We start from the raw sequence: 72,089 nt of genomic DNA on the forward strand, positions 1-72,089 counted from the left end.
ATTTTAGAAAGGTGCACAGGATTCTTCTAGTGAGCAAATGTAGGGGAAGAAGCCCCAAAACGCCCGCCGGGGCAAAACGACTTTCGGGTATTCACTTATATCTACCATGTTTGAGAAAGCCTTAAAAAACTAGACGTGAAATTGTGTAGGTTAGGCGAAAAAAGTTTCAAAATAATCGATAGGAATGTAGGAAAAACTGAAAATTTCCACATTCTGATGAAACATCTAACATTTCGGCGAGGCAAAACGCCCTAGTGGAACTATCCTACAATGTACTCGCGTCTCCACGCACTGTCCATACCAGAATGATGATGCGCCGACGCGTGGTACGTTGTTCCCTAAGAGCTGCCGGCTAAAAGGCGTTTTGCCTCATGAGTTTTCCGGCAACGAAATATTACCACTTTTTTTAAATGTGAATATTATCAATATGATTGAAATATTTTCTAATTTTAATATGGCATCAGCTAACTATATTGTTTAACTGTTGCGTGAGGTAGAAACACCCATGAAAATCGTTTTAGCTAAGGCGTAAAGGCAGTCTATGCTTAGCTAAGGCATATTGCCCCTCCTTCCCCTATGCTATATGGACAGGAAAGGTATTCTACCAGGATTTGCGTAACAAATGTTTCATGTACGGAGCGGAAGGTCACCGGAAGGATGCGTGTCCATAAAGGTAAAAAATGAACGTGGGCAACGGAAATCGTATTCAGGTGTCGTTATCGGATTTGATACAGCAACCCGTCAAAGATCATCGGATGCAGCGTAGAACGGCGTAATTGAAGTGGCTGAGGAAGAAGTGGTTGGATTGGATTCCAATTCAACTGAACGGATGGAACAATTTAAAATTCCCGATTTAATGGTGGAACGCGAAAAACTAGCAGAAACTATGACATTCAAAAATAATACAGATCGGATCTGGTTCGTGAAGAAGGGAATCATAGGCTACACTCCTCCTAATAGACTCCTAAAAAAATGAGAGAATAAAAAGAGGATAAAAAGCAACTAGCGCAGTCTATGAGTCAGCAACGGGATCGTTTGGTTACTGAAGGATCAATGGACCGATCCCCACCAAAGAAAACCTCACGCAGAAATGTTTCTGAAACTTCTTCGGAATGATTGATTCTATTATTTCTAATGTTTTCGGCTCTGTAGAGTTTATTTTTAAGCATCTGACCCTCATAAATAAACAGATTGGTAAAAAAAAGAGTTCTCTATATATGTAGACGAAGAATAAGAAGGAATAAGTTTTGGCTGTTACGCCCTTTTCAAATGTTGGGCTAGTAATATCAATTCTCTATCTGCGTATACGCTTGGCAGATGTGGATACAAAACTGAGTATCCCACTAAATAAAAAAAACAAATCTAAGCATTAATTTCCTAATTTTGACTTAGCACGATACTATATAACCAGGCTGACAAGACAATATGAAGTATGCTTCAGCATAATTACATAATTCTTAAGTGAACTAAGGTTTTAAACGAAATTTGAATCCGTATATGAAAAATCCCACAATTTCTATATTTTTATGTACTTACTGATATGAAACTGATATAAAATTGATCAGATTCAGGAGCACACGCTCCACGATGAATTCCTTTGAAAGTGGCGCAAATGCTGGGGTATTGCCTTATCACCAATGTTATATGCGGCGAGAATACGACGATTTATCACAGACTGCCTCTTCTGTTATTATAACTCTAAAAATAGTTATTTGTCTTCGGAAAAGGGAAATCAGAATTGCGTAAAACTATTTTAATAAAAATTCCGCGGAAAAAATTTCAAATTTCGTTTCGTTTCGAAAAATTTCGAAATAAATGAACCTTGATTTCGTATCGTTTCGAAGTCTCGAAAGTAAATCTATATTTCGTTTCGTTTCGATCCGAATTTAAATAGACATTTGAAATTTCGTTTCGTTTCGTTTCGTTAGGAAAAAGTGTGTTATCGCATACCCCTATTTGAGTGTATTACTTCTACGTGAAGTTAAACGATTTACAATGATATGGAAATGCTAATATCATCTTCCAAACTGACGTACATGCTCATGATAGAATTAGAGGCGAAAGTATAGAATTGATAGTTTCGTTAGTATACGGCAGGCATGAAGAATGTTTTTATAGAAGTCGATTTGAAAGCGAGCGGAGGGCAATATTTGTGATGGCACATATCGCACGACCTTCCTTCCCGTATGAAGGGGGAGGGAAGAATATCAGTGTGGAAGCTGATATATCTCCAGATACAGTTACAGAAAGGACAAATATTATTCTGAACCTGGTAATAATAATTTTCAAATGATATCTACTCGGGCAATGTCCGGTTACTAGGTCAGTAAAGGTGCAAAGAGCTTTCATATTGAGCTCCAAGAGCTTTTTGGTTACTGAAATATGGGAGTTATGAATCACATTTTTTGGCGATCAACCAGCTGGTCATCAACCTTTGTACTTCCCAGGATATCAATTCCATTTTTATGGCACAGTGTAGCATACCGCAGAAAGGTTTTGGGCCAATGGACTGTGTGTTTAAACCTAGTTGCGTAAAATGTCTGCCTTTTCATTACCTTCATCCCAATGCCCTACTCCCGTTTTTGTTCCATTTTACCCGTCTCGAATAGTGGGACATCCGGCTTCCCAATCTATACGTGAAGGCTCACTTATGCTATTAGGAATATCATGTGGGCATACAAAATAAAATTATCTAAAATATACTTACCTGATACTTACTTGATACTTGATGGGCTACAGCTCTTCGATGAACCTACGCCGAATGGAGTATCCTTCTCCATTGAAATCGATCTTGGGCCAATCGCTTCCAGTCTCCCTGAACATTGAGCGCCCTCAGGTCCTCTTCAACTGCAAAAACCCATCGTGTACGCGGCCTTCTACGAAACCAACGAAGTCCGTAATAAGCCTTATTTGCAGCTGAAATACGCCTTTTCACCTCAAATCATTATCGCACGTCAGAAAATGCAATGATAGAGAACCTGAAATCGATCCCATGATTATTTACGCCTTAAAAAACAAAGATTAAACCATCATTTGTTACGACTACAAAGCACTACGCAAACGTTCTATAAAATCTGCCCTTTTGACTTTTATAACATTTCTTAAAACTTCTATAGATTTCTACTGAAACCAAAAAGGCTTTGACATTTTTACGCTTTGACAGGCGCCGGATTGAGACAAGCAAAAGTGTCTTTGTTATCATTTTAGCCTGATTTTTACATTATTTTTATAAGCGTTTTCAAAACTTTTGGCCTGTCGACTCTAATGCAGAAAGACATCTCGTACATAGCTCTCGATCATAATGACAAAACAGGTAATCAAAACGACTGAAATCCTGATAACTTCAACTCATTGAGTTGATTCTTTTGACAACTCTAAATTCTATCAACAGTTCGTTTTGGCTTGGGGTGAGCCCCTTAACCACTTAGTGAACGAGAAAGTCAAGAAGAATAGAAGTCTCTCAGTAAAATTCTAAAAGCTTTCACCTTTTCGAGCCTTTTTCCAGTGTCAGGATTAGACATATGTATATAACTTTGCATCACTGAAGTGTTAAATTCTTCTTGCAAATCCCAATACATATGCATAAGAAGCTGGTAGGTATCATCCAGCGAAACGAAAAATAAGTTTGCATCACAAATGATTTATGTGAAGTGCCATAAATCCAAATTGGATACTAAGTGCACATGTTTCACTTCATCCAATTTTGGCGAGCTCTCACTTGCGTGAACCATCGAGCAAATACGAAACCGCGTAGGGGAGATAGGGATAAAACCAGAACAGATTTCCATCTTCATATCAGAGCTCTTTTGTCCAACTTATGAAATACAAAGCAATGAAACGAAAATCTGAATTTTGTGACTGTTATCAGCAGACAGCACGCATTTTAGTAGTTCTCTGTTTTTTAGTAGATATTTAAGAAATGTGATCAAAATAAAACCAATGTGATCTAGCATCGATACAGGAAAAATTTAAATTTTGGAAAAAAAACTAAAAAATAAAACAAAATTTGGATAGAATGTGAAGAAAATAGGTATAAACGAATAGAGAAACAAGTCACAATGCATTGTATTTTAATTCATATATTTTGTAAATTTTGAAAAGATTTTAAGAAACTTGTATCAGATGAAATAAACATAAATGTTTATTCAGTTTGCAAACTAAGATGTGGCATATCTGGACATGAAAACCACAGTTAATTATATCACATCGAAATAACTTGCTTATGTTTTTTTATCCCGTCCATGGCATCTGCCATGCCCAGTATCCTCTAACTATAATGCTGGTGAGGACACAACAAAAATCAGCCCTTGTTTGCATGATGTCGTATTCGTTGGTAACAATAGCCCCAGAAGCTAGGCGAAAAATCCTCGATGATACACAAGGTAGCCCAAGAAAGAGTAAAAAATAAGACATTTACTAACAACGGGAAGCAAATCGTGGAAGCTGGCTTGGTGGAGCATTTGGTGTCGTTCAGCGAACCAACGAACGACGACGTAGTGCAATCACTTCAAGTACCCACTACAGTTGGACTGACTCTTGCACCGTTTCCTCTGGTGTACTCTGGAAACTGGAGACTATTGTGTTTGCAGATAATATGATGCACCAAGCAACAGCCCCTACAACGACCGACCGTACCGTGCCATGCCATCGTCGGTCCTAAGACGTCGTGCTTTGGAAGAACTTAGCCGCAGGTTGCCAACTAAAGAACTGTGTGTATGCAAACTCTAAACCCACTTCGATCGGTGGATTCGAGGCGAGTTGAATCGAAAGATGCTAGGAGAGGGTACGATGGGAGAGCTCCGAGCGGAAGTACAACTTTGGCGGTGCAAAACTGGGTGAGATTTTCATTTTTCTCATCGTTTTCCTTCCAGCATGTAATTTCATGTTATGATTTAAGTGGATTATGCTGACAGTAACTGAATCTCTGTTTGCTGCTAGGATATGTACTGTAAAAAAAATCACCCTTTGAATTAAAGATGTTTTTGTTTTTTAAATAATTAGTTGAACCATTAAATGATGCCAAAACATTGAGCTAACTAAAATTATTGTTATTTTTTGTGGTACGTGCTTCTATTGTTGAGGAGGTTTATGATGAAAGGGAAGAAACAAAGTTTTTCAAATTGCACAGTTTCACGTATTTAAAATAAAAGTTATGGAGTTTTGAATAAAGTTTTTAAAATTTCGCGAAACAAAATTTATTCTTCACATATGCATAATTATTTGTAATTTTATACGAAGAACGCTCCCGAGCATCACACATGATGTAAAAAGCTGTTAATATTACTTGTGTAAGACTAAAACAAAACATATAGGTATGAGTTATTGCAGCAGTTATTGCCGAATCTTAAAATGTAGGGGAAGTGGTTCGGTCCTGGGCACCCCACGCATCTTTTGACAGAAAGTAGATATTGTCATTAAGGTATTTTGTCAACCTGATATTTTGTGTTCTATACCAATTCAGATAGACACCATATACCAAGGTTCTTACATCAAGGTGCAATCACTTCTTCAGTAGATAGAAGATATGAGCGCGGGGGTGAAAAATTCATTTTCCGTGCAAAACGCAAACAAAATCGCTGGCTACCCCAAACTAAAATACAAGATGGCTGAATCGTGGGTATGAAATATTGGAACACCTGATTAAATTCATCTTGTTAGCAAAACTTGCACTAGAGCGCTCTGTTGGGCAACAAAATAACTTTTTTCAGTGGTAAATCTCTATATATCAAAATGAGTTTGCTTTTGCTTTGAGGCAATATAACTCAAGAACGGATGTACCGATTCTCAATAATTACTCACCAATTGAATCGTTTTGGGTTCTTCTGTGTTTATGTATATGAAAAATAGAATATTTTGCTGGGAAAGTTGAACAAATATAAAAATGTTACGTTTCCAAGAATTCTAAAGAAAACCATCAAGTTCGAACTAAAATCAATCTGGAGAGCGACGACTACACGATTAACATTTAGGACGAAGAAAACACAAAGTGAAGCAAGATCGGGCAGGTTTGATTAGTATAATATGAAATAACTTCCCCCTTCGAAAATTCTGCGTTTTTGAAAATGTTTTTCACCGGTTGAACCGCCCTATGTTTTTTTTTTCTTTACCAAGGGTAAACGGAAATCTGCAAACAGACACCTGAGGAGGTTAATGTGCGGCCTTGTTCTGCCGAACGAGCTATCACGGGGTGTGCTTTCTAATCGCGCGTGCGACTCCGTTCGTTGTCCCATGAGGAAAGAGGGCAAAGTCATGGCCTGCTATTTTCTAGTTAGTGTTGGTAACCAAACCGTTATACGATATTTGCATATTTGTCATCAATCCACTCTAAAAGTGGATTGCCCAACTCCTAATATATCTCACCCTCACATTCCGCTTCTTCTCTCACTAAAAAAAGAAAAAAAAAACCATTGACTTAGGATTTTCATAAACAACTATTTACATCGCATTTTTTTCTAACTTTACAATCCAGTATCCAATATCCGTACTCAATTCCTATATTCAAAACCATCCTAATTCAAATTGGAATTCAAATATTTCAATATGATTTTCCAATCTGATACAGAAAAACCTCCATGAGTCGATATTGAAGGGACCATCGACTCAAGGAAATATCGAGATGTGGAATACACAAACCTTGTGATGCTGTTTGAAGCAAGGATGTTAACAATCATTCAGTAAATTGCGTTCGATCATTTAGTAGTTTGTCAAGAACACATTCCAGAAGCTGAATTTCAAAATATGTTGTATGGTGGACTTCTAGTGCGAAGGTTTCTCTACAAATCTGCCTAATGGTTCGTTGTTTGAATTCCACTAATAACGGAGTTATAGCTATAGTTTCAGTAACTTAGACTAAATGATAACAAAATTCCAATCATTTAGTTTAAGTTACTGCAACTAGTGTTATAACTCCGTTACTAGTGAAATTCGATCAACGAACTCTTAGGCAGAGTTCTAGAAAAACCTTCGCACTAGAAGTCCACCATACAACAAATTTTGAAATTCAGCTTCTGGAATGTGTTATTGACAAACTTCTAAATGATCGAACGCAAATTACTGAATGATCGTTAACATCTTTGGTTTGAAGGGACCATCGTAGTAACCCAGAAAATATTTTTTAATATGGAATAATTTGCTTCTATGAGTCGATATCGAGTCATAGAACATCGACTCATGGAGGTTTAACTGTTCTCAAATCCAATGTATGAACCCGAAAAGCAAATCCAATATTCCTATTCCATGAACAAAGTTTTATTCCCAGACCAACATTGGAACGTTTTTATAATGGAATACTAAAATCAAACATTCATATAAAATGTCAAGTTTTTTTTTCATTCTCCTCATCTTCCATGGCTCTGCATTCATGTGTTCTTTAGCATTTCCACATTTCCAACTCCATCTTTCAAATACAAGCCTAGCTCATAACCAAAAGTTGATTCTAAAATAATATTAAATATTTGCAACCAAGCCAATTCCAATTTTCAAATCTAATAATCATGTTACCTCACCCATTATCAAAAATCAAATGTTTCATTGAAAACCAATATCAAAAACAATTCAAGTTCAATATTTCAATTCAAAGTCCACATACAAATACGCAAATACATATTTACTAAGCAAATTGATCCAGCCTTTTTTAACATTCTGTAAATGTCAACTATTTCAGATTCATGATCCTCCTAATGTTCTGTATTCTTCACATTTTTTTTGCAAGTATTTCCAGCATTGCAATCCAAAACCAATAGAATTCGATCCGGCAGTCCATATCCAATACAATTTGATGGCCTTCCACTGGAAAAATCAAAACAATATCGGTGGTTCGCCAAACATACTATGCCCTTCAAGCTCATGCCAATAAGTCCGGTACTCTCACACAGCACCTTCGAAATTCAAATTTGAATAGTTGTGTTCTGCTGATCCGCATTAACGTTGCTTTGACGCGAACAATCCGCCCTCTTTTACACAACCTTCACCATCAAAAGCTGCAACAATCCGATACTCTTCCAGAGCACCTTCGACAACACAAGAAGAAAACCGATGGGAAAACAAATTATTTATTCCGAAAAAAAATCATGTTTAGTCGATACTGATAAGAACAACAAATCATTTAATCTGGCACCTTCGATATTACAAGTGGAAAGCGATGAGAAAACGAATCATTTGCTTCGGCGCTACTCCAGAATTCTTTCGACATTTAAACTCGTTTAAGTCAAACCAATGAGAAAACAAATACCTTTTTTTTTGGCGTTTTTCCAGAGCGTCTGCGACGTCACAAGCCAAAACATTCAATCCAGTGTGTAACCGTTCGCAAATCGTCTGAGGGAATTATTTAAACTTTGGTGGCTTTAGCGCCACTCTCGCGTACGAGAGACCACCAGTCTGTTGATTTGCCCGACTATTTTTGAGACAATTCCTCAGGGGAAATCCTCGAACGGTTGCTGGCTGAATTTTCAAAATCACCCGCTGTTACCTGGAAAACCACCCTAAAATCCCTTGCCCTGATTACCCTTGTAATCACTTAAGCTCGCTCAACAATAAACGCAAAATCAAAAGAGGAATCGAAGTCTGAGATGCAATCTACCAACGAAATAACGGAAACGTAAAAGAGAACAGCAGGTTCTCACGGAACTGCCGAAACAAAATCAATTGACTCTCAGAGCTTCAAATTCAACAAATTTATTATAATGACTTCATTCGGGTTGGACGGGATTTTGTACTAGCTAGGGGGAAACTAATTCATGGCCATGATTATATAAGTTTCCACGTACCTGCGCAGGATTTCTCGGTGACTTTGGATTCCGGCGGGGTGCCGAAGACGATGTTCTTTCCGGCGGAGCGCCGAAGACGATGGTTTCCGGCGGGACGCCGAAGACGAAGGGTTTTTCCGGCGGTGTGCCGAAGACGAAGGTTCTTCCGGCGACGTGCCGAAGACGAAGGTTCGTTGCTGGTGACGCAGTTGTCGCGATGGCATCGTAGTACCAGCGGCTTGCCAGGGGGCGTTCGAAGCTCCACACGATGGCGGCGTGAGCTTGTGTCAAAATGGCCGAACTAAAGGTGCGGAGGGAGTGGCGGCTGGACGGAAGGCTTCCGCTTTGAAACCGTCGAGAGCGTCCGGAATGACCGTTCCTCAAACTAGTAGCCCGCTTTCCTTACGACCCGGCTTCACGTACCTTTCCGTTTCAACGGGCGAGGACTAAGAAAGCTACTAATTCTCGGTTCGGGTTCGGTTCAGCGTACGATAATTGGTGACGTACGGGAACCGCGCTCTCGACACCTGACCACCAGGGGGGGTTGTAGCGAAATGGTGGTCTTATCGACAGTTTTAGGCGACTGTCGGGTGAGTTTCGCTCGACTAACTAAACGAACTTCACTCCTCCGTTTGACTACCTCGTAAGGCGGGCCTTAGCGGACACACAAGCTCAATTTGGTCGCACTGCGACCCACAGCAAAAGGACGGAACCCCAATTCGACTCCGCTGGTCGTCACAAAATTCCAGCCCGTACAAAAAAAGCGCCTACGCGCTGGAAGTCCAACGCGAATGGCGAACGTTAGTCGTGTGCAAAATTAAAGTCATAAATCTAAATTACCTTTTTCTGTCTCTATATCTACTCCGACAAATGGAGAGAATCGCGAAAGTGTCAGACGCACTGACCGAAATAAGCAGCTATCTGGAAGACACCAAAAGATTTTGCTTCAAGCACTTCACTTTACACCACTGTTCTCAATTATTACCTTCTGCAAACTTTGAAGGAACACGTTTCACTTTTGTAGAAATACTTTAAATTCTTCGGAACTTGGAAACCGCGATACTTCTCTTCCTCTAGTGCGAGCGAAAATGAACGAGCTTAAGGATTTCTACCTTCAAGAAACCTTGAAGGACAATTGCTGTTTATGTACAAAGATTCAAATGGCGATATCAATTTGGCGCCTTCCCAGGATCGAGCAAATGGTTGAAAAAGAGCTATCTAGTTTCAGGAGCCATTACTGCACTCACTGAAACAGTATACCACTTTGCTTAGCCGAGACGCAAACCGCTCGAAATATTTCCTCACCCGAGACAGTCAAATCGTCGGGCAAATACTGATAATATTATGGTCTCGCTTTGGACTGTGAATCGTCAAGCCGACTTGACGACTTCAAGCATTATTTTGCTTAAAAAGAGAAAAACGTCCAAAGCTAATTAAATTCAAATAATCTAATAATTACAACAACAAAAAATAAAGCAAAAGATAATTTATAATTTATTACTAATAAACTCATTTCAATGATATTTTACTTAAAAGGATAAAAACGTCAAAGCTATTTATTAATTAATAATAATTTAATTTCATAATATATTTACAAATGATTTTGCTTAAAAAGATAAAAACGTCTGAAGCTTTAAGCAAATCCAATAAAATTATTCCAAAAAATCCACATCGCGTTACAAGTGCTCTACCACAGCGTCTTCGACATCACATGTCGAAACCGATGAGAAAACAAATCATTTATGCTGGATGTCTGCCAGAGCGCCTTCAACTTTTTTTAAGTAAAAAAAACCGTTGAGAAACAACACATTTGTCAATCCAGCGTCTTCGACATCAGAAATCGAAACCGATGTGCAAATCATTTTATCCGACGCTCTTCCAGAGCGTCTTCGGCACTACAGTCTTAACCGATGAGCAAATCATTCATTCGACGTTTCCCACAGCGTCTTCGACATCACAAGTCGAATCCGATAGACAAAACATTCAATCCGCCGCTTTTACAGAGCGTCTTCGACACTACAAGTCGAAACCGATGAGCAAATTTATCAATCCGACGCTCTTCCAGAGCGTCTTCGACATCACAAGTCGAAACCGATGTGCAAATCATTCAATCCGACGCTCTTCCAGAGCGTCTTCGACATCACAAGTCGAAACCGATGTGCAAATCATTTGATCCAACGCTCTTCCAGAGCGTCTTCGACACTACAAGTCGAAACCGATGAGCAAATTTATCAATCCGACGCTCTTCCAGAGCGTCTTCGACATCACAAGTCGAAACCGATGTGCAAATCATTCAATCCGACGCTCTTCCAGAGCGTCTTCGACATCACAAGTCGAAACCGATGTGCAAAACATTCAATCCGACGCTCTTCCAGAGCGTCTTCGACATCACAAGTCGAAACCGATGTGCAAATCATTTGATCAAACGCTCTTCCAGAGCGTCTTCGACACTACAAGTCGAAACCGATGAGCAAATTTATCAATCCGACGCTCTTCCATAGCGTCTTCGACATCACAAGTCGAAACCGATGTGCAAATCATTCAATCCGACGCTCTTCCAGAGTGTCTTCGACATCACAAGTCGAAACCGATGTGCAAATCATTTAATCCGATTTAATCCGATCACAAGTCGAAACCGATGTGCAAATAATTTAATACGACGCTCTTCCAGAGCGTCTTCGACACTACAAGTCGAAACCGATGAGCAAATTTATTAATCCGACGCTCTTCCAGAGCGTCTTCGACATTACAAGTCGAAACCGATGAAAAAAGGCCCAATCACGCCCACAGGATACTTACAAAACAATTATTTCCAATCAGGAACAACCTGGCAGGATCGCCAAATGTGCGGCCTTGTTCTGCCGAACGAGCTATCACGGGGTGTGCTGTCTAATCGCGCGTGTGACTCCGTTTGTTGTCGCACGAGGAAAGAGGCAAAGTCATGGCCTGCTATTTACTAGTTACCCCATAAAACATCCTACCGACTTTTCCCCCGATTTAGTCGGTTTTCGTCGGTCGGATCGGCCTACTTTGCATCCGACTAATCGGTTGTTTGTTGCACAGACGCTTATGGGAGCTTTACAGGGGCGTTTAGCGATTAAACAATACATTAAATCGGCCAACCAAATCAATAGATTTGAACCAATTTAGTTGGTTGATTAATCGGCTAACGTAGTATAGCACAAAAAAGCAACTAAACCGACGAAATCGACCGACGAAAATCTGAAGTATCGCATGATTAATTAGCTGATTCAATTAAATAATGAAGTATAGCCGACGAAATCGGCTGATAAAAAGCAAGAAAATAGCTCGATTAATAATTGTATCCTAATGAATAGCAGACGATTCCCGATGAAATCGGTTGTTTTTGTTCTACTAAATTAAGTTTTAAATCGGATCTTTAAATCGGAAAACAAACACAACCCGAGGTAATATGGGGATTTATTTTTATTATCAATAAGTTGATATCTATATTAGTTGATTTAGTTGACAAACGAGTGGTTGAGCTGTTTTGCAGAGCCTGCCTCACACCGTAATATGTTGATAATATGGCTGGATTCTGATCGGCGCCATTGCCATCAGTTACAACGGAAAAGGTCACGCCTTTCTCGAAACGAAAAGCCTTAGGTCCTGGCGTTGATGTGCTAATAGGTACGACATGCAAGGTCCTGGCATGGGAGTCGTCTTCCTAGTGTCGATGGTTATCACTCGTTGGGAAATAAGCCGACGGAAAATGAACGCAAGTAATAAAAATGTGATTAATCAATAGTTCAAGTGGTTCAAATAAGCACAAAAATTTAATATTTTTGAAGAAAAAAATTGAACTTTAACTGAACAGAAAGTAGATAGAAAATTGGTCAATTCAGCCTCCATAATCTAGCAGAAACTTCCGGCCAATTTACCATAGGAAATGATGGGATAGGATTCCTCGTCGAATGCAACTTGCTGTGTGCAAATCAGATGAAGGTAAAAGACAGGTATCCAAAAATGGGCGAATCTTTTTTACGCGTTATTGTATAAAAAAATGTCTGCATCATGCCAAATTTTACACTAATTAATATAAGAAAATATATATATATAGTTGGATGTATTTTGGCCATAACCTATGAGCCCATAGTTCCGGCCAACCTTAATAAGAAACAGGATTTCCCGTCGAAACTTGTTACGAGTTTAGGATAAGTTCCGGAAAAAAAACTATTATTTTTGGGCACATACATACAAACTGTTTTCTTGGAGATGACCATATCTCTGCGTATATCTGACGGATTTTCAATCTACAATCAGCATTGGTCGGCATATTAGTTCTAGTTTTGGGGACAGCATAAAACATAACATGCCTGAGAACTTCTAACCTCTAATGCCTCTAAGATTTTGAGTAAAAACAGAATAATAGAAGAATTTCCGCGTCCTACGTTCCCGACTTTATTGAAAACGAATTACTCTAAGCAAAGTTTGAATTTCGACAAAATTTCGTGTATCTCAACCTTTTTGCCTCCCTCCCTGTACTTGCCATTGTACTGCACTATATTTTTCAACTACATACATAATAATTCACTAAATTTAATAATCACTTTTTGCTCAACAAACACAACAGTAAACACTACACTAAACAAATGTAATCTATCATCCATACTCCCGATTAAATTGGTATATAAACACTACCTAATCTGTCGATTGATACATCGATGTAGATATTGTCTATGAGCCACCCGACTAAATAGGTTATCAATACAAATGATTTGGTTGGCACCAGATTTAGTTGGCATTCATTAAGGTTGATTTTTACGACACCCGATTTCATCGGTGGTAAAAACAGTTGGTTTCGTCGACACCAAGGCCAATACCCGATTTCGTCGGCGATAAAAACAGTTGATTTCGTCGGCACCAGACTTCGTCGGTGTACCAGCAAATATCCCATCTGTCAAATGTTTTATGGGGTAGTGTTGGCAACCAAACCGTTATACGATATTTGCATATCTGTCATCAATGCACTCTAAAAGTGGATTGCCCAACTCCTAATATATCTCACCCTCACAGTTAACTCAGGTAGTGTGGGGATGGGTATGTCATATAACTCTTACCTGACCCATTAAAACCAAAACCCTTTCGCCAGTTCGTATCCCCCAGCCCGCAATTAAGCAATACATCAGTGGAGGACTATTGAGAACGCTCACGCCTATGGTAACGCACTCGACTCGCACTGTTATAACTGTGTGGTACTAGCTTATATACTAGCAAACATTATGATGTTCACTGAACATGTAGAATGAATAACTTGACTATATACATTCATCGTGAAACCAAATAAGCATCCAAGTAGTCGATGTTATATCTTGCCTCATTCAGTTTCCCAAACGTCAAGTAAACAGGACGCGCATCAATAGTGTTTGCCCGGAGTGATTCCTTTCCACCGGTATTTGGGTTTTCACAATAACAACATCGACTTCAAGAGTGGTACCCGTCGCTGGTAAACTATGATAGTAATCTATCGGTCTGTATCATAAACTCGCGTAGGAGACAACCACCCTGACAACAAACACCTCACGTGAACCGCAATGACCTCTATACCTACATACGGAGGTCCACGCAGCCGTCCCCGCAGACGTTTTTGTTGTCGGAGTGAGCATGATGTCCACTGCATCATAGCTCTAGTGCAGCTGCTGGTTTTGTTCAAGACGCCACCAGCGCTATAGCTTCGACATAATCTGTTGAGACGCTGTGTTCACCGCATTCCATACAACCTCTTCCCGACACATCCTTTCATCGAGGTTGCCCGGGGTTTTATCCATGCCGCTGACAAGCAGCATGGAATTGCATTCAACATCGAATCGCGGGCATGCAAACATCACATGCACTGACGATTCTACCTCACCTACATATTTCGGGCACTCCGCAAAACCTGCGAACTCGAACCTGTGATAGGTGGAGTTGACCTCTTCTAAGCAGCATCCCGCTCCAAGACGACAATCATCTCACTCTTGACGATATTCGCCTCACCTCTGTCTTTTCACTTGCCACTGCCATTGAAAGGCGCACCCTTTTTCTCATGGGCTCTACCCTTCTTAGCAGTGGCCTGCTCCATTTGCCGCTCCTTGCGGCTTGCCGACGACTCTGCTTCGCGTTTTCGGAATTCACGACCTCCGTCCACGGCAGATCCTCCTCCTGGCGATCCTCAGTTACCCTCTGGACCGCCACCTGTGTAACCTTACTAAGTTTCTGACGGACATCCGCTTTTGGAGCTCCCCAGTCTGGCTCTCCGCCACCCACTTCCCCTCAGTAAGGAGACGAATCTTCGACTCACCCTCCTCCCTGGCCTGAAAAGGGCATGATTACATCTGAAACGTCAGTAATCACTTCCATTGTCCGGCCACCGCTATCCTCGTGGATGGTCATCACCGAATTAATGACCTTGGCCTGCCTCCAGCGACCTTGGGTAACCGATTAAGGCCACTTCGTCTAGCGAAAGGGTCCCCCTTACCGCCAAACACCGCTGCGTCTACTTTCCTGATTTTAGGCATGCTGAGAGGCCATGCGAGAGTTGACAATTTCGTGTTCAGAGCCAGATCAGCGCTAGTCAGGAAAGACTATCTGAGCCTACCCCACACAGTTTGACAACTGTGTGACAGGATTTTACCGCATGCCACAAGGCCCGCCACGGTTTTATGGAACGGAAGACAGCCTGACCATTAGCCCATTCGCCGTTTAGGTCGGTGCCACCCGGTCTTCCTAATAGAAAAGAATGTTCAGACTACCAGACCTCGCTTCACAATTTTACAATATTCAAACACAATCCAGTAACTTGCAGCCAGTATGCCATAATCAGGCACTCCAATTGGCACTCCCGCTGTGCTCTTGCGCTTTAAGCGGCACATGGTTGCTTTGATGCGGTTTGCTTGCGGATACCCAAACCCAGAGCCCACTGCCAAACCCCACCACCTCCTAGGCAGACCCTCTTACTCGCAGTCACTTGGGGAGTGGTCGTCATGCCCTTGCTGCCCCATGCAGGCAGGACGATATGCCCTTACCTACTGGACACAATCGCAGCGTACCCAGCAGCAGTTGCTTCCAAATGCCTACTTAAATGGACTTATTCTGGTTTTTTAATCTTAAGCACATATTTAAGAGCTTATAACATTATTATTATGAGGTGGATACAATATTAATGAACATCTTTGTAGTGGTATACATTAAAGAGGGGCGTTTTGGTCAGGTTAAAATCCATTTTTTCATTACTTTTCAAAAACGCTTTATTGCGTATTCTCTGTAAAATTTTCCTATGACAACTCATAGGTAATGCATTTATGGCTTTTTTGACTACCAAATAACACAAATATTGCATAAATTTCGTTGAAAAGTAATAAGTTATTTAAGTATTGTCTTTGTGTTGCATAGTACTTTGAATTATGAACAAATTTACTTTTTTTTTTGTGAAAATGAACAAGACCGTTTTGAAAGCATCATAAACTGAAGTGATTTCAATAAATTGGTGAGTTTCAATACGTATTCATATATGTAACAAATTTAATCTATTTTGGGGGTTCAATTTGAGCACGAAATTTTTTCCTCAAGATTCAGATTGGGGAAACGCTTGAATCCCAAGTGTATTTAGAAAGATTTATTAATTACGTAACGAAAAAATAGGTCATTTTCAAAACCCCTCGTATGTATGATTCATTTAAAAAATTTATATGGTGACTCCATTGGTAAGTCACACTTCGGGAAACCCACCTGCTCCCCCTTTGCGTTACGTAAGTCATGGATGCTCCCGTTCTGACGGCCCTTGGAGACAGTAATTTACCCAAGTAGCACACATGGCCCACATAGATTACTGCAACGGATATGCGACTAGATTTGATCACTATCAAGTTGCTGCAACCATTTTAGTCTGACTTGTGCTGCTCGGGTACTCTTTCAGTACGCTATAAAACAACAATAAATCCATCAATGTTATTAGGGAATGATTCTATAACTTTGTTCGATAGATGATCATACAAATTGTGGTACACGAGACCGAAGTTTCAAAAATGTTACTCAATGTCATGAGCATCAGCATGATTAACCGCCCACGGTTGCTACTCCATTATTGCCAGGTCAGCTGTAATTACACAGAGAAGCAACAGATGAAGTTTTGAACTAACATCATCCTCAATGTGTAAGAACTGGTGACCTAAAATAAGCAATACTAGCTCCGGCCGTTTCAGAATGCAGGTCAATTAACCCGTTCAGTTATATTTGCCCACCTCTGAAAGCATGCAAATAAATCTGGTATGTTCGAATCATAAATCACATTGTTTTATAGTTCTGAGTACTCAGACAAGTTGAGCCAACCAAAACGTTATGCCTGTGATTAATTTTCAAGAATACGAGATACTCGGAGTACTCCAATACGTATTCGAGTTCAGCCCGCCTACCGAAGCAATCAAGGTTTTGACAATATCCTCACCGTCGGTATACACCCAATCTGGTTCCATAAGCATATACGCATCATGCAAATACAATTTTCATGAATACTGGATGCTCAAGGTACTCCAAAATGTTTTGGAGTTCAGCCCAAGGTATCTAACCAACCAAGGTTTTTGCAATGTCCTTATCGCCGGTATACACCCAAACTGGTTCAATAACCATATACGCTTCATGCAACCCCTATTTTATTGAATACGAGTGGCTCAAGGCACCCCAAAACGTTCTGGTGTTCATGTCACGGTATCTACCAGATCAATCAAGGCATTGGTCAATACCCTCATCATCAGTATTTACCTTATCCGGTGTAATAAGCATATGATCCTTATTTCCATGAACATGAGATCCAATGTACAAAGTGTTCCAAAATAATCTTGAGACAAGATGCACAATGACAATATGGTGAGCATGCGATTTGTTCTGCGTACACGGATTTGGATGATCAAGTTGTTCAATCGTTACGATTTCCAGGACGTTTTGTTGAACCTAAAATGTCTGTAGTAGCTTATATGAATAAAGATTGAAGTCATATCAACTCAATGAATCTGCTGGGATATCATATCATACACCATTCATAAGTTGGTGCATTGGATAGATTACATGATCCGAGCTCCAAAAAGGGTCTATAATATAGCCGATCCTCTATGAGGCGCCAATAAAAGGACAAAGCAAGCATACATCGAGATGTGGAATAGAAGTTTCTTGGAAAATTGTTCAAGAGAAACATCAGAGTAAGTACCACAATTTTAGTTAGTCATAATGAAATCATATCGGCTCAATGAACATGCTGCGATATTTAGCGCTAAACGGATCCGGATCGGGTAGATAGCATCTTTTGAACTCCCAGGCATTTTGTAATACCAAAAAGGGTCTTTAGTACGTAATAACTACAATGAGTGAAATTTTATCGGCTCAATGGACCTGCTGGGATGTTTAGCGTTGCATGTATACATCGTTCAGGACTTGGTTGATCGGGTAGATCGCATCTTTTGAACTCCCGGACGTTTTTGAGAACCTAAAAGGTCTGTAGTAGCTAGTAAACATAATGAGTGAAACTTTTTCGGCTCAATGGACCTGCTCAGATGTTTAGCAACGCACGAGCACATCGTTCAGGATTTGGTTGGTCGGGTAGATTGCATGTTTTGGAATTCAGGACGTTTTGGAGAACCAAAAAGGCCTATAGTAGCTTAATTTTAGTTTTTTTTTATTTATTTTGTTAGAGAGTTTTGCAATTCCATCGAGCAAGTACGTACAGTGCGTGTTTTAGTCGTCGCAAAAAATATCTATCTTGTGTTCGGTGGCTCATGCGCATGTATTGCGCTTTGCTCCGGTCTGTTGTTTCATGTTGTGCTTGTTATTATAGCGATAATATTTCGTTTTTAATTATACGACAATCATTAACTTAAATCTATTGTGGATCATCATTCGTTTCCTATGTTGGACTTCTATGCAGTGCTTGTGAAGTTATACGTTGATGCTGATCAAAAAGAACATAATAGTGCCTCTTGATTAAATAGTGACGATTTTTGTTCTGTTCTGTATACACCTCACGTTCGTTTGTGTTCGTGAAACGACATCTAGCGGCAAAAAGTAGAGCGTAGTTTGTTGTAAGCAAGTTCTATTTGTTCCCGTTAAACCTTGTGCATACCCAAAGGCGTTCCTCATTTGCTTCGAAAGGATGGCATGTAAAATCTGCTCCACTGTCGTTAATGACTCAGATCGAATCACTTGCCGTGGGTACTGCGGAAATTCGTTTCACATGCCTTGTGTGAAGATGGAATATGACACTCGTGATGTCCTGGGAGCCCATGCTCGGAACTTATTATGGATGTGTGACGATTGTGCTGACCTGTTCTCCAACGACCATTTTCGAAAAACTGCTTCTCGCTGTTATGATGGTATTACACCAAACGATACTGCTTTGAAATCTCTAAAAGATGACATAGCTGGACTGAAGGACGTTGTCAAGGCACTTTCGATTAAGGTTGACTCAAGACCGATGACCCCTACCGCAAATAGATCTCTACAGAAGATTATCGGATCAAATCCAGTTCCAAACACACCGAAGCGCAGAAGAGAAGAAGTTCCATCCACCTCAAAAACCTCTAATATTCGTGGAGCTAAGGCAGCATCCGAGCTAGTCAAAACTGTCCCACCACCGGAGGAACTGATTTGGCTCTATTTATCTGCATTTGATCCATCCACATCGGATAATGACATTTGTACTCTTGTGAAAGAATGCCTCAATTTAGGACAGGATGAAAAACCTAAAGTTATTCGTTTAATTCCAAAGGATAAGGATCCTGAATCATTGAGCTACATAACATTCAAAGTTGGAATAAGAAAATGCTTGAGGGAAATCGCACTTTCTAAAGAAACTTGGCCGGAGAATGTCTACTTCAGGAATTTGTGAATTTCTCAAAAACCAACGACCGGTGATCAGGATCACGTCGGAGAAAACTCCACTTTGAAACGGACAACAACAACCGATTATGAGCAAAAGGATCTACCTGATGGCTTGCTGATTTCTTCTTTGTCAGGTAAATCGCTGAATAGTATACGTCTTGCCGAAGCTACATACGATACTGCACAACGTTTAAAAATGATACTTTCCAGTTCTCCAACGGTTCCTCGTCTTCAAATTATCATCATACCCTACAACTCAACGAAGTGAATGCTGTCTCAGGTAAAGCTTGCAGCAGTATATGTCTCGCCGAAGCTTTCAGTGATACTGCACACCATTCAAGTAATGAAACATTCCAGATTGACAATGCACACCATTCTCCCACTGTGTCACATGAAGACTGTCTTTCCTTGTCAGGTAAAGCATGCAATAGTATATGTCTCGCCGAAGCTCCCGTTGATACTGCACACCATTCAAGTGACAACAATTTACAGATTGATTATGTGGTTCATTCTGCTGTTTCTACGCCGACTATCGATATCAGATCAACTGTATTTTCAACTGATTCGCCCGCTGTATTCCATGGAGATTGTTCTCCCTTGTCAGGTAATGCTGCAGACAGTATATGTCTTGCCGAAGCCTTAGAAGATACTGCACAACATTCAAGTGATGTCCATTTCCAGAACGACCCTGAACGAATTTTTAGACCGAGTAGCTGTGTTTTACGTGATGATCGCAGCGATAAATTATCAATTTATTATCAGAACGTAAGGGGGCTCCGAACTAAAATCGACGAACTCTTTCTCTCTGCTTGCGAGTGCAACTATGATGTGATCGTTTTCACTGAGACGTGGCTCAACGATCAAATTTTTCACCGCAACTGTTTGGGATCAAATATACAGTGTACAGAAATGACCGAAACAACTTAAATAGTCGTAAATCACGAGGCGGTGGCGTTTTGATCGCTGTTTCTTCTGACGTCATAAGCTGCGCCGATCCTACGCCGGTTGCCTGCAACCTGGAACAGCTCTGGGTCAGACTGACCCTGTCGAATTGTTTAGTCAGTATAGGAGTAATATACCTTCCACCCGATCTTAAGGCGGATCTGGGTAGCGTAAACGATCACATTGAATCGATAAGAAATGTTTATGGCAATCTTCGCGCTAATGATCATACGATTTTACTCGGTGATTATAACCAATCTGGTAGGGCTGTGCACAATGGAGGTTTATCGATATCGACGATATTCATTTGGTGATATATCGGTATCGGCAATATATCGAGTTTGAAAATATCGGATATCGGATCGATATCCGATAAAAAAATACAGTTTTTACCCGAGTTTGTCTACTACCGATTTTATCACGTTTCTAACTCTAATTTGTCACTCCAAAACAATTGGAAAATTTTAGTCGCTCTTGTTCATCTTGGTAAAACAACGCAAACAATAATTTTCATGAAATAACTTTCACCGCCTGTGGTTTTATATGAATGATTTTAGATTTCCTGTCGAGGGTTTTGTAAGCTTTACCGTTCATGCGTTTTGCCTTTTGTCTTAGTGGGTACTGATGCGCCCAATTTCTCAACACAAAACACAATGGACATTTAAAAAATGTGATTGGTTTGCCACATATGTTTTAAAGGATGTAGTCAGTGAGCCAGTGTATGTAGTTAATTTAATTGGGCATCATCATTACATCGATTACAAAAATTTATCGATATCGGCGATATCTGAGTTCAATGATATCGGATATCGTATCGATAAATTTCATCCGATAATATCGATATTATCGATTTTATCGATATTTGCACACCCAACCAGCGGATGGCAGATTTTAATACAGTTCTGCATAAGAACCTTACAGAAACTGTATAATATTTGGGCATATACAATTTTTGGAAGATTTTAATACAATCGTTGTATTGAAATTATACAGATTTGTATTATTTTAATACAATTTCTGTATAAAAATCTTACAGATTTGTATATGCCACGTTTTTATACAATAATTGTAAGATCTGTTTTTTGGGTGCACAGCCCTATAATCTGGCTTAGTCTGGACTATGACAGAAGACGATACACCTGTCGTGGATTGTGTGCAGTCGCATATCACTCAAGCTTGTGGGGCTCTGCTTGATGGATTTAGCTTGCACGGCTTGACTCAAATAAATTGCATTGGCAATAGAAACAACCGTCTTCTGGATCTTGTGTTAGTGAATGACACCGCTCTCGAAGGGTACTTAATACAAGAGGCAGCTGAACCTATGTCTAACATAGACGTCGAGCATCCCGCTCTAGAAATCAGTTTATCCATTTCCAAACCGCTTTTTATCGCGCTTCCTGAAGAGCCACGCCTGGACTTCAAAAAAGCAAATTACAGCGGCTTGCTTGATGCACTTCTTCAGATTGACTGGACATTCCTAGATACTCTAGAGATCGATTATGCTGTATCTCGTTTTACAAGCATCATGCTGGATACCATAGCTGAATTTGTTCCACCTCATCGCCCTGCTCCTAAGCCTCCTTGGGGTAATGCACGCCTTCGACAGCTCAAGCGAATACGATCAAAATCGCTCAGACAGTACTGTAAACTACGCTGCCCGTTAACCAAGCTGCAATTCAATCGTGCTAGCTATAATCATAGGATTTACATTCGTTTCTTGTACAGAAGGTACACGCAGCGAATGCAAGATAATCTGCGAAGAAACCCTAAGCTATTCTGGAGTTTTGTCAACACTAAGCGAACAGAGACTGGATTACCGTTCGAGATGTTCCTGGGAGATAAGTACGCCAATACTGCTGCAGACAAATGCAATCTTTTTGCAACACATTTTATGGATGCCTTCAACGTATGTCAAGCATCAGCGAGGCAGATTGAACGTGCTTGTCTAGACACTCCAAGCATTCTGTCTACCCTTAGACAGCTGCAGATTACTCCTCGGCAAGTTAGTTCAGCCATTAGTAAACTCAAGTATTCCTTCTCCGCCAGTCCTGATGGTATTCCGTCATGAGTTTTCAAAAAGTGTAGCGAGGCATTGGTTTCACCTTTAACACTACTTTTCAACCATTCGCTAAGTCAGTGCAAGTTCCCCTCATCATGGAAATTTTCCATAATGTTTCCAGTGCATAAAAAGAAAGATAAGCAAAACATTAAAAACTATCGAGGCATCACATCCCTCTGCTCTTGTTCCAAAATTTTTGAAATCATCATGAATGACATACTGTTTGCAGCGTGTAAAGTATATATATCTCCGGATCAGCATGGATTTTATCCTAAAAGGTCGACCGCAACTAATCTAACACAATTTGTATCATTATGCCTGCAAAATATGGACTCCGGTGCACAAGTCGATACAGTGTACATCGACTTCAAGTCTGCATTCGATCGAGTTGATCATGGAATACTGCTTGCCCGGCTTGAGAAACTTGGCATAGGTCAAAATATCACCTGCTGGCTTAAATCATATCTGACGAACCGACAGCTTGTGGTGAAGATAGGAACGGAAACATCCAACATTTTCAGTAACTTATCTGGCGTGCCCCAAGGCAGCAACCTTGGCCCGCTTTTATTTCTGCTCTTCATCAACGACCTCTCCACAGTGCTTCCAGATGGATGCCGAATATTCTATGCTGATTGAAGCTGTATAGAATTGTAAAAAAATTGCAAGACTCTGAAATTCTGCAGCTACTTCTCAACTGCCTGAGTGAATGGTGCTTGAACAACTTTCTGGCTTTGAATATACAGAAATGCTACGTCATATCCTTCCACCGTAGACAACAGCCCATTAACTACGATTATTCAACCACAAATCAGACTCTCACTCGTGTTTCGCAAGTTCGTGATTTGGGTGTTGACTTGATTCTGCACTCACATTTCGTATACACTATTACGACATGATCTCTAGAGCCAACCGGCAGTTCAGGTTTATTTTCAAAATTACTAAAGAAATTCGTGACACCCTATGCCTTTGATCTCTGTACTGAGCCTTAATGCGGTCAATACTCGAATCGAATACCGTTGTATGGTTCCCTTATCAATCCACTTGGATCGCTAGGATCGAAGTAATTCAACTCAAATTCGTCAGATATGCCTTACGTGGTCTGTCATGGCGTGATCCTTTGAATTTGCCGCGATATGAAGATCGCTGTAGACTTCTGGGAATCAAAACACTTGAGCAAAGAAGGAAATGTTCACAAGCTGTATTCGTTGCAAAAATATTGTTAGGAGAGACCGATTCGCCAGCCATTTTGTCTCAGCTGGGCCTATATGCTCCGGAGCGGATCCTTCGACAACGTGAGTTCCTAAGACTTGACGCCAGGAACACCGATTACGGATTACATGACCCAATTAGGTTTATGTCAAGGAGCTTCAATGAATTTTATGAGCTCTTTGACTTCAACACGTCTGCTGCAACCTTCAAAATAGGCTTCAAGTCAGTCGACATGGACCAGAAGGTGAGTGAATGTCCATACACCCCAATAGTGGAGAATTTTTCTACCTTTGCTTTTTTTTTATTGCCTCGGACTTCACCAATGATGCAATGACGAGACGAGACGAGACGCGCTCAATCAGATCTACATGGACTACACTCAAATGTTTTATATTGTTTTATTTTGTAATGATGTTAAAAAGATATGGGCTAGATTTACCAGTTGTGGCTATAGCACCAGTTGTCGCACTAGTGATTTATATGCCAAATGGCCAATCAAATCACCACAAACCAAGTTCACATCGATAAAGCATATTCATATGACACGATAATACCTTTGATTTCCTCCAAAACAAGCAAAGCATAATTGTAAAAATTGATTTTGCTTAATTTTTGACGTCCTTTGCACCAGTTGTCGCACTAGTGGTCCCTATTTGGCCAGTCCCATAAGAAAATAATGGGATTTGCCAAATAAGGAACCAAAATTAAGAATAGTGCCATAACTGGTGCATGCGATCCTATTATGGATTAATCAATTTTGAGGATAATACACAGAAAAAAATAATGAAAAGTAAACAGCGCGTAAAATTTGTCATGTGGGCATTTACGCTATTTTGCGCTGAAATGGTCCTCTTTCTAACAAGATTGCTTACAACTTGCATGCAATATAGACAATTCACGTCGAATATTGTATACATTCAGGCTATTTTCCGTGTGGGATTACGCTAGTATTGACGTTCCATTTATGTGCATGATCTTTAGCGTAAAATTCAGTGGATTTTTCTATCTGTGTAACAAATTTTATTGTGGTTTTCACAGCTGTTCTAAGGAGCAGGAAGTAAAACCTTTCGCTTGATATATAAAGTCCACCCACATGTCTTTTACTTATTTTTAAAAAAATAGTTGTTCTTATGTATGGCGACAATTGGTACACCCACCCTGGAGTTTTTACGCCATATTGAGTTAGCTACATGGGAAGTCGCTCAATATGGCTTTTCTCCATCAGGCTTCATTAAGACTGTACAGTCCGATGAAGTGAATACTAAATAAAGAAATAAAGAAACAAACGCGACCTTTAATAATTTGCAGAAGCCATCGAGCAAGTAAGTGCCGAGTGCTGCGCTTCCGTTCGGTCATCCAAAGCGCAATTCTCCTCAGTTTTCATATGCCACCGGGCGTGCATGTTTTAACTGTTTTACTCGTCGCGAAACAGCGTATTAGTACAGCTACGAGAGTTGGACTAACAATCCTTCCCTTTCAATATTTTTTTCAAATTTCGAAACAAATGCGACCTTGATTTAGAATCATTTCATTTCGAACCAACATGAACATTTCAAATTTCGTTTCGTTTCGTTTCGCCAGGAAGTGTGTGTTATCGCATAACCTTAATGAGATCAAATCATTACAATGTAAGTTACGTTCTCCTGACGGAATTTCATAGAAAAATGTTTATATTTTGCTGTATTAATGTAACTTTGGCTGGAGGGTCCATTATTGGTCATCATACACTATGTAGAAAAAGATTATTAATTAACATCCGGTTTTTCCTACCCTAACCATATCTACGCTTCTGTCCCATGTTATTTCCAGTCAAAAATGTATGCTTCCAAATGAAACCATAGACCGGGATACCTTTGATGTAATGATAACAACAACAGTTTATGGAGTGGCATGAAGCTGGCCCCCAAGCTTTCCAACATGGAAGATACGTATAGCTACGACCGGCACTCGTTTGACTACTGATTGAACAACTTGTTTACTATCACACGATGGACTACCGTTGGCAAACGGAAAATGATAAAAGTGACAGCCAATCGGCCCGTTCGATATTGGTTTTCTACATCGTTCGAACAGATCGATGTTGTGATGTGAATATGATTGAATGGTGCCAAAAATCTCGACAGATATGGAACACTCGGATGGGGCCGGATGGTGTCATCATACAAGCTGATTCGGCTGGGCAGTAATAGCTGTGCATCATACCTTTCCATGGAAGCTGAAGAGTTATAAATGTTTGATAACCCCGCTGGAATAAACATTTCGGGCACCACGGCCGTTTGGAGAAGTTTGTGCAATGAAAATTGTAACATTTGTGTTAACAGTAGTTTCAACGGCCGTCGTTGTTAGGGCTGGTAAAAAATGATTAAATCATAAACGTTGATTTGCTTTTTGTGCGTTATTCAACGACGATTCATTGTTCAATGTGCTTATTTCGTATGTATTTACATATCATACTAACATTCAAATTGGTTTTGTATTTTCAACAGAAACATTCAACGAAGCATGGCAGGCAAAGCAGATTATTCCTGTTGCTGCCAAACTGATCGATGAGAATTATGCGGAACGACTAACTGGATTGAAAAAGATTATTGGCGGCCATAAGGTGGATGTTTCCAACTTCCCATACCAGCTGTCGTTGAGAAGCTACGAAAATCATATTTGTGGTGCTTCAGTAATTTCCATTTACTGGGCGCTTTCCGCAGCTCATTGTGTTTCCCCTCGACGCGATGTTCAAACCGTAAGTAACAGTTAAAGAATTGTTCGGAAAATTTAGGTTCAATATAAGGATTTTGACTTTTACAAGCTGATTCCTGGAACAGTCATTACTATCCGTAACCGTTGAAAAAAGGTTGTTTTCACAAAAACTAAGTGATTGATAATGATTACACTCAAATTGAGCATTTGGAAAACGGGGCCACGCCGTGTACTTAGTTTTCCAAACTTTTAACTATATTTACTGAATAATAATATTTAGTTCCATTGAATTATCATTTTATGTAATTACTCCCTTGCTTCTAATTAAATTTAAATCCATTCAGCATTAATACCTACTCCATGCCAAACAAACATCTCAATACCAAAAGCAATGCAGCTACTTCAGTTACTAGCAATCAAACTCGAGTACACTACAGACGGTTTTAACGCGGGCGATAAGCACCGCGTAAATCATAACACCGTAAAAAATCATGTGTATCCCAAAAATCGCGTAATAGAAATATTTACGTAAAATAAATATTTACGCGCTAATTTTCATCTACTCAGCCACTAAGTAAAATTGTATGGCTTTTGACGGAAATTTAATAAAATTTCCTCGAAAAAAAGAGACAGCCATACAATTTTACTCAGTCGCTGAGTAGATGAAAATTAGCGTACTATCCCTAGTAACATTTTGGTTTTATTACACTCTTGAAGAGTAAATTATGGTCTTCAAGAGTGTTATAAAATTTGAAATGTTACTTAGGAATCGAAAATCGATTTTTCACGGTTTTCGAAAAAAAACACGTAATAAAAAATCTACATAAATCTCGAAATCTGTACAAAAACAGCTGCGTAGAAACAACCCGCGTAAAAAGTGACCCCAGTATACTAATGAGGTGTAACGTTTCGAATAATCGGTCGACGCATCCTGGTTCCCCCAAAACTGTTTACGGTAATACAAGTCAGGATTTGCCAAGCACCTAAAAGCAAATTATTCATATGAAAACTCAAACGGTCAGAATTTTAGGAGGATCCAGAAAGAAATACGGTAAATTTGTTTCATTTTCCACGAGAAAACTTTCTGATGATGTTATTCTTTTGAACTTCATTCAAAATTCCTTCCGAAGTTCTACCAAAATTCTTCTTAAGTTCTCAATAATTTCCACCAGGAATTCTTCCAATTTTTAACTAGATTAAAATTTCTCTAAATCTACAGTATGGTCCATAAAAAAATGCGAAAATATGTTTTAACTTATGTTTTTGTACATTAAAGGGTTATTTCTACTATTCATATATATGTGTGTAAGCAAACGTATCATGAAAAAAACATTTGTATCTAGTGAATGTATTAATGAAAAAAATTGTTACTATGTAACATAGTCTCTCAACTTTGTAACTACGTAACTATAATTTTGATGTTTTCGCATTTTTTTATGGACCATACTGTATACGCGTTTTTTGCCTTTCTCGTACACTAAGTGGGTTTTTTTCTAATTACCTCTGCAAATTCTTATACGTTTTTGCCTTTCTCGTACACTAAGTGTACGTAAAGGCTATAATATTGCTTCAAAAACAACCGATTTTTTATATACCGATCGACTCAGCTCGACGAATTGAGGTGATGTCTGTATGTGTGTATGTATGTATGTGTGTGTATGTGTACAAATTTTGTAGACACACTTTTTGGAACTTAGCATTATCCGATTTACTCGCAACAAGTTGCATTCGACGGGGAATGCGGTCCCATTGTTATTGAAAATTGGCCCGATCGGACATTGCGTTTCGGAATTATTGAAAAATCATTGTTTTTTCCCAAGGAAAAAAAATTCAAAACCGAAAAAAAAAATGTTTTTACGAAAATGGTGGCAATACATTTTAACTAATGCAAAAACATGCAAAATGATCGAAAAAATGTGATCTATTCTCCTAAATAGCTTTTTTGACCTTTCTAATGTGATTCTTTCAATATATTTCATAATGCACGAGAAAGGCATCATCACTGCTAGGTGGATTAATCTGTTTTTTTTTTAATTTTTACTGTTTAAACTCTTCTGAGTTTCCTGCGGGATTTATTATAAATTACCTTAGCTAAATCAGCTGAAGTATCACGGGAAATTCTTCTGAGCTTCCACTAAAACTTCTTTGATGCGCCATGAAAACTCTTCTGAATTTCCATTGAGAAATCTTAAAAATTCCAGGAGACATTCTGGTTAACAGGTAATTCATCAAATTTGTTCAACTTTTTCTTTTTTTTTTAGAAATGTTCTTAATCTGTGAGCGGATTGTTCGAAACATGAATCAGAGAAAAAATCGCAGAAGGGAAGCACAAGAAATTGATTCTTGATTGATTCTAGGAGCTCCGAAAAATGCCTTATAGTTAACAATGACCAGATGTTTGAATTTGCTTGAATTTGAGAGGAAAAAATGGGAACCAGATGAATATTTTCACTGACTAGCTAATTTGAGGATCATTTGTTACAGGTTCCTAGAGTGTCGGTGCTGAATCTATACCATTTTGTCGAAAGACATTTCGTCGAATGACATTTAGTCGAATGGTATTTGGTCGAAAGGACTTTTGGTCGAAGGGACATTTAGTCGAAAATGAATTTTTATTCCATTAGAGACGTATGATGTTTGGTTGAAAGGAAACTACGTCGAAATGTCATTTTGTCGAATGGACATTTAGTCGAAATCAGATTTTAGAATTAAGAATCTTCGTACATTTGGCCAAATGATGTTTGATCAAAACGACATTTGGTCGAAAGCAAAATTTCGATTTATTCATAGATAGTACATTTAGAAAGAATAGTCGAATGGTTCATAAACAGAATGAATAATAGGAAAACGATGAATAATTCCGACTGGATATTGACTTTGGTGAACCACTCTAACTGACTATGATGAATCCATACCACCTGGTCAAACGATATTTAGTCGAATGATGTTTCGTCAAATAACACTACAGACATTAACTCATATGACATATTTTCGGCCAATAATTAACGAATTATAATTGGAAGGAAATTTTATACTGAACAAATTATTGCATAATTATTGAGTGAAAAAAAAAGTGTCAACGAAAAAATAATAAAACCATTTCCATTCGACCAGATGTCCCTTCGTCTAATCGAATTATTCATTTTACTAGTTTACCTATTACCGACTAAAGCTCGCTTTCAAATTTCGACAAGATTTCCATTCGATTAAATGTACTTTCGATCAAATGCCCATTCTACCAAATGTCATTCGACTAAATGTTAATTCGACTAAATGTCTCTTAGACCAAATGTCCTTTCAACTGAATCTAATTCGAAGAACTGTCCCACAGTCGTCGGTGACCAACCCTAAGCTAGACGACAAAATTGAAGCTATATAATTTCGTCGAATGACATTTAGTTTAAAGAACAAAACATCGAAGGGACAATGGAAATTTTGTCGAAAGCAGATTTTAAAATGAAGAATTTTCGTACGTTTGGACGAATGAAATTTGTTCCAAAGGACATTGAATGGACATTTTGGTCGAATGGACCTCTAGTCGAAAGCAGAGGAGGCATTGCGCACCTCGACTACAGTCGAGCAAACCATCCAAACTGCTATACGAAAGAGCTGTTGAAAGGAGAAGCGCACGATTGAACTTCCTCACGTCCATTCACGTCCACGTCCATCCATCATTTTTGTAAAATATCTTGAAATTTCGAAATGTTTCGCAAAAAATCGAAACATGTACTGTGCAGTGTTATCTGTTTATACACACAGAAAAAAATATTTTAAAAACAATAATATTTGACATAAATTCAAAAAGAATTCCGCATTGTTTTGGCGGTAATAAGAATACAAAAGAAATACGACTGGAAGATTAGGAGCAAAACAAAACGAATCGTTTTGACTAAATTAGACTGAGAAAGCCACACAATAAAACGGTAATAAGAATTATTGTTGTTTCAACAATCCATTATTGTTGTTTTCAAAAGATTTTCGTAAGCTCGAACTTTATAAAGGTCTTTTGAAAGCTTCGATCGATAAAAATAGTATTGTTGATTCAATAAGAAATCTATGTTTGATCCAACAAGAGATTTATGTTTGATTCAAAAGCCAATTTTTTTTTAATTAAATAGAATTTCTTTTTGTTATTTTGATTGATTTTATTAATCATTTATTTATTATGTTTATTTTTATAATTTCAAATTTCTAGTGTCTATAACTTTTACAATATTTTTTCACTTTTTTTAGCTTTCAATTTCCGCCTCAGTGCCATAAGGGTAGGGATGGAACCAACATTCGCCAAGCTGAAAAAACAATTTTTGCATTTGTAATATGGAACATAAAACGCATAATTAATTTGTTTGATTGTGCAGTTATTTCACTTACCTATTTAACATGCATTAAACGATTTTTTGTTTGTTAATCCCCCATGCATTTAGGGGTCTCCAGTTGGCCTTGCGAGCAAAGGCGTAGGATTCCGCCACTGAAAAATAGTTTCTCCAGATTTTCGAATTGCTGAAATAGTAAAAAGAAATAAGCAGATTTAAACAGATTTTCCTGCATTGATGGAAAAAATATACAAAACGTACCTTGATATATGGCAAATATCCCTCGCAATCACTAGAAATTTTTTGAAATTTTTACAAATTGTGTCACGCGATTGTTTACACTTACACTAAAATCAAGTTGAACATTTCAGAATGCCTATATTTTTTCCGAAACATATATATTTTATCATCTTATGTTTGATGGGTAATTGATTAGACTACTACAGAGCGAAAACATGTTCGATATTTCTGTAAGAACCATATCGCGAATCGCCACTAAATCTGTTGACACCCCACAATATATTTGTATATCGAAACATATGATAGAAAACGTATTTTCGCGGTAAAATCATGAATGTCAGTGATAATTTTCACTGACTAGGAAGTGCTTCTACGTTTCCAATATGGCTATCATTAATCCCGTTAAGACAAATGCTGCTCTTCCTAGTAACATTTTTAGTTTTATTACGGTGATGAAAAATATTATTTGCTCTACATGAAATTTATAAAACCAGCATAAAACTAAAATGTTACTGGGGTTATTAAACACCGTTATAAACACTTTGCAAAGCAAATATTATTATTGAGCTTATTGACACATAAAGGATACGAATCATTATATTTTTTTTGGAAAAGATTGTCTATTTTTTACACAAAAACGTACATGGCCAGCCGACATATAAAATTGTATGTTTTCGATCAGTTGTCGAATCTCCTATATTGTGTATCCGGAAAAAAGTTAGACCACTTTTTATACCGAAGTTGGATTTTTCTCCAGATACAGGCAACTTTCCCAACTTCAGAAATAGTGCGCTGGATTCGCCTAAAGATGCGCTAAACAACACATCAATTAGTTTGACAGATAAAACTTCGGAAGAAAGTTCGGTTCGGAAGTCCCGACTTCCGAATTCTAAGTTGGTGCTACGCCGACAATATATAATGCCAACTAACAACCTTTTATGGTACGTTTTGACAAGGCAAGTAAATAATTCAACACAATTGATTTCAATTGACTGGCAAAAAGGTAAACATGTTCACCTTTCTTTTAATTCAAGTGAGCTGCAAGAAGGCGTTTGAACGTTCAATTCAAGCGACTTATCTAATTCACTCGCCTTGTCTAAAATTAGCACTGACGTCTAAAATTCATTACAAACGTTACAACCATTGAATGGTTAGTGCAATGTTATATCAAAGAAACCATGTTAAAAAAATCCACAAATAAATACCTACTGAGGATGTTTTCAAATGTGTGAATTGACATAACTTGAGCTTTCTCAAAAGCTCATTTCAAACAGTATTGTTGAAACAATAATATTTCGTTATTGATATTATGTTACCAAATCTTGTAACAATAATATTTGTCATATTTTCAATTAAATGTTAACAGTTAATATCAACAATCCCATTTTTTAATTCAATGTAAACAGTTTTCTGTCCGTGTATGTGTTTATATTTATTGAGACAGGGCTGCCCAACGTAAGGCCCGCGGTTCCATTTTTTTTGTGGCCCGCAGCGCACAGTGGTGCGTTTGGCGAAAATCGTGAACTTTTTTTACCACTTCAGGGTGTTATTTTTTAGCATCGGTGTCTTCGGCAATAAATTTTACAAAAATATGGCGCATCGAATGACGAAAAGTTGTAGTTCCAATTTTTGCCACAGGTGGTGCTGCAAAATGTAACTTCTTTATTAAACAATTTTTAAATATGGTGTCTTTGGCAAAGTTGTAGTGTAATTTATTATGAATTTTATTGCTGAAGACACCGAGTGTCCATCTATCATCGTTTTTGAAATACGGGCGTTTTTTTATGGACAGACCCTAAAAGAACAGTATTTAAAGGTATTTTCGAAACATAACTTGTTATCGGCTATTTAAGGTCGAAAAAAGTGATATTTGAAGACTAAATATGCAACAGAGGGGCAAATTGGGGAAAGGAAATCCCCACAGGATTTAAAATATCTGGTCTGTAGTTTCATATGCGTATAATTTTGTCTGTCTCCACGTGTATCCAAACAAGTATTTCTAAATTTCATAAATCGAAAGAAGTGCAGCGTGAAGCTATTTTTCTGTTCTCTTCATCCAACTATTTCACGCAATGAAAATCTGACGTCATACGCTTCTAGAGATGTCGTAAAATCCCTTAATTTGAACTACAACTTTTGGTCATTCGATGCGCCATATTTTTGTAAAATTTATTCCCGAAGACACCGATGCCAAAAAGTAACACCCTGAAGTGGTAAAAAAAAGTTCACGATTTTCGCCAAACGCACCAATGTGCAGCGTGTGGAAAAAAAATACTCCATAACCGGCCCGAAAGCTTTTCTATGTGGCTCGAGAAGCTGCTTCTTATTATTTATTAATAAATACTGTAAAAACGTATTACAGATTAAAAAATGAAATCTGGGCATGCACGAATACGAATAATGTAGCACGGAACAGTTTTGCTGCTAATGAGATTTTGACAATACGAATGAAACCTTTCCAGGATGGAAAACTGGTTGGGAAATGCATATCATCTGTTGCTGATATCGTGTGCTCTAAATAAAAAGTCTCCTGCAGTAGCATTAGTTGCTCGTAAAGAAGAATGAAGGGTTAAAGTTCTCACTTTAACAGCCACACACAGCCACCTACTTGCTCGAGTTCGCGTTCTCGCGTTTGGGATTTCTTTTTAAAAAAGACCCAAGTCGATTGACTACTAAACTTAAACTGATTTATTGTCTTAATGTAACCTACCACCTAACCTAATAATGCCATATCAGCACCCTACACCTGGCCTCGATGCCAATCGATGATACTGCTGACCGAGCTCCGTGCCGTCGCCGTTGCCGAGGGCACCCAAATCGCTGACGTCGGTGGTGCCATCGATGGAATGTGCTAAGTCCGGGTGGCCGGGCGTTAACTCGACCTTCCTTAGAGATGAACCTCCTGGTTCATAGTATCCACTATGGAAAAGGTTTTGAAATTTTCCAAGCCCTGCCTAGGTTCCTTTGCTCCATGATGTTCCTTGTTGCTTGGTACCGTCTGCAGCTTGATCTTGGTAGTCCTATGGAAGAAAATACTGAAGAAAATAGCAATACCGATTATGATGGGGAGGATTGCAATTCCTCCAAACAGTGGCCAATGTGGAAAATGTAGGCTTTTGGTTTCCAAGCGAAGTAGATCCAACTCCTTTCGGGTTTCTGACTGGAGTTTGTGGAGATGTTCCATGCTGATGTTCAAAACGTCTCCGTTTTTAGAGATGGTTATCCCGTCCAAAGGAGATATATCGGTTTTCCGGCAATGTTTCTGGTTTTACTTGTGTATGGGACACCATTGATCTGTATGGTGCAATTCTCGTACTGGATTAAATACGATCCAGAGAGGATCCTCTCAGAACCGCTGCAATCGGATGAAAAGGTGAAGTTTTGGCAGTGTTGACAAGTATATGGTGTGTGTCAATTGAAATGACTTCTTGTTGGATAGGGTTTGATGTATAGTTGCAGACAGCTGTTTTTCCGTCCAAGAGATTGGGTATACATGAGGAATCGGCTACTTCAGTATCTTCCAAATTGTAAATTGTTGGTTCTAGCGTGTGGACTGTAAATTTTTCAGATGGGTGGATTAAGAAATATTTCTTGGTCGTGTGTATTTGTTGTCGATTGTGGAAGGTTGGGCAAACAAGGATCTTATGAAAACTCGAGGATCCAATTTCGGCAATTTGATGAACAGTATGATCTCCTGGTTGTTGGTGGCTATTGAAGTAGTGGCATAGGTGACAACTTCGGCTGACGAATGGACAGTTACATTTTCCTCTCCAAATCTTTCCTAAACATTTCCTTCTCATTTTTAGTTAATATTTTCCCATTTAAAATCCCTAATTTAGCTAACATTATCGTATCTATTATATCTCCAATTTTCTCGTTTAAATCTTTAAGGTTAAAGAGAATGTTTATTGAATATAGCTCTGAAGATTTGTTCTTGAATAACTGAATAGCTTCTTTAGTCTTGAAAACGGATTCCTTTAGCTGAAGAGTCATTTCTCTGTTAATTTTGACTTGCTTGTTATTATTGTAGATGAGATTGTTAATGCTATTGTTAATCAATTTTAAATCATTTGCATCAGGTGACCCAGCAATAAATTTCCAAACAGTTCCTACAGCATCCCATCTTCTTTGCCTTCTAATAGGGATTATACTTTCCAAAGACTTATTAATTTCATCGAATTTTGTAGTATTATTTCCGAAAATTGGTTTTATCTATTTCATCAAATCTATTCCTGAGATCTACGACATGTGTTCTTAATGACTCTATGCTGAAGTGATGGATGTAACGATACGATGAATATTTTAATCTGCTCATTCCGTGGTCGAAGACGAAAATAGGTTGTTCCAGTCGTTGTATGTGTAACGTCCATGTTTCTGTCAGTAGGGATGAGATTCTGAAAAGGTTGGAGTTTGTCAGTCAAATTTGTCTGATTTTTATGTCGTTTTTGTGGACACGTCTACCGTCATCTGTTTTATTGTGCTTTTATTGACCTTAGCTATTTTAATCTTTTTTATATCGTGGGGTCGTTTTTACTCTACGTCTTGTCTTTTCGTATGCGTCAATTCCTGCTTCAATTTCTGTATGTTTTGTCTTTTGATTGTGACGTTTCAGGTCTTTAGTCTGTGTCGCCAGCAAATTTCTATAAACGGTTTCACATATTGTCGAGCTTTGAGAGCTGGGAATGACTACTTCGTATGGGGGATGTTTCGTGGTGGAGTGAATGGTGTTGTTGTACTTTATTATTGAAATGTCCATGATTTCTTGTAGGGTTTGATTTGGATTCTCAGCTTTGCTTATTCGATAAATTTCTAGTAAAGTCGAATGGAAGCGTTCTACGATCCCATTCATCTCGCTTCGACCAGTAGCCACTATATATGGCGTGATTTTGTTGGTGTTATAAAAATTTACTAGCTCACCCGTCATGAATGACTTTTCCTGGTCCATGACCAAGGTTTCAGGAAAACTAAATTTTGATAACACTTCCTTTACAGCCGGAATAAGGTCTACAGCGGCTCTCGATTCAATTAAACGAGCTTGAGCATACTTTGAGAATTTATCGACATAAGTTAAGTACTGAAGATTGTCTATGAAAAGAATGTCGATGTGAGCTATTTGAAACGGTCGATTAGGTATTGGGGTTTTGGATAGGGAAGTGAATAGGGCTTCTATCATATTTATTTTCATGATAAATTCGGCAATTTTTATAAAGTCATGCAATTTTTGAGAAAGCTTTGGAAAATAAAACTTCCTCAAAAGCTGCCATTTATTTTCATCTGCGCCGCGGTGCGCACGATAATGTTCTTTGTGTATCAAATCCCACTGCTCGTTCTCTTCTCGGACATCCTGGAGTTGACGTTGAGTGAAACGGATTTTAACAGCTTTTTATCTCCAAAGTGAGTTTTATACACTTCCTGTAATTTACCCATAATTTCCTCAGTTGTTAAGAGTCCGTTTAACTTATTAACATCAAAATGGTTTTTCAATACCTGAGTTAACGCCCGGCCACCCGGACTTAGCACATTCCATCGATGGCACCACCGACGTCAGCGATTTGGGTGCCCTCGGCAACGGCGACGGCACGGAGCTCGGTCAGCAGTATCATCGATTGGCATCGAGGCCAGGTGTAGGGTGCTGATATGGCATTATTAGGTTAGGTGGTAGGTTACATTAAGACAATAAATCAGTTTAAGTTTAGTAGTCAATCGACTTGGATCTTTTTTAAAAAGAAATCCCAAACGCGAGAACGCGAACTGGCGCCCGAATAGGGACCCGTCGACGTGGGAATAGTATAAGTGTCCGGTAGTGAAAAATCGTTCAACAAGTGAAGTGTAAAAATCCTCAAAGTGATCTATCACACCATTGGTGGAAGGAGCCAAACACCACACCCTAGGTTCAACGAGCCTACCCTACGGACGAAGCGAGGATCAGGACACCGCATCCAGCCGGATCGATCGTTATTAGGGCCCGGAGTAGCCGTCAGCAGCAAAACGGACCAACCTGAAATAACTGCCTGGTTCTCCCCATAGACGGAGTCCCGCTATCAAAAATCATCCCAGGAAAACCCAGGAAGTCCAACGGAGGATGTTGGCAATTTTACTGTAAGTTTCTTTTATTTTATTCAATCAAACAAGTGCTAGTGATAGTTTGTTAAATCCGAAAAGTGTGAGTGAAATTTTTATTCCAATATCTCAAAAGTTTTAATTTTTGCTCCTATCTTAGTGATTTTTTTTATTACGGTGATTTTGTCGAAGTTCTCCTCAAGCTCTTGCCCAATTTGCTCAATATTTTACCGAAGAAGAAATCGCGAGTAAATTTCTATTACTCAAATATGATGAATCCTAACCCTAATCCAGTGCCCCCGCCTCCTGCTATGAGCATTCAACAGTTTATTGATTTAGGCAAAGTTCCAGATTTTGTTAAGGAAATTAAAATTTTCAAGGGTGATCCTACCAGACTTATTGATTGGATCACCGATGTTGATTCCATTCTCAGAACTTACCGCGACAACGGTGCGACACCGTCGCAAATTAATATCCTTGAACGGTCAGTGCGCCGGAAAATTGATGGCGAAGCTGCCGATATTTTGAATGCGAATAATGTCTCGTCCTCTTGGACGGATATAAAAAACACGTTAATCCTGTATTATCGTGACCGACGCGATGTTAAGACGTTAGATTTCCAATTAACATCTATAAGAAAATCTGCCGAGGAAAGCCTCAGCAGCTATTACAGCCGCGTCAATGAGTTATTATCATTGATAATTGCTCAGATACAAACGGACGATAAACTGCGACCGAATGCCGCAGCACATATCGACTACTTCCGTGACAAGTCACTCGATGCATTTATCAGAGGATTGGATAAACCTCTGAGCATCCTGTTAAAAAGTACAAACCCAAAAACTTTGGGTCAAGCTTACAACTTCTGCACCGAATATTATAATTTAGATATCCGTTCTGCCCCCTTCCGAAACGAACATGGTGGCCAATCATTGCCTAAGCCAAAGGAACCTCCAAAAATACCTCCCAGGACACAGTTTTTAAATCCCAAAATTCTACTACCGCCACCATTACCTCAAAGAAGGCCTAGTGTGCCTCAAAATTATGCTTTACCTCCCAGAGTCCCCTTGCAAACCAACCCATTTAGGCATCAGCCTTCCCAAAATGCATTCTCATACAATCCATTTTCACAAAACCCTTCAGGTCACCTCAAACTTCCCAAAGAGTAGAAGCCATGGAAGTTGACCTGAGTCAACAATCGAAATTCGTAAATTATGGTAATCGGCCGCCAATGAATTTAAAAGGCCAGCTTCTCAACAATATCACCAAAATGTCAAACGACAAGCACATCCGTTAGAAAACGCATACCCTGTTTATGATTATTATGATAATTACGATAATTACAACCAGTATGCTTATCAGTACGATCAACCGTGCTACAACGAGTGCTATCCAGATTATCCGAGCCCATATCCCATGCAGGACGGCTCATATGACGAAGCGCCTCCTGCTGACAGCTTTGAAATAGGAGAAGCCTCTGGTACCGCTCCGCCAAAACAGAATGCTACTGAACAACAAGAACAGCACGCAAATTTTTTAGAATGGCTCCCCCGTTGGTAACCCCAACGATGCCTTACATAAACCTTCAAACAAACATTGGCGAATTCCCCTTTTTAATTGATACAGGGGCAAATATAAACCTAATACATCCAATGCTAGCATACAATTATTCATTAACAAAACCGTATCCTTTCACGGCAAATGGTATCAGTAGCGCTAATGGGAAATTCAGCGCTAACTCGGCGATTGATATTGAATTTTTTAGACCAAAAATACATTACCGAGCACAATTTCTACTACATGATTTTCATCCATTTTTTCACGGTATAATAGGTACCGGAATATTAAACGTACTCAGCGCAAAGATTGACCTCAAAAATAACACTCTCCAGCTAAGTAAAGACAATGAATTTCTGACTATTCCCTTCTTCAATATTCCCCACACAAATTGTTAGTTCCTGAAACAAATCCAAGACCATCCAGTTGCCTACCCCAACAATTGGCACTCGAACCACGGGCAAGCAACGTAGACAAAATGCTCAGAACGGCTCATCTTTCAGCCGACGAGAAGGACAAATTATTCGAGGTGATTGAACGGCATCAAGAAGTGTTTCATCAGCCCGATGCAAAACTGACTTGCAGTACCGTAATTGAGTGTGCTATACACACCGCGGATGATATTCCAATCCACCAAAGTTTATCCATACCCTGCTGCATATGCAACAGAGGTAAATAAACAAGTGAAAAACTTCTCGATGATGGAATTATAAGGCCATCACGATTCGCTTGGACGTCCCCAGTATGGATTGTTCCAAAGAAATCCGATGCCTCTGGAGAGAAAAAATTTCGAATGGTAGTAGACTACCGAAAATTAAATGAAAATTAAATAGTTTATTTCAGACAGGTACCCGATGCCTGAAATAAACTATGTTATTGACCAATTAAAAGGTCAACAATATTTTATCACCCTCGATTTGGCATCTGGTTTTCACCAGATAAAGATGAAAGAGAGTGACATCGAGAAAACTGCTTTCTCGATTAATAATGGCAAATACGAGTTTACTCGTATGCCATTTGGACTCAAGAATGCTCCCGCGATATTTCAACGTGCAATCGATGATATATTAAGGAACATATTGGGAAAATATGTTACGTCTATATTGATGACGTAATCATATTTGGCAAAACACTCGAAGAAGCACTTAAGAATCTCGAGATAATTTTAAAGGCGCTGAATGATGCTAATCTGAAAATTCAATTGGATAAGTCAGAATTCTTACATAAAGAAATTGAGTTTCTCGGTTATGTCATCACATCTAAGGGTCTTAAACCAAACATAAAAAAATTGAAGCGATAGAGAAGTATCCCGAACCATCAACAATCAAAGAGCTGAGATCATTCTTAGGAATGATGGGCTATTACAGACGGTTCGTAAAGGACTTTGCGAAAATCGCAAAACCCTTACAAGCCTTCTGAGAGGGAGGGATGTACCTCAAATAAAAAGATCAAATTTAACGAAGTGGAATCAAACTGTTTTAGGAAAATGAAAAGTATTTTATCTTCCTCAGACATTTTAATTTATCCCGACTATAGCAAGCCTTTCATTCTCACAACCGATGCATCTGATTTCGCCATCGGAGCCGTCTTGTCGCAAGGTGAGGCAGGTAAAGATAAGCCTATCCATTTCGCCTCCAGAACTCTCTCGAAATCCGAAGAAGGATTCTCAGTACCAGAAAAGGAGATGTTAGCCATATTTTGGGCATTACAAACGTTTAGGAATTATTTATACGGTTCCAAATTCAAAATTCTCACAGATCATCAACCTTTAACTTTTTCTCTATCAGCAAAAAATACAAATGCAAAGCTTAAGCGTTGGAAGGCATATTTGGAAGAACACGATTATACCATTGAATACAAGCCAGGCAAAAGCAATGTGGTTGCTGATGCCTTGAGTCGAATAGTGTGTTCCATGACTGCTACACAACACTCAGCAGAAAATAGCGATCATTTCTATATCAAATCTACGGAATCCCCTATTAATGTATTTAGACACCAGGTTATTTTGAACAAAGGTCCCGATAAAGTCAATACAGAACACCTTTGAAAATTTCACCAGAGTTAATGTTTTTATCAGTGATATTAACGACAATTCTCTATTGCAGGTATTGAAAAACCATTTTGATGTTAATAAGTTAAACGGACTCTTAACAACTGAGGAAATTATGGGTAAATTACAGGAAGTGTATAAAACTCACTTTGGAGATAAAAGCTGTTAAAATCCGTTTCACTCAACGTCAACTCCAGGATGTCCGAGAAGAGAACGAGCAGTGGGATTTGATACACAAAGAACATTATCGTGCGCACCGCGGCGCAGATGAAAATAAATGGCAGCTTTTGAGGAAGTTTTATTTTCCAAAGCTTTCTCAAAATTGCATGACTTTATAAAAATTGCCGAATCTGTCATGAAAATAAATATGATAGAAGCCCTATTCACTTCCCTATCCAAAAACCCCAATACCTAATCGACCGTTTCAAATAGCTCACATCGACATTCTTTTCATAGACAATCTTCAGTACTTAACTTATGTCGATAAATTCTCAAAGTATGCTCAAGCTCGTTTAATTGAATCGAGAGCCGCTGTAGACCTTATTCCGGCTGTAAAGGAAGTGTTATCAAAATTTAGTTTTCCTGAAACCTTGGTCATGGACCAGGAAAAGTCATTCATGACGGGTGAGCTAGTAAATTTTATAACACCAACAAAATCACGCCATATATAGTGGCTATTGGTCGAAGCGAGATGAATGGGATCGTAGAACGCTTCCATTCGACTTTACTAGAAATTTATCGAATAAGCAAAGCTGAGAATCCAAATCAAACCCTACAAGAAATCATGGACATTTCAATAATAAAGTACAACAACACCATTCACTCCACCACGAAACATACCCCATACGAAGTAGTCATTCCCAGCTCTCAAAGCTCGACAATATGTGAAACCGTTTATAGAAATTTGCTGGCGACACAGACTAAAGACCTGAAACGTCACAATCAAAAGACAAAACATACAGAAATTGAAGCAGGAATTGACGCATACGAAAAGACAAGACGTAGAGTAAAAACGACCCCACGATATAAAAAGATTAAAATAGCTAAGGTCAATAAAAGCACAATAAAACAGATGACGGTAGACGTGTCCACAAAAACGACATAAAAATCAGACAAATTTGACTGACAAACTCCAACCTTTTCAGAATCTCATCCCTACTGACAGAAACATGGACGTTACACATACAACGACTGGAACAACCTATTTTCGTCTTCGACCACGGAATGAGCAGATTAAAATATTCATCGTATCGTTACATCCATCACTTCAGCATAGAGTCATTAAGAACACATGTCGTAGATCTCAGGAATAGATTTGATGAAATAGATAAAACCAATTTTCGGAAATAATACTACAAAAATTCGATGAAATTAATAAGTCTTTGGAAAGTATAATCCCTATTAGAAGGCAAAGAAGATGGGATGCTGTAGGAACTGTTTGGAAATTTATTGCTGGGTCACCTGATGCAAATGATTTAAAATTGATTAACAATAGCATTAACAATCTCATCTACAATAATAACAAGCAAGTCAAAATTAACAGAGAAATGACTCTTCAGCTAAAGGAATCCGTTTTCAAGACTAAAGAAGCTATTCAGTTATTCAAGAACAAATCTTCAGAGCTATATTCAATAAACATTCTCTTTAACCTTAAAGATTTAAACGAGAAAATTGGAGATATAATAGATACGATAATGTTAGCTAAATTAGGGATTTTAAATGGGAAAATATTAACTAAAATGAGAAGGAAATGTTTAGGAAAGATTTAGAGAGGGAAAATGTAACTGTCCATTCGTCAGCCGAAGTTGTCACCTATGCCACTACTTCAATAGCCACCAACAACCAGGAGATCATACTGTTCATCAAATTGCCGAAATTGGATCCTCGAGTTTTTCATAAGATCCTTGTTTGCCCAACCTTCCACAATCGACAACAAATACACACGACCAAGAAATATTTCTTAATCCACCCATCTGAAAAATTTACAGTCCACACGCTAGAACCAACAATTTACAATTTGGAAGATACTGAAGTAGCTGATTCCTCATGTATACCCAATCTCTTGGACGGAAAAACAGCTGTCTGCAACTATACATCAAACCCTATCCAACAAGAAGTCATTTCAATTGACACACACCATATACTTGTCAACACCGCCAAAAACTTCACCTTTTCATCCGATTGCAGCGGTTCTGAGAGGATCCTCTCTGGATCGTATTTAATCCAGTACGAGAATTGCACCATACAGATCAATGGTGTCCCATACACAAGTAAAACCAGAAACATTGCCGGAAAACCGATATATCTCCCTTTGGACGGGATAACCATCTCTAAAAACGGAGACGTTTTGAACCTCAGCATGGAACATCTCCACAAACTCCAGTCAGAAACCCGAAAGGAGTTGGATCTACTTCGCTTGGAAACCAAAAGCCTACATTTTCCACATTGGCCACTGTTTGGAGGAATTGCAATCCTCCCATCATAATCGGTATTGCTATTTTCTTCAGTATTTTCTTCCATAGGACTACCAAGATCAAGCTGCAGACGGTACCAAGCAACAAGGAACATCATGGAGCAAAGGAACCTAGGCAGGGCTTGGAAAATTTCAAAACCTTTTCCATAGTGGATACTATGAACCAGGAGGTTCATCTCTAAGGAAGGTCGAGTTAACGCCCGGCCACCCGGACTTAGCACATTCCATCGATGGCACCACCGACGTCAGCGATTTGGGTGCCCTCGGCAACGGCGACGGCACGGAGCTCGGTCAGCAGTATCATCGATTGGCATCGAGGCCAGGTGTAGGGTGCTGATATGGCATTATTAGGTTAGGTGGTAGGTTACATTAAGACAATAAATCAGTTTAAGTTTAGTAGTCAATCGACTTGGATCTTTTTTAAAAAGAAATCCCAAACGCGAGAACGCGAACTCCTGCAATAGAGAATTGTCGTTAATATCACTGATAAAAACATTTACTCTGGTGAAATTTTCAAAGGGGTGTTCTGTATTGACTTTATCGGGACCTTTGTTCAAAATAACCTGGTGTCTAAATACATTAATAGGAGATTCCGTAGATTTGATATAGAAATGATCACTATTTTCTGCTGAGTGTTGTGTAGCAGTCATGGAACACACTATTCGACTCAAAGCATCAGCAACCACATTGCTTTTGCCTGGCTTGTATTCAATGGTATAATCGTGTTCTTCCAAATATGCCTTCCAACGCTTAAGCTTTGCATTTGTATTTTTGCTGATAGAGAAAAGTTAAAGGTTGATGATCTGTGAGAATTTTGAATTTGGAACCGTATAAATAGTTCCTAAACGTTTGTAGTGCCCAAAATATGGCTAACATCTCCTTTTCTGGTACTGAGAATCCTTCTTCGGATTTCGAGAGAGTTCTGGAGGCGAAATGGATAGGCTTATCTTTACCTGCCTCACCTTGCGACAAGACGGCTCCGATGGCGAAATCAGATGCATCGGTTGTGAGAATGAAAGGCTTGCTATAGTCGGGATAAATTAAAATGTCTGAGGAAGATAAAATACTTTTCATTTTCCTAAAACAGTTTGATTCCACTTCGTTAAATTTGATCTTTTTATTTGAGGTACATCCTCCCCTCTCAGAAGGCTTGTAAGGGGTTTTGCGATTTTCGCAAAGTCCTTTACGAACTGTCTGTAATAGCCCATCATTCCTAAGAATGATCTCAGCTCTTTGATTGTTGATGGTTCGGGATACTTCTCTATCGCTTCAATTTTTTATGTTTGGTTTAAGACCCTTAGATGTGATGACATAACCGAGGAACTCAATTTCTTTATGTAAGAATTCTGACTTATCCAATTGAATTTTCAGATTAGCATCATTCAGCGCCTTTAAAATTATCTCGAGATTCTTAAGTGCTTCTTCGAGTGTTTTGCCAAATATGATTACGTCATCAATATAGACGTAACATATTTTTTCCAATATGTTCCCTTAATATATCATCGATTGCACGTTGAAATATCGCGGAGCATTCTTGAGTCCAAATGGCATACGAGTAAACTCGTATTTGCCATTATTAATCGAGAAAGCAGTTTTCTCGATGTCACTCTCTTTCATCTTTATCTGGTGAAACCAGATGCCAAATCGAGGGTGATAAAATATTGTTGACCTTTTAATTGGTCAATAACATAGTTTATTTCAGGCATCGGGTACCTGTCTGATAAAGTTTTTCATTTAATTTTCGGTAGTCTACTACCATTCGAAATTTTTGTCTCCGGAGGCATCGGATTTCTTTGGAACAATCCATACTGGGGACGTCCAAGCGGATCGTGATGGCCTTATAATTCCATCATCGAGAAGTTTTTAACTTGTTTATTTACCTCTGTTGCATATGCAGCAGGGTATGGATAAACTTTTGGTGGATTGGAATATCATCCGCGGTGTTTATAGCACACTCAATTACGGTACTGCAAGTCAGTTTTGCATCGGGCTGATGAAACACTTCTTGATGCCGTTCAATCACCTCGAATAATTTGTCCTTCTCGTCGGCTGAAAGATGAGCCGTTCTGAACATTTTGTCTACGTTGCTTGCCCGTGGTTCGAGTGCCAATTGTTGGGGTAGGCAACTGGATGGTCTTGGATTTGTTTCCAGGAACTAACAATTTGTGGGGGAATATTGAAGAAGGGGAATAGTCAGAAATTCATTGTCTTTACTTAGCTGGAGAGTGTTATTTTTGAGGTCAATCTTTGCGCTGAGTACGTTTAATATTCCGGTACCTATTATACCGTGAAAAAATGGATGAAAATCATGTAGAAGAAATTGTGCTCGGTAATGTATTTTTGGTCTAAAAAATTCAATATCAATCGCCGAGTTAGCGCTGAATTTCCCATTAGCGCTACTGATACCATTTGCCGTGAAAGGATACGGTTTTGTTAATGAATAATTGTATGCTAGCATTGGATGTATTAGGTTTATATTTGCCCCTGTATCAATTAAAAAGGGGAATTCGCCAATGTTTGTTTGAAGGTTTATGTAAGGCATCGTTGGGGTTACCAACGGGGGAGCCATTCTAAAAATTTGCGTGCTGTTCTTGTTGTTCAGTAGCATTCTGTTTTGGCGGAGCGGTACCAGAGGCTTCTCCTATTTCAAAGCTGTCAGCAGGAGGCGCTTCGTCATATGAGCCGTCCTGCATGGGATATGGGCTCGGATAATCTGGATAGCACTCGTTGTAGCACGGTTGATCGTACTGATAAGCATACTGGTTGTAATTATCGTAATTATCATAATAATCATAAACAGGGTATGCGTTTTCTAACGGATGTGCTTGTCGTTTGACATTTTGGTGATATTGTTGAGAAGCTGGCCTTTTTAAATTCATTGGCGGCCGATTACCATAATTTACGAATTTCGATTGTTGACTCGGGTCAACTTCCATGGCTTCTACTCTTTGGGAAGTTTGAGGTGACCTGAAGGGTTTTGTGAAAATGGATTGTATGAGAATGCATTTTGGGAAGGCTGATGCCTAAATGGGTTGGTTTGCAAGGGACTCTGGGAGGTAAAGCATAATTTTGCGGCACACAAGGCCTTCTTGAAGGTAATTGTGGCGGTGGTAGAATATTGGGATTTAAAACTGTGTCCTGGAAGGTATTTTTGGAGGTTCCTTTGGCTTAGGCAATGATTGGCCACCATGTTCGTTTCGGAAGGGGCAGAACGGATATCTAAATTATAATATTCAGTGCAGAAGTTGTAAGCTTGACCCAAAGTTTTTGGGTTTGTACTTTTTAACAGGATGCTCAGAGGTTTATCCAATCCTCTGATAAATGCATCGAGTGACTTGTCACGGAAGTAGTCGATATGTGCTGCGGCATTCGGTCGCAGTTTATCGTCCGTTTGTATCTGAGCAATTATCAATGATAATAATTCATTGACGCGAGTTCGCGTTCTCGCGTTTGGGATTTCTTTTTAAAAAAGATCCAAGTCGATTGACTACTAAACTTAAACTGATTTATTGTCTTAATGTAACCTACCACCTAACCTAATAATGCCATATCAGCACCCTACACCTGGCCTCGATGCCAATCGATGATACTGCTGACCGAGCTCCGTGCCGTCGCCGTTGCCGAGGGCACCCAAATCGCTGACGTCGGTGGTGCCATCGATGGAATGTGCTAAGTCCGGGTGGCCGGGCGTTAACTCGACCTTCCTTAGAGATGAACCTCCTGGTTCATAGTATCCACTATGGAAAAGGTTTTGAAATTTTCCAAGCCCTGCCTAGGTTCCTTTGCTCCATGATGTTCCTTGTTGCTTGGTACCGTCTGCAGCTTGATCTTGGTAGTCCTATGGAAGAAAATACTGAAGAAAATAGCAATACCGATTATGATGGGGAGGATTGCAATTCCTCCAAACAGTGGCCAATGTGGAAAATGTAGGCTTTTGGTTTCCAAGCGAAGTAGATCCAACTCCTTTCGGGTTTCTGACTGGAGTTTGTGGAGATGTTCCATGCTGAGGTTCAAAACGTCTCCGTTTTTAGAGATGGTTATCCCGTCCAAAGGGAGATATATCGGTTTTCCGGCAATGTTTCTGGTTTTACTTGTGTATGGGACACCATTGATCTGTATGGTGCAATTCTCGTACTGGATTAAATACGATCCAGAGAGGATCCTCTCAGAACCGCTGCAATCGGATGAAAAGGTGAAGTTTTTGGCGGTGTTGACAAGTATATGGTGTGTGTCAATTGAAATGACTTCTTGTTGGATAGGGTTTGATGTATAGTTGCAGACAGCTGTTTTTCCGTCCAAGAGATTGGGTATACATGAGGAATCGGCTACTTCAGTATCTTCCAAATTGTAAATTGTTGGTTCTAGCGTGTGGACTGTAAATTTTTCAGATGGGTGGATTAAGAAATATTTCTTGGTCGTGTGTATTTGTTGTCGATTGTGGAAGGTTGGGCAAACAAGGATCTTATGAAAACTCGAGGATCCAATTTCGGCAATTTGATGAACAGTATGATCTCCTGGTTGTTGGTGGCTATTGAAGTAGTGGCATAGGTGACAACTTCGGCTGACGAATGGACAGTTACATTTTCCCTCTCTAAATCTTTCCTAAACATTTCCTTCTCATTTTAGTTAATATTTTCCCATTTAAAATCCCTAATTTAGCTAACATTATCGTATCTATTATATCTCCAATTTTCTCGTTTAAATCTTTAAGGTTAAAGAGAATGTTTATTGAATATAGCTCTGAAGATTTGTTCTTGAATAACTGAATAGCTTCTTTAGTCTTGAAAACGGATTCCTTTAGCTGAAGAGTCATTTCTCTGTTAATTTTGACTTGCTTGTTATTATTGTAGATGAGATTGTTAATGCTATTGTTAATCAATTTTAAATCATTTGCATCAGGTGACCCAGCAATAAATTTCCAAACAGTTCCTACAGCATCCCATCTTCTTTGCCTTCTAATAGGGATTATACTTTCCAAAGACTTATTAATTTCATCGAATTTTTGTAGTATTATTTCCGAAAATTGGTTTTTATCTATTTCATCAAATCTATTCCTGAGATCTACGACATGTGTTCTTAATGACTCTATGCTGAAGTGATGGATGTAACGATACGATGAATATTTTAATCTGCTCATTCCGTGGTCGAAGACGAAAATAGGTTGTTCCAGTCGTTGTATGTGTAACGTCCATGTTTCTGTCAGTAGGGATGAGATTCTGAAAAAGGTTGGAGTTTGTCAGTCAAATTTGTCTGATTTTTATGTCGTTTTTGTGGACACGTCTACCGTCATCTGTTTTATTGTGCTTTTATTGACCTTAGCTATTTTAATCTTTTTATATCGTGGGGTCGTTTTACTCTACGTCTTGTCTTTTCGTATGCGTCAATTCCTGCTTCAATTTCTGTATGTTTTGTCTTTTGATTGTGACGTTTCAGGTCTTTAGTCTGTGTCGCCAGCAAATTTCTATAAACGGTTTCACATATTGTCGAGCTTTGAGAGCTGGGAATGACTACTTCGTATGGGGTATGTTTCGTGGTGGAGTGAATGGTGTTGTTGTACTTTATTATTGAAATGTCCATGATTTCTTGTAGGGTTTGATTTGGATTCTCAGCTTTGCTTATTCGATAAATTTCTAGTAAAGTCGAATGGAAGCGTTCTACGATCCCATTCATCTCGCTTCGACCAGTAGCCACTATATATGGCGTGATTTTGTTGGTGTTATAAAAATTTACTAGCTCACCCGTCATGAATGACTTTTCCTGGTCCATGACCAAGGTTTCAGGAACCTAAATTTTGATAACACTTCCTTTACAGCCGGAATAAGGTCTACAGCGGCTCTCGATTCAATTAAACGAGCTTGAGCATACTTTGAGAATTTATCGACATAAGTTAAGTACTGAAGATTGTCTATGAAAAGAATGTCGATGTGAGCTATTTGAAACGGTCGATTAGGTATTGGGGTTTTTTGGATAGGGAAGTGAATAGGGCTTCTATCATATTTATTTTCATGACAAATTCGGCAATTTTTTATAAAGTCATGCAATTTTTGAGAAAGCTTTGGAAAATAAAACTTCCTCAAAAGCTGCCATTTATTTTCATCTGCGCCGCGGTGCGCACGATAATGTTCTTTGTGTATCAAATCCCACTGCTCGTTCTCTTCTCGGATATCCTGGAGTTGACGTTGAGTGAAACGGATTTTTAACAGCTTTTTGTCTCCAAAGTGAGTTTTATACACTTCCTGTAATTTACCCATAATTTCCTCAGTTGTTAAGAGTCCGTTTAACTTATTAACATCAAAATGGTTTTTCAATACCTGCAATAGAGAATTGTCGTTAATATCACTGATAAAAACATTTACTCTGGTGAAATTTTCAAAGGGGTGTTCTGTATTGACTTTATCGGGACCTTTGTTCAAAATAACCTGGTGTCTAAATACATTAATAGGGGATTCCGTAGATTTGATATAGAAATGATCGCTATTTTCTGCTGAGTGTTGTGTAGCAGTCATGGAACACACTATTCGACTCAAAGCATCAGCAACCACATTGCTTTTGCCTGGCTTGTATTCAATGGTATAATCGTGTTCTTCCAAATATGCCTTCCAACGCTTAAGCTTTGCATTTGTATTTTTGCTGATAGAGAAAAAGTTAAAGGTTGATGATCTGTGAGAATTTTGAATTTGGAACCGTATAAATAGTTCCTAAACGTTTGTAGTGCCCAAAATATGGCTAACATCTCCTTTTCTGGTACTGAGAATCCTTCTTCGGATTTCGAGAGAGTTCTGGAGGCGAAATGGATAGGCTTATCTTTACCTGCCTCACCTTGCGACAAGACGGCTCCGATGGCGAAATCAGATGCATCGGTTGTGAGAATGAAAGGCTTGCTATAGTCGGGATAAATTAAAATGTCTGAGGAAGATAAAATACTTTTCATTTTCCTAAAACAGTTTGATTCCACTTCGTTAAATTTGATCTTTTTATTTGAGGTACATCCTCCCCTCTCAGAAGGCTTGTAAGGGGTTTTGCGATTTTCGCAAAGTCCTTTACGAACCGTCTGTAATAGCCCATCATTCCTAAGAATGATCTCAGCTCTTTGATTGTTGATGGTTCGGGATACTTCTCTATCGCTTCAATTTTTTTATGTTTGGTTTAAGACCCTTAGATGTGATGACATAACCGAGAAACTCAATTTCTTTATGTAAGAATTCTGACTTATCCAATTGAATTTTCAGATTAGCATCATTCAGCGCCTTTAAAATTATCTCGAGATTCTTAAGTGCTTCTTCGAGTGTTTTGCCAAATATGATTACGTCATCAATATAGACGTAACATATTTTCCCAATATGTTCCTTAATATATCATCGATTGCACGTTGAAATATCGCGGGAGCATTCTTGAGTCCAAATGGCATACGAGTAAACTCGTATTTGCCATTATTAATCGAGAAAGCAGTTTTCTCGATGTCACTCTCTTTCATCTTTATCTGGTGAAAACCAGATGCCAAATCGAGGGTGATAAAATATTGTTGACCTTTTAATTGGTCAATGACATAGTTTATTTCAGGCATCGGGTACCTGTCTGATAAATTTTTTCATTTAATTTTCGGTAGTCTACTACCATTCGAAATTTCTTCTCTCCGGAGGCATCGGATTTTTTTGGAACAATCCATACTGGGGACGTCCAAGCGGATCGTGATGGCCTTATAATTCCATCATCGAGAAGTTTTTTCACTTGTTTATTTACCTCTGTTGCATATGCAGCAGGGTATGGATAAACTTTTGGTGGATTGGAATATCATCCGCGGTGTGTATAGCACACTCAATTACGGTACTGCAAGTCAGTTTTGCATCGGGCTGATGAAACACTTCTTGATGCCGTTCAATCACCTCGAATAATTTGTCCTTCTCGTCGGCTGAAAGATGAGCCGTTCTGAGCATTTTGTCTACGTTGCTTGCCCGTGGTTCGAGTGCCAATTGTTGGGGTAGGCAACTGGATGGTCTTGGATTTGTTTCAGGAACTAACAATTTGTGTGGGGAATATTGAAGAAGGGAATAGTCAGAAATTCATTGTCTTTACTTAGCTGGAGAGTGTTATTTTTGAGGTCAATCTTTGCGCTGAGTACGTTTAATATTCCGGTACCTATTATACCGTGAAAAATGGATGAAAATCATGTAGTAGAAATTGTGCTCGGTAATGTATTTTTGGTCTAAAAATTCAATATCAATCGCCGAGTTAGCGCTGAATTTCCCATTAGCGCTACTGATACCATTTGCCGTGAAAGGATACGGTTTTGTTAATGAATAATTGTATGCTAGCATTGGATGTATTAGGTTTATATTTGCCCTGTATCAATTAAAGGGGGAATTCGCCAATGTTTGTTTGAAGGTTTATGTAAGGCATCGTTGGGGTTACCAACGGGGGAGCCATTCTAAAAAATTTGCGTGCTGTTCTTGTTGTTCAGTAGCATTCTGTTTTGGCGGAGCGGTACCAGAGGCTTCTCCTATTTCAAAGCTGTCAGCAGGAGGCGCTTCGTCATATGAGCCGTCCTGCATGGGATATGGGCTCGGATAATCTGGATAGCACTCGTTGTAGCACGGTTGATCGTACTGATAAGCATACTGGTTGTAATTATCGTAATTATCATAATAATCATAAACAGGGTATGCGTTTTCTAACGGATGTGCTTGTCGTTTGACATTTTGGTGATATTGTTGAGAAGCTGGCCTTTTAAATTCATTGGCGGCCGATTACCATAATTTACGAATTTCGATTGTTGACTCAGGTCAACTTCCATGGCTTCTACTCTTTGGGAAGTTTGAGGTGACCTGAAGGGGTTTTGTGAAAATGGATTGTATGAGAATGCATTTTGGGAAGGCTGATGCCTAAATGGGTTGGTTTGCAAGGGACTCTGGGAGGTAAAGCATAATTTTGAGGCACACTAGGCCTTCTTTGAGGTAATGGTGGCGGTAGTAGAATTTTGGGATTTAAAACTGTGTCCTGGGAGGTATTTTGGAGGTTCCTTTGGCTTAGGCAATGATTGGCCACCATGTTCGTTTCGGAAGGGGCAGAACGGATATCTAAATTATAATATTCGGTGCAGAAGTTGTAAGCTTGACCCAAAGTTTTTGGGTTTGTACTTTTAACAGGATGCTCAGAGGTTTATCCAATCCTCTGATAAATGCATCGAGTGACTTGTCACGGAAGTATTCGATATGTGCTGCGGCATTCGGTCGCAGTTTATCGTCCGTTTGTATCTGAGCAATTATCGATGGTAATAACTCATTGACGCGGCTGTAATAGCTGCTGAGGCGTTCCTCTGCAGATTTTCTTATAGATGTTTATTGGAAATCTAACGTCTTAACATCGCGTCGGTCACGATAATACAGGATTAACGTGTTTTTATATCCGTCCAAGAGGACGAGACATTATTCGCATTCAAAATATCGGCAGCTTCGCCATCAATTTTCCGGCGCACTGACCATTCAAGGATATTAATTTGCGACGGTGTCGCACCGTTGTCGCGGTAAGTTCTGAGAATGGAATCAACATCGGTGATCCAATCAATAAGTCTGGTAGGATCACCCTTGAAAATTTTAATTTCCTTAACAAAATCTGGAACTTTGCCTAAATCAATAAACTGTTGAATGCTCATAGCAGGAGGCGGGGCACTGGATTAGGGGTAGGATTCATCATATTTGAGTAATAGAAATTTACTCGCGATTTCTTCTTCGGTAAAATATGGAGCAAATTGGGCAAGAGCTTGAGGAGAACTTCGACAAAATCACCGTAATAAAAAAATCACTAAGATAGGAGCAAAAATTAAAACTTTTGAGATATTGGAATAAAAATTTCACTCACACTTTTCGGATTTAACAAACTATCACTAGCACTTGTTTGATTGAATAAAATAAAAGAAACTTACAGTAAAATTGCCAACATCCTCCGTTGGACTTCCTGGGTTTTCCTGGGATGATTTTTGATAGCGGGACTCCGTCTATGGGGGAGAACCAGGCAGTTATTTCGGGTTGGTCCGTTTTGCTGCTGACGGCTACTCCGGGCCCTAATAACGATCGATCCGGCTGGATGCGGTGTCCTGATCCTCGCTTCGTCCGTAGGGTAGGCTCGTTGAACCTAGGGTGTGGTGTTTGGCTCCTTCCACCAATGGTGTGATAGATCACTTTGAGGATTTTTACACTTCACTTGTTGAACGATTTTTCACTACCGGACACTTATACTATTCCCACGTCGACGGGTCCCTATTCGGGCGCCAGTTCGCGTTCTCGCGTTTGGGATTTCTTTTTAAATAAAGACCCAAGTCGATTGACTACTAAACTTAAACTGATTTATTGTCTTAATGTAACCTACCACCTAACCTAATAATGCCATATCAGCACCCTACACCTGGCCTCGATGCCAATCGATGATACTGCTGACCGAGCTCCGTGCCGTCGCCGTTGCCGAGGGCACCCAAATCGCTGACGTCGGTGGTGCCATCGATGGAATGTGCTAAGTCCGGGTGGCCGGGCGTTAACTCGCGGCTGTAATAACTGCTGAGGCTTTCCTCGGCAGATTTTCTTATAGATGTTAATTGGAAATCTAACGTCTTAACATCGCGTCGGTCACGATAATACAGGATTAACGTGTTTTTATATCCGTCCAAGAGGACGAGACATTATTCGCATTCAAAATATCGGCAGCTTCGCCGTCAATTTTCCGGCGCACTGACCGTTCAAGGATATTAATTTGCGACGGTGTCGCACCGTTGTCGCGGTAAGTTCTGAGAATGGAATCAACATCGGTGATCCAATCAATAAGTCTGGTAGGATCACCCTTGAAAATTTTAATTTCCTTGACAAAGTCTGGAACTTTGCCTAAATCAATAAACTGTTGAATGCTCATAGCAGGAGGCGGGGCACTGGATTAGGGTTAGGATTCATCATATTTGAGTAATAGAAATTTACTCGCGATTTCTTCTTCGGTAAAATATTGAGCAAATTGGGCAAGAGCTTGAGGAGAACTTCGACAAAATCACCGTAATAAAAAATCACTCAGATAGGAGCAAAAATTAAAACTTTTGAGATATTGGAATAAAAATTTCACTCACTTCAAATTTCACTTTTCGGATTTAACAAACTATCACTAGCACTTGTTTGATTGAATAAAATAAAAGAAACTTACAGTAAAATTGCCAACATCCTCCGTTGGACTTCCTGGGTTTTCCTGGGATGATTTTTGATAGCGGGACTCCGTCTATGGGGGAGAACCAGGCAGTTATTTCGGGTTGGTCCGTTTTGCTGCTGACGGCTACTCCGGGCCCTAATAACGATCGATCCGGCTGGATGCGGTGTCCTGATCCTCGCTTCGTCCGTAGGGTAGGCTCGTTGAACCTAGGGTGTGGTGTTTGGCTCCTTCCACCAATGGTGTGATAGATCACTTTGAGGATTTTTACACTTCACTTGTTGAACGATTTTTCACTACCGGACACTTATACTATTCCCACGTCGACGGGTCCCTATTCGGGCGCCAGTTCGCGTTCTCGCGTTTGGGATTTCTTTTTAAAAAAAGACCCAAGTCGATTGACTACTAAACTTAAACTGATTTATTGTCTTAATGTAACCTACCACCTAACCTAATAATGCCATATCAGCACCCTACACCTGGCCTCGATGCCAATCGATGATACTGCTGACCGAGCTCCGTGCCGTCGCCGTTGCCGAGGGCACCCAAATCGCTGACGTCGGTGGTGCCATCGATGGAATGTGCTAAGTCCGGGTGGCCGGGCGTTAACTCTCGCAATCGATGAATATACTTAATGTAAAAAACAAGGCACATGTAGCTGTCTTCATATGTGGAACATATGATCATCTTTAAATCACAGAGGAATTAGTTGCTTTGATCCCAATGAAGGAAACGACTACCAGTATCGACCTGGAAAAAGCTGTTAATACCTGTATGAAGGAGCTTGAACTCTTCTATGAAAACTTGAGGCCTACCAACTGATGGAGCTTCGGCATTGACGGGAAAGAACGCCGGCGTTGTGACACTTGAAAATTAGCAATTTGTTTATTTGTTTATTTGTCAATCAGCCACAAAAGATAATTTTTGATATTTCTCTGCACATTGCATTTTTCACCAAAAAAGATCTATGTTAAAAAACTACCAATATTCGGTAACGAGCGTCAATAAGCAAATCAATTTAACCTACACGAGGAGGAAACCACATCTAATTCCAAATTATGTTGATGGAAGTGGAAGCAAATCACGGGGATTTATTGTGTTAGTTTGTTGGCTAATCCATGGTACCTTGTTTGAGAGCGAAAGGAAATAACCCTTTATATACAATATAAAGCAAAACCAATACCCAAGCTGCATGATCCTGAATGGGTAAGTGGCTTGGCCTTTATAGTACATGTCACTAAACATCTCAATGACTTAAACATAAAGCTGCAAGTCAGGGATCAATACGTTCGAAACCCAACCCAACCCAACATGCCAACTATTGAAAAAATTGCACAATTGATTCTCGAATACTGATACATTTTCTTTAATCCGGTAGAAAACAGTTCATGCTAATCTGTTGAATATGCGGTAATCTCGAAGCCCTTCTACAAAAATTGTCAAGCCTGTTCGTTAATTTTTGGGAACATAGTTCCTCAATACAGTTTACTGATGTAAATAATGTACCTGGAATGTTTCAAATAGAGATATGTAGGTAATTGAGCTCCAATGCAACAACAAGTCCAAATCTAAATTTCAGAAAGACACATCTTTTGTAGGATATTTTCTCTCTTCAGATGAAGATGAACAACTCTTATCTCTTACTAAGAATTGAAGCAGTAAAAGTATGTGTTGATCTTCATTATATGCTCATTATTCCAAATGTGCATATTTCATTTACACACCTCTTTGAACCTGAAAAACATCCTCGTCATCAATTTGGTAGCAGGAAAACATATATGCTTCTACTCCTCTGCTATCTAGTTTTTGTTTAATTTTGCAAGAGCCAGCGAGGGCTGCCCATGTGCAATAAACAAACAGGCATTAAATTTGGTTTTAAAAATAAATATGTTTGATTCAAACATATTATCAGTTTGCAAATGACCATGCATACTTTTAATGCAAATGGATGAAATTTATATCCATGTATAGGGTGGTGTTGCGGAACCATAGAGCACAACTGAATGGGTTTGAAACCGCCCCGGGATAGATCATGTGCAAACGTGACATGAGGCATCGGCGCAAAATGTGAATCAAATCAGAACAACTGTAAAATATTCTTTTGAATTAAAACATTATAATTATTCATAGAAGTCACAAAAAATCCAAAGATTTTTTTTTCTAACTAATTTTATTTGGTAATGATCTTTTACTTTGCTGAGACGAGCCAGCCTAGAGCTGAAAGTCCCCTTAATAAAGATAAAAAAATCTTTTACTTGCATTTATCTCTTCTTAGACTAGGTGTTCCGTGTTTGATTAGCACTATCATCCTAATTTGCTATGATACATTTTAAGCTACTATTAATAATTACATTTTTCGAGACGAGCCAGGCTCGGACTGAAAGTCTCGGTAATAAAGAATAAAAAAAATACATTTCAATTACTTTTGGTTTACAAAGTTAAAATGTGATTCTGAAGGCAAACGCACCACAAGAGTGATTTTGTAGCAGATTTAAAGCTGGGTAAATTAATTTGAAAACTTTAATACTGAACCCTACATTATTTGGAAATATCTATTCACTAGTAGAATGGTTAAATTTTGCTTATTACCTAAAACTAGCGATTAAAAGTAAGTACATGGATTCACCCAATTAGCGGTTGTTAGATTTTCTAACAATTCTGTATAAGAATCTACCAAAACCTGTATAAGAATTGGGCATATGCGAAATTGTTAGATTCTTATACAAAAATTGTAAGAAAAGCTTACAAAATTGTTAGATTCTTATACAATATTTGTATAAGAATCTAGCAATTTCGCATATGCCCAGTTCTTATGCAGGTTTTGGTAGATTCTTATACAGAATTGATGGAAAATCTAAAACCCGTTGGTTGGTGTTCAAAAACTACGTGTACGTGCGAATTGGCTATTCTAAAAGTGCAAATCTATCTTAGGCGTTTCTTGCGCAATTTGTTCAGGAATAAACTTTCGGATTTATAATTTGAGAAAATGCAACAATGTAAGCGCATTTGTATAACCTGCTTCCCTTCCGTGACATAATTCAAATATAATTGAAGCTCTGAAGCTGCATATGCTGCTGTCAAAACGTGTGAGTCATGGTATTCCAGAGGGGTCAAATTCCCGACACAGATTCAAAAATATTTTTTCAAAGTGCTCAATTGGGTATTTACTATGCCGCTAGTTGAAGCTAAACAATAAGTTGCAACTGCGGCTTTAGAGGGTTGTGCCAAAGCGCAATAGCCTGCGGGAATACCTGCCGATACCCTACATGCTTACCTACATAATAAATTCTTTTGTAGATTACACTGCGTGCAGGAGCCAGCAACCGGCTGCAAGGTGGCAGAGTTCACAGCGTTTCTCGGATTGAGCTGCACCTAACTATAATCCCGCCACGTTCGATTATGATGTGGCAGTGCTACAAGTCGTCACCCTCTGGTTGGAGCAAACGTCCGAACGGTTATGCTGGCGCCAGCAGGTTACGACCCGTATCATGGAATCCGAAGTCTGGTGACTGGATGGGGCAGAACGGTAATCAACCTCAATCACAAACACAGCTCACAAGAAATTCAATTACCGGTTTGCAATGTTTTTGCTTTAGCTACTTGATAACGGATTGCCAACTGAGTTACACGCTGTCGATATTCCGATAGTGTCCAGAAGCACATGCGCCAGCTATTGGAGCACCGATCTGATAACGGAAAGGTAACCGAGCAAGCAGTACATATTGCAAAACCAATTCTTATATCATGCTTTGTTTAATTTCTAGAATGCTCTGTGCCGGTCAGGAGGGACGTGATTCTTGTAATGGAGATAGTGGAGGACCGTTGGTTTCTGGTGGGCAACAAATCGGTATTGTGTCTTGGGGTTCAACGGAATGCGGAGGCCCATTACCAGCAGTTTATACTCATATCGGACATCCCTTAGTAAGAAGATTCATCAGAATGACAACAGGAGTGTAAAGATTTTGAAAAATAAATGTTTGTTTGTTTGGATTATTTCACATTCTGCGACCTCTATACGACATTAGTGACTCTTCAGTCTTTATATTCAAATTTATATCTTTCGGATACTGAGCGAATTTTGAAGATTCTGTGGCAAGATATTCCAGAGAGAAAGAGAACCCTGAATAATGTGTAGTTCCCGAGCAAAATCTGACACCGTGAATATAGCAAAACAAACTGTATTTTGATGTTGACTTCAAATTATGACAACCTATGATTTAAAAATTGTTTTCAAATCACATTCTTCAAGGTCCATCACATATTTTAATCCCATTCTGCTGTAGACTTCTAAATTGTTGTCGAATCCAATTAGTCCAGGTCACCTCTTGGGCCAGCTTAAAAGATCTCCTTTCCGAAACCCTGATTATAATAACTTCTATCGGGTTAGAAATTCACAAACCTTAATCAATTGTCATAGTAATAGTGAGTGAAGAAAAAAATTAAAATGAATTTCACTATATAAGGTATATGGCTCAAACCTTTATTTACTATGCTGTGGTAGAGCACATTAAACATTTTATCGTTGTAAATCTTCATATATTGAAGCTCTATCCAAATTCATGCCGGCTTGCTTACCACCTGAATAAAGAAAAAATCTTAGATATTGGTCACGCGAATTGGAGCGACATTAGCAATCTTCTACTTTTGAGTCAATTGTTGAACTGGTTTAACTACCTATTTTAATATAATTAGTTGGGTTTGGAGTCGGTTCACTAATCAAATTGCGAACTGGAAAACTAAATTTAGAGTTTGCACTTGCGATCAAGGGCGTAGCCAAAAGGGGGGGGGCGGGCTCAAAAATTCTCCTTGAAATCCTTCTAAAAGCTCCCAGCCTGGGAACTTCTGAATTCCTCCGGAAAGTTATCCACAAATTCCTCTGAAAATCGTTTGAAAATCCTTCTCATGTAACTGTAATTCCTCTCTATCTAAAAACCCCCCACTAAATTTAGCCCCATAATTTCACTTGCAAATCTATGAGAAATTCCTTCGGAAATTCTTCTAGGAACTTCTCCGGGCATTCCTCTCGGAACTCTTCCTTTAATTCCTCCGGGATTACTTCCAGGAAATGTTCCGGGAATACCTCCAAGCATTCAATAGCGAAATCATCTAGCATTCCAATCTGGAATTCTTTTCGCAATTACTTCAGAATATCCTTCAAGAAATCCTCTAGAAATATCTTTATGAATTTCTCCTGGAATTCGTCCAAGTATTTCCCCAGAAATTCTTACAGATATTTTTTCGGGAGTTTCTTCAGGTACTTCTCCAGGAATTCCTTCAGGAATTTCTCCGAGAGATTTTCCGCGGAAGTGTACTAGAATTCCTTCCGGACTTCACTCGGAAATTACTCGGATATCTGCCAAGAGTTCTTCCAGAAATTTCTTCGGAACAATCCGCAGGGATTTTCTTCAGCAATTTATCTGGGAATACTTTCAGGATTTCATCTTGGAATATCTGCATTAATTCCTCCTGGTATTTTTCTGGGAATTCCTTCAGATATTTTTTCGGAAATTCCTTTAGGAACTTCTCTAAGAATTATTTCAGGACTTCCATGTGGGAATTCTTCCGGAAGTGCTTGTGGGAGTTCCTCCGGGAGTTCTTCCAGGAGTTTTTCCAAGAAATTCTCCAGTAATACCTCCAGGAACTTTACAGGGAATTCCTGGACGATATTTGGCAGGAATTTCAGGGGAAATGGGATTTCCGAAGTTCCTTCAGAAATATTTTTTCTCTTTCTCAATGGTATTCCACCGGATGTTCCTCTGAAGTTCCACCAGTAAATCCTTCGGGAATTCAATCAGGCTTTCTTCCACGAATTCATTTAGCATTTCTTTAGGTATTTATCTACAAATTCCTCCAGAAGTTCCTCGGAGAATTTCTCTGGGAGTTCTTACGGGAATTCCTCCAGGAGGTTCTTTTAAGAATTCTTCCAGGAGTTCCTCCTGGAATTCTTACGAAAGTTCCTTTGGGAGTTCATCCTAGAATTCTTACGAGAGTTTCTCCAGGATTTCCTCCGGAAATTCTTCCTGTAGTTCTTCAATAAATTCCTCCAGAAGTTCCACCGGCAGTTCCTCCGAGAATTCCTCTGAAAATTTCTCCGGAAATTCCTATAGAAAGTCCCCTGGGAGTTCCTCCGGAAATTACTCTGGGAGTTCCTCCGGGAGTTCCTTTTCAGAGAAACACCCAGATAAACTGCCGGTGAAACTCCCGGAGGGATTCTCGTAGAAACTGCTGGTGGATTTCCCGGAGGAATTCCCGAAGGAACTGCCGGAGGAGCTCCCGTAAGATCTCCCGTAAGAACTCCCGGAGGAATTTCAGGAGGAACTCCTAGAAGAATTCCTAGAGGACCTCCCGGATGAGCTCCCAGAGAAATTATCGGAAGAACTTCGGGAGGAATTTCCAGCTTAATTCCTGAACAAAGCCTAAATGATTTCCTGAAAAAAGCCTGAATAATTTCCTGGAATAGCTTCTGGTGGAACTCCCGGAGGAATTTTCGGAGAAACTCCCGGATGAACTGCTGGTGGAATTCCCAGAAGAACTGGAACTATTTTCTGGAAGAATTTATGAAGAAACTTCCAGGAGAATTTTCAAAGGAACCCCGGAGAAACTACCAGAAGCATTCTCGGAAACAAGAGAATTCATCTTATGGACAAATCTCGTCTAGATCATCATCAGAGGACCTCCCGGAGAATTCCCTGAGGAGCTCGCAGAGAAATTCTCGGAGGAGCTGCTGGTGGAAAATCTATATAAATTCCCGAAGAAGCCTTAATAAATTCCAATTCTGCCGAAATTCCCGGAAGAATTTTCAGAGAAACTGCCGATAGAACTACCGGAATAATTCTCAAAGGAAATCCTAGAGAAATTCTTGGTGGAAATGCCGGTGGAATTCCTGGAAGAATTCCAGGAGGAATTTTCGGAGAAACTCCTGGAGGATCTCCCAGTGGAAATCTTGAAGTTTCCACCGAAACTCTTTCAGGATTTCATTGCGAATTAATCTAGGAATTCCTCCGAAAATTCCATTGTTGATTTCATTGTCGGTATAATTTCTGTATAAATTTCCGGTGGAATTCCTGGAGAAATTCTTTGAAATTTTCACAAGAAATCATTCGAAACAAATCACGGAAAAATTTATGGAATTTACACAAGAAATTCGAAGATTTTTCGTGAAATTCTCAGGAATGTTTACTGGCAATTCTGCGGAATTTCCACGGAATATTCTTATTCTTAAAAATTATGGGAAACAGCACGAAATTATTTGAATTATTGATTCCCTACAACTGTAGATCTTATAAAGAAGTTCGTGAAGATTTTCTTGGAGTAAATAATGATGGAATTTTCGGATCAATTCCCGGCAAAATTTATGGTGGAATTCCTGAAGACATTGCCGAAGAAGTTGCTGGAGGCATTCCTAAAGAACTCCTGATAGAGTTCCGGAGAGAATGACTGGAGCAATTGTCGAAGGAATTCCTGGAGGAAGCTTGCATATTGTTTTTTCTGCCTATTTTATAATAAATATTATTTCAGAACGGATTTGTTTAGATATTCAGATATATAGTTCTAGTTTTCTAAAACTTATGGAAAAATGCATGATTTTTATAATAACTGTTATAGCCGATTTTTATTCTTTCTAGTTGGTTAATAATTTTCTAACTTTATTTAAAAATATCTGATGAGCAATAAATCATGCATTTTTAAATCCATTATTGTTTTATTCATTATTGTTTTGATTTGGTCTGTATTTGGTTTCATGTGTTAATATTCGTGTATTTTTATAAAACTACTATAAAACCACGATTTAGAAGACCAAAAAAGTTGCCCCCCCTTTTCGAAATCCTGGCTACGCCCATGCTTGCGATTGAACGCAGCTGTGGAATGCCGGGCTGAAGATTGCATCTAAATACTGCATTCTTATGCGGTAGTTTAAGTAGTTTAAGTATAAGAGAAAATATATTTCAGGAAATGTTTCAATTTGAAATATTAATTTGAATTTTTATTGGATTTAGTTTGAATCTGGATTGTATTTGAGTTAGATTTGGCTTTGATTCAGATTTGATTTGGATTTTGATCAGATTCCGATAGAATTAGGATTAGATTTGAATTGTTTGGATTTGATTCAGAATAGATATGGATTGTTTTGCCTTTCTCGTACACTAAGTGTACGTAAAGGCTATAATATTGCTTCAAAAACAAAATTTTGATAGGAGGCCCGGAGGGCCGATTTTTATATACCGATCGACTCAGCTCGACGAATTGAGGTGATGTCTGTATGTGTGTATGTATGTATGTGTGTGTGTGTATGTGTGTATGTGTACAAATTTTGTAGACACACTTTTTTGAACTTCCCATTGTCCGATTTGCTCGCAACAAGTTGCAGACGACGCGGAATTCAGTCCCATTGTTTGCTATTGAAAATTAGATCAATAGCTCATCGCAATCTGGAGTTATGGCCAAAACGTTTTTGCGAATAAAAAATAGCAAAATGTTCTCAACTGAATACACCTAGATTCGAACTTCTGACCTCTGGGGTGGAAGGCGCTTGCCATACCACAAAACTATCGGAACTCACACGGTATGAGTAAACCGAAGTCGTACAGTATTTATCAAATTAGTAGGTGTGCATTTCTTTTCAAAGCCACAGAGTTCACTCTGCTAGGGTAACGGTGCCAATATTGGAAGTATTATTGAATCAATGAAAGAAAATATATATTTGATAATTCGAAATTGATAGTTTTAATGCATTAACAAATAGACAAACTTTGAATTTGCTAGAAATGAAATTGGATTCATTTCGTCTTAATAATTAATCTAAATTTCTTGGAGGTAAAATGAGTTCCACTATACTGCCGTCGCAAGCATAATCGTCCAATATTGATTTTGCATGGAAGAAAATATGGAACAGTTACGCTTGCGGCGGCAGTATATAGGTAGGAAAGCCAATTTGTTGGAGAAATTATTGTTTTCAATTAATATTCATAATGGCACAATTACAACGTGTCGCTTCAAGTAAAGCAAACGTTAAGTAATGCAATGATGAACAATATTATTAAGACCCCATTGTCTCCACTGAGGCCATGATCGCCTTATAAGTGTTTATTTGGGTAACCTTTAACGAAAAGAAATGTGTTCAATAATTAATAACGTTTCTCTTTACTAAACGTAATCAGGCCCATTTTTTCTATTATTTTGCTATCATGCGCTCGCATACCCTACATACGAGTTCGATCAGCGGCGTTCAATCAGCGTATGGGAGCGCAGCTGATGTGCGTGAGGACGCTATGCAAGCACATTTCGGCGGGAGCGAACGGCACTGCATTCGCTTCATTCGCTTGCCGTCGGATGAATATCGCAGAAGGAAGCATCACCAACACACCGCATGGCCCTGACGAAAGCGAGTAAACAAAATGGGGCCGGATGATGCCTTTTATTTCACCCGGCAAGGGATATAGGACGTCAATTTTAAAATGGTTGTTAAAACGTTAAAACACATTTTAACCGAAAATAGTTGGATTTTTCAGGTTCGAAATTTAATTTACTTTTAGATTGGCAACACGAAAGCATAGCATAGCATAGCATATGTGATTGTACAAATCGTGGGTGGCTATACAATGCTCAATTGAGCAATCTACTGTATATTGTCGCAAATTGGTACTTGGGATTAATACCTTTTCCTATACAGTAGCAGTTGTATACCTGGCCACGTCCTTACAATCACGGAAGGAAGGGAAGGAATGTTAGTTCAACATCTACTAGTGAAGATGCAGGGAACCCATACTACCTTCATAGATGTTTCAGGAAGGAAAATTTGTGTTAGTGGGAAAGGTGAATAATAGGGAGCTCTATTCGACAATATAGAGCGTTTGTCAATAACAGTATATGCTGTAAAAATAATAAAATATATTCATCAATTTACTTACGAACCGTCCTAAGGAAAAACAAAACAAAACACAAAATTTCGGCAAATCGCGCGATCGTTCCGCCGTCCGAAACAAGAGCCAACTCGCACTGCACTAATTAACTTTATTACCGACCGCGCAATGCAAAACACAAAATTTCGGCAAATCGCGTGATCGTTCTGCCGTCCGAAACAAGAGCCAACTCGCACTGAACTAATTAACTTTATTACCGGTCGCGCAAATTTCGGCAAATCGCGCGATCGTTCCGCCGTCCGAAACAAGAGCCAACTCGCACTGCACTAATTAACTTTATTACCGGCCGCGCAATGCAAAACACAAAATTTCGGCAAACCGCGCGATCGTTCCGCCGTCCGAAACAAGAGCCAACACGCACTGCACTAATTAACTTTATTACCGGCCGCGCAATGCAAAACACAAAATTTCGGCAAATCGCGCGATTGTTCTGCCGTCCGAAACAAGAGCCAACACGCACTGAACTGGTTAACTTTATTACCGGCCGCGCAATGCAAAACACAAAATTTCGGTAAATCGCGCGATCGTCCCGCCGTCCGAAACAAGAGCCAACTCGCACTGCCACTTTTAGATTGGCAACACGAAAGTCTAATTATTTCGATTAAACAACATGTGTAGATATGTAGCCTGATATAAAGGTGTAGACTTCGGCTGTCTGTTGGTGGTGTTGGATTGCGTGGGAGTGCTCTCGCCTCTTAGATTTGACGAATCGATGTTCTAATCTTTGTTTACAAACGCAGAGAATTCGTTTTAAAAATTTGGTATTGAGTTATAGAAAATAAAAATTGTTTAAAGTTCATTGGTATTATACTAGAAAATATGTTTTTGAAAAAAAAAAGAATAGAGCCGAACGAGCGTTGATCACAGGACTCTCTGAGTGAGAGCCTAGAACGTTACCCCTCAGCTATCTTTACTTCTTGGAAAATTGGTGATCGAAGTATAACAGGTTATACGCAATTTGCACTGATCATCTGCTGCTTGTGCATTCGTGCGGCAACGCACCGGCTGCTGTGTTTAGGTTCCGTGGCATATTTAAATCATCTGACGTTGAAAAACATATACGATTGAGTTTACGTCATGTGCTATTGTGTCATAATGTCAGATGTCAGATATGTCACCTAATATTCATAATGTTTTGGTGTGCATGGAAGCAACTTCAGAATCAATTTCAACATTTGATTTGAATTCACTGTAATGCATTCTTCCTGGCGTTGCAGCAAATAATTCATATTGGCACAGTATATGTAAAACATGGCTGGGCTAACAATTAGTTTGAAAATAAAACAATTTATTTTAGTAGGGGGAATGACGGCTTTGGCAGGTTTTGTTCTATTATTGGCAGGGGGGTTTTTTATGACTGACTAGGCTCAAATTTGGCCTAAACATTCTTTGCATATAAAAGAATATTGTGGCCAAATTTCATAAAATTTGGTCGACAAAAACCCCCCTGCCAATAATAGAACAAAACCTGCCAAAGCCGTCTTTCCCCCTAAATGGTTTTGATGTTCTATAAATTTTAACTAACTATAATCGTACCTTTTCGTTTGCATACCTTCTGTGTTTTTGATAGTTAATTAATTCATGCTATACATGAATCCTAAATCTTGGACTTCACGAGACCAATTAATTGGAAACCCATTCATAGCGACAACATATCTGTTTGAAGATTTCAAATAGCACTCGGATTATGTGGGAGAAGCTGAGAAATGCCGAAATGCTCTCTATATGAAGAAAAGCAACCCTAGTAGAATTCTTCTAAGACTTTATTAAGTCGGATCAAAATCGTAAATCTTAATTGAAAAGTGGTTAAATGGCATTGACAAAAACGGAACTGCTCATCAGCAAAAAATGAATTCTTATCTATATGATGAAGAATCATACTATTTCAGAAGGTGCCAGAAGCCTAAGCTGGATTCTGACTTCAAAACAAGAAACACTCGAAAGTTTGTCAATTGACCAAAATTATGGATCATATCACCGAAGTTATGGATCATAATCACGATAAAAATTGCGCAAAATTGTATTTTTTTTTATTAAGTGTAGTTTTTTATGAATAATTTTACAAACATTCATGGATCATTTGTCATACGTTCATGGGAAAATAGCAGGAATGATATTGTTTTTCTTGATCATGTTTAAAGGTACATACTTATTTTACAATTATTTGATATATTTTTTTTTAGCTTAGTTATGCTTAGTTATGGATCTTAAAATTATTCTTTATGGATAAGCCTGAGCTATTTTTGGATTTGAGGTAGCGTTTTATGGAACATTCTGATGTTATTTATGGATCGTTTTTGTGCATTTAACGGTACAAAGTAAGGGCTGCCATAAACAAATTTGAAAAATAAGATCTATTTAGTGTTATATTAGACTTTTCTAATATGTTTGTCAACCCATTTGAACGAGCGAGAAAGGCATCATCACCGCTAGGTGGATTAATCTGGGTTTTTTTGGATTCGGATTGGATTTAGATAAGATTTGGATTGTTTTATATTTGCTTTTAGATTTGGGGTGGATTTGGATTGGAATTTAAATAGATTCTGAAATCTGATTCAATTGGTATTGTATTCGGATAGGATTTGGAATTATTTGGAATTGGATTTGGATTGAATGTTGGTTGAAACTGAGTTGAGTTTGATCTGGATATTATGTATGTTTGGATTTTATTTGGTTTTGATTCATATTTGGGTTCGGATTGGATTTAGATAATATTTGGATTGTTTTTTATTGGACTTTGATTGGATGTGGCTTTTGGATGGATTTGGATTGAATTTGGATATGATTCGGCTTAGATTTGATCTGGATTTTTGTTAATTTTTTATTGGATTTAGATTAGATTTGGGATGGATTTGGGTTGGGTTAGAATTAGATTGTAAATTTTGATTAGATTTGGATTGTATTTGGGTGGGATTTGAAATTGGATTTGAATTCAGGTTAAATTTGAGTCAAGTTTGATCTGGATTTGGATCAGAGTTGCATTAAATGCTCATATTTTATACTATTTGATTAAATATTATATTTGCGGGTGATTTTGAATGTATTTTATTTGAATTTGATTCAGATTTTATTTGCATCGGATTTTGATTGGATTTATATTTGAGAATAGATCATATTTATATTAAATTTGGATTTGAATTGAATTTTGATGGGATTTGGATAAGATTTAGAATAAGTTTGAATTTTATTTGAATAGAATTTTGATTGGATTTTAAATAGATTTGGATTGAATTCCAATGGGATTTCAATTGTGTTTAGAATGAATTAGATTTGATAGAAATTTGATTTAGAATAAAAAATGATCATATTTGGATTGGATTAGACTTGAATTTGGATTGGATGAGATTTGGAATGGGATTAGATTTGAAGTGATTGTGGTGAGTTTGTTTATGATCGCTTTGGGAATGTATTTGGAGCGAATCGCTTTAGAATTTTATCGATTTTTCTCGTGTTATGAGCCGGTTGCTTTTATTTAATGGTTCAAGCGTAGCGAAGAAGGAATGGATAACGAGAATATTTCTTCAAGGTTCAAGGATATATACTGCCCATGATCGTATATTTGTAACACTCGCATTTTTGTTAATTTTGTAGAAAGCCTGTGAATCGTTCAGAAAGCTCAATTTAATGCATCTAATCCCACAACAGTAAAATAGTGTATATATTTCAGAATGATCGTGTAGAAGAGAAGTGACATTCAGTTTTCTGAGCATTGTAGCGACGAACGGTCAAGTCTGAAACACTCGCCCGGGACACGAAAACTACCTTATGCTACGTACACACCAGTCAAGCAGTTCGACGAACATTGACTCCGCCCCCAAGAAAACGCTTCGGTTGCTGCTTTGTTTGAGCGTGTGTGAAGTGGTTCGAACAACCATTTGACAGTTGGCGGCTCGGTTGGAGAAAATTAAAACGGTTTGATTTTGGTTTGAGTTGTCGGGGGTGGAGTCAAGGTTCGCTGAACGTGTTTGAGCATTTGTAGTGAAGTTGCACAAACCCCCATATATTTTTTGATGGTTGGTGCTCGAGTTGGTGCTTCGGTCGTTCGTGTGTGATATTGTTGGTCGAATAAATTGATTGTTCGTGCCGCTGTTGGTAAAACTTGATGGATGTTTGAATAAACGAGAGGTGGAGTCAATGTTGGTCAAACTGCTTGACCGTGTGTACGTTCCATTACACTCTTGCACAGCTTGTCTTATGTCTGTCTAAGTGGTTACTAAAAAACCTAGTCAAAGTGATTTTCCCGCAAGTTGGAGGAGTGCATGAATCTAGCGTAACGAAAAAGTTGTACTTTTAAAGAAGCCGTGGTAAATATTTCTCTACAAAACGATGAATTATCGCTGGTTTATTAATTATTTTGTATGATGAGCCAACCAGCCAACGTCACATCCAAGGCTAACATTACATTCCGTCACCCTAGATAGATATCAATACATAAAATATCGCAACACAAATGATGTACACTTAACGTCACCGCTGTTTTACTGCTGAAAAGCTTGAATAAATTTATTGTCACACCAGCACTAGATGTCATTCCCGAGACTTCAAGTATCTACTCTCACACGTCACGTGGAAATATTGCTGTCCAGATCATTTTAACGTTTCCAAATTCCAGACCGAGCTAGTTTCGTCACAGGCGTACAAGTGCTCCGTTCCCGAAAAAAGCACAATTGGAATCAACAGCGCAGAAAGACGTGGTTCTTTCCTGTTTATATGAATCCATTCCGGAACGTGATAAAACTGAGCGAAGGAAGCTAAAGCATGTTGTGTACACAACAGATCCGCTTGAGAAAGACATGACACGTCATGCGAAATACTTCACAGCTTATCTAAGCAAGAGCGGCAATGTCGGAACTGACTAGTTGGTAATGGTACATCCTTCGGATATATAGACGTCTAGATAGCAAAGCTGCACAAGTTCCATCAGACATGCACGTTTCAAATAAATACAAATCTTCTGGGTCTCATTTTTTCACCGAGTTTTGATGTTCTCTCACTGCCTTCATCATCGTTTTAGACGGGGAAGACAGGGCAAGGTGGTTCTATATGATTTACTTGAATTAGTTGCTTCAGGAATAATTATTCGTTCGATAAGCAATACGGCAGTCATAATCACGGCAAAAAAAATCAACTCAGACTGAGTATGAGCTAATCTACTTCCTGAACGTTCTTCCCCCACTTGGCAACCAGTATTCCTTTTTGCTTAATGCAGCGTTCGCTCGTGAGGGAATACGTTGAATTTTTCTCAAAAGCTGAAGCCCTAACAACATGTCAACAAGCAATGCCAGTCGCGATGTGTGTTTTTCACTGGAATGCAATTTTACTACTTTATTACGCTCATCGAGCACACGAGCAGTGACGATAATGCTTTTGGGAAAACGGGGATTGTATATGAATCTCCAATCCGCACTCAATCAAATTATATGCTAGAGTGCTTTAAAGCGGGAGAAATGTTGAGAAAGGAGCAGCAAATTGAATTGGAAGCAATAATAAGCTGTTGGCCAATATGACTACCTTTGATAGTACAGCGGTAAGATGCATGGATACTAGCTCACGCTAATGTGGAAAGATAGTTTCAAGGTCTCCCAATGCAGCAAATCATGATAATTCTTGCTGATGGCTATAAAGGAATCTTTAAAGCAATTCACCGCACCACCACCACACGGAATAACTAAAATGAATCTCTAACCCTTCAATGAAGGATCTTTTCACCGTGGAATCTCTAGTCCTGCTGACGAATTCGCGCCATGTACAGGCGTATTCCCAAGCAACATACTTGTCATAAACGAGTTTATGTGACTTATGTATGACTAAATCAAGTAATGTTACGGTTGCTGCAACCAGATAGTACAGAGTTGTGATGTTGGGTTTTCACTGCGCCCGCCAACGTAAAAGATCTTCATCCTGGGTGGCTGCTCACTTTAGCCTTGACCTAGGCCCAAGTCAGATTCCATTCTTTATTTCTTTGCTTATTTGAAAAATATTTGGATTTGAAGTCTTGGAGGGAATTAAAAACTATGTTTTTATTCTTTTCCCGACGTTTCGGTCCATTTAGGGCCTTTTTCAAGGGGTCGATTTGTTAAAGTTTCTTCGTCCAATATGTTTCGACCCCTTGAAAAAGGCCCTTAATGGACCGAAACGTCGGGAAAAGATTAAAAACATAGTTTTCAATTCCCTCCAGGACTGCGAAGCCAAATATTTCCCAAATAAGCTCAATACTACTGTAATATACTACAGTCGAGCGGAAAAGAAAATTTATTTATTTGTTAAGGCTGCGTCGCCACATTACTTGTAGATTTCGTCTCCGCTTTATAGTAATGTGTGGGCGACCCGCCTCCATTTAAGCTCTCGAATTTCTGTTGATATCGTTTTTGGATGGCATCGTCGTTGGAGCTCAACATTCGAGATCCAATAAAGGATCCACCAGGCCCGTATCATAAAACATAGACATCGGTTGATGAATACTCGCAGTTTATGTGTGATCTTTGCAGATACATACCAAGTCTAACAGACACAGATTTTATTTTAGGGTTGAACATTCGGAATTTCGTGCAATGACTAATCTGATTGGATCTCCATATGTTTCGCAAACTCGCAAAAGCAGACGCTACTAACTGGCTGTCAATATATTAAAAGTTTTCGACCTTCTCCACTGTTTTCCCGTAAAGTTAGAGAGCTTTTCGTTGTGACATCCAACGATTTGGTCTTGTTGACGTTGATAGTGAGACCCACCGTAGAGGAGCATTCGGCCAGGTCGTTCAACTTACTCTGCATATCAGAGTGCAGAGTGCATGGCCGCGCCATTGCGCCTGAAGAACACACGTTCAACCGTACCCACTATGATCTCGTTGATTATGATGAGGAACAGTAGCGGAGCTAGAATACACCCTGGCCTAACTCCAACGACTACCTGGATGGGGTCAGACGAAGCTTCGTTATGCAAGACACTTACGCCGCCCCACAGTTTGTTTGTGGTTCAGACGATCGAAAGCTTTTACGTAGTCAATGAATACCAGATAGAGGGACGCTTGGAATTCGTTGACTTGCTACAGCAGTAGTCCCCAGAATGCTTACTATCTAGGGCCGCATAGCGATTTTGAACTATTAAGCGGGCCGTAGTTCATTTGCATGATTTGTTTTTCATTTCATGTAAAATTTTATAGCTTAATCTAAATGATTTTTAATATCTATTTCACATTTTAATAAAATTTGTATAGATGAATCTTCTTCAAATAACATACTTGTAAAAATATTTTATTGCACGGGTTTTATCACCGTAGCTGACTTTTTGTTGATACTAACAGAAACTTATGTGGTAACGGACTTCTTTTCGGACAATCTTTTCGCATCAACATGTTTTTAGCATAGTTTGCAGAACATACAATAATCTGTTTTCCCAAATGATCTTATGTCGTGCGATTCTAAGATTTTGATTTTTTGGTGAAGGATTATTGTTCACTATACACAACAGTAACGATTCCTTAACCTCATTCTATCAGTTCAAGGACTTTAAATATGAATGCAGAAACTGATAATTTGGGCAGTCAAAATATTGAAATCTCTCAATTCTCTGTCATTGAACTGATAAAAATTAAGATTTTGAGACACTATTGATCATATCTTGTCGTGTCAACTAACGACAAACAAGTTTTCTAAGCCAGGTGAACTTGCCAGTAGTTTTGAATAGAGATCGAATAAATCTGAATTCCGCACTATTAACCATGTTTCCAGACTTCCGATTAATTGAATTTTACAGAAACCTTTTATTCATCAACTAATCCGAGCATGGG

General features: G+C 38.9%; 1 pseudogene; it reads left to right on the plus strand.

Annotated features, from left to right (window-relative positions):
- Positions 1-26,003: 26,003 nt before the first annotated feature.
- Positions 26,004-58,454, plus strand: LOC134203708 (trypsin alpha-3-like; annotated as a pseudogene).
- The last annotated feature ends 13,635 nt before the right edge of the window (positions 58,455-72,089 follow it).

Source organism: Armigeres subalbatus, unplaced genomic scaffold (genome assembly GCF_024139115.2).
Source record: "Armigeres subalbatus isolate Guangzhou_Male unplaced genomic scaffold, GZ_Asu_2 Contig207, whole genome shotgun sequence".
Taxonomy (NCBI): domain Eukaryota; kingdom Metazoa; phylum Arthropoda; class Insecta; order Diptera; family Culicidae; genus Armigeres; species Armigeres subalbatus.